This window comes from Ziziphus jujuba, chromosome 12 (genome assembly GCF_031755915.1).
Source record: "Ziziphus jujuba cultivar Dongzao chromosome 12, ASM3175591v1".
Taxonomy (NCBI): Eukaryota; Viridiplantae; Streptophyta; class Magnoliopsida; order Rosales; family Rhamnaceae; genus Ziziphus; species Ziziphus jujuba.
Genome location: NC_083390.1, coordinates 14,302,837 through 14,374,925, shown reverse-complemented (window position 1 = coordinate 14,374,925; position 72,089 = coordinate 14,302,837). Strand labels below are relative to the sequence as shown.

Here is a 72,089-nt window from a genome sequence, read left to right as displayed (position 1 = left end):
AAAGTTAAATGATAAGGATGATGTTGGTGCCTCCATTAAAGATGGAAAAAATCAATCAACTGATCAACAACTTTAAGAGCAAGTCCATAGATGCGTACTTTCGAATGCACCAAAAGTGGAACCATACGTCAGATGTGTATATACATGTTAATGTATAAATTTGTTAATATTTTTAATATATATCTCAACATGTATAATTTAGTTGATATTTTGAATATATTAATCTGCATCAATAAGTTAATTTTTTGGATAGTTTTATTAATTACAAAAACTTTTTTTTGTTTTAGTATTCATTTTGAAATCTTGAAGCCAAGAAAAAAAATCAAGGAAAAAAAGCAAAATGGTTTCAAGACGAACACAAACGTACATTTATGTACTGGTTACGTGATAAGGTATGGGAAAGTTAAATATTCAATACAATATCATTGTTTTAGCTTTAATTTTTCATATTTTTTTTCAATTGACTAGATTGAACAGGAGCGAAGTCAACCTAATCACACAGTTTTTGAAACATTAAGATGGATAGCCCATGGTCTGCAATGCGTGGTAACGAAACATGAAGGATATGTCATTAGAGGGGTTCGATTCAACACTTTAGATATGGATAATAAGCAGATCACCCAGAACAGTGGTGTCAAAGTTATTGCCAAAAGTGAGCATTTTGCTAGTGCTAAGGATAACAACTCAATTTTAGCTGAGATGGCATACTATGGGATCATAAGATAAATTTGGGACGTCAATTACACTGTGTTTTGAATTCCAATGTTCAAGTGTGATTAGGTTGACAACAGTGATGTGAAAGTTTATAAGATGGGGTTTATATATATTAACTTTAATAAAATTGGATATAAATCTGACCCATTCATCATGGCTTCACAAGTTCAACAAATATTTTATGTTGCAAATCAACTTGATTCGAGATGGTCTATTGTTTTAACTCCACCACGACATTGTACTTTTGTTGAAGAAGAATTGGTTGAAGAAAATGTTCTTGGCGATACTACGATGGCTCACAATCCATTTGCCATACAGTTGCCAAGTGTTGATGAAAATGATAATGAGGATGAATGTGAGAGTGGCTATGTTCATAATAATTGTGAGATGATATGGATAAATAATATCTTCTAAATAAATTGGTATGTATATTTATTAACTTATGTTTTTAAGTAATATTTATGACATTTATTATTATTCATGTAATTATTTCTTTAATCCGTTTCATTATATGTTTTCCACTTTTAATTCGGAGAAATGTGGTTCGTCAAATCTTAAGAACAATGGTAATATTCTTTAAATTTTCATTTACTAAATTACAAATTTAATAATGATTAATATTTATTTATTTTGCATAAGTGTTAATAACTTTTTTATTTTTCCATATGCAGTATGAGGGTGTATATCGTCAACAAGAGGACGTCAACTTCCATCTCAATGAGGATGCATTCATGGAAGTTTAATTAATATTGAATTTTCTTTTTCACATACAATAGTTTACAAATTATGTAAAAATATGTCAATGAGATAATATTTAATTTATTTGATAATTATTTTGTTATGAAAAAATATTTATTTTAAATTTTTGTACTCTAATTATTTTGAATGAAGCTAGTTTTAGTTTTTTTGTATTTTAATTATTTTTATATTTTTACTATTTTAATTGATTTTCACAAAATTAAAAAAAAAAAAGCAAATGTTAAAAAAAAAAAAAAAACAAGGGGCAACGCATTAAAACAAACAACGTCGCCTAAGTCCTCCATGAAAGATCCCCTCACAGTCATTACGTACCATTAAAGAAACTCACCGAAACCATGGCGACGAAGAAAGAAGATTCCTACCATCTTTAAAGGCCATCTTTAAAGAAACTCACCGCCAATTGCATGTCTCACATGTTTAGGAAGGATTGCACAAATTGCAAGGGGCAAAAGTTGTTGCACCAATATATGACAATCATGAGATTTCAATCCTACCATCCTTAAGTTCTCAATTGAAACAAGATTCCTAAAGTTTGAAGAATAAACATATGGAACCTTCAAGTCCGCTAAACACTTACATAACAAATTCTTCTCCTGCTTTAATAATGTATAGGAGGCCGGTGTTAGGAAAGTTCGATTTCCTTGCGGCTTAAGGGTATATTTTTACATAATTTGCAAACTATTGTATTTTTTCCTAACAAATTGAATATTAATTAAACTTCCATGAATGCATGCTCATTGAGATGGAAGTTGACGTCCTCTTGTTGACGATATTACACCCTCATACTGCATATGGAATATGGAAAAATTAAAAAAGCTATTAACACTTATGCAAAATAAATAAAATATTAATCATTATTAATTTTGTAATTTAGTAGAATATTACCTTCTTAAAATTTGGTGAGGCACATTTCTCCTAATTAAAAGTGGAAAACACATAATGAAGCGGATCAAAAAAATAATTTAATGAATAATAATAAATGTCATAAATATTACTTAAAACATAAGTTAATATATATACGCACTAATTTATTTAGAAGATATTGTATCCAATCCCCTCACAGTCATTACGAACATAGCCATTCTCACATTCATCCTCATTCTCATTTTCATCAACACTTGACAATTGTATGGCAAATGGATTGTGAGCCATCATAGTATTGCCAAAAACATCTTCTTCAACAAAAGTACAATCTCGTGGTGGAGTTAAAACAACAAACCATCTCGAATCAAGTTAATCGTCAACATAAAATATTTGTTGAACTTGTGAAGCCATAATGAATGGGCCAGATTTACATCCAATTTAATTAAAGTTAACACATGTAAACCCCATCTCATCAACATATTGTCAGCACATGACTCATCATGCCAAATCCATCACCGATAGTTGACATCAAACCCATTCCAATATATATGGCCTTTAATATCCTTAATAGTATGGATTTTCATATTCCCACATTGCATGCAAGGACATCGTATGGCATTACAATCATGGGCATTTCCATGCTAAATTTCAAAAATTCATTCACCCCCTTAGCAAAATCGTTTAATGTTCTATCTTTTGTTATCCACGATTTATCCATTTCTCTACCAATCTAAGCAGAACAATGTCAAACAATATCACAAAAAAATTATCGACAAAAACAAGATTAAAAAAACCCAGCGAACCTCGACAAAAGCAAGATTAAGAAAATCCAGTGAACCTAACCTCTGGTTATAATGAAAAAATAAATAAATAAAAAATAACCCAACCCACCACATGTCACTGCCAATCATAAAGAAAAAAGAAACTCACCAAAACCATGGATGAAGAAAGAAGAAGCCAAGCTAACCAGGAGAGCAACACAGAGAAATCCAGCTTCCAGACAGCAACGCAGGCAAATGGAAACTTAAACCTGAAATATCCCACTCTTCAAGTCTCTCTGAGATTGCTTCCAATTCTAACATCTATTAGGCAGTGTACTAACATCTATTTTGTGAAAAGAAAGGGTATTCAAACGCCCACATAAAATTTTAATACGCACCAAAAATTTTCAGAAAATGGCAAAACAGGCGACCCATTTAAATAAACTGTGTCACTAAAGGTTAGACATGACAACGGAGCAGGCGACGCAATAACATTATTAGATTCGCTTTTTTTTTAATTCTTTAAAAAAAAAAGTTTCGAAGTACGATTTATTTTCTGCTTAAACTTGCAAGTCTCTTAAATTATTTTTTTTCCTTTAACAAACTAGAGGAAACGGTGACGCATTGTCTTCAGATAGCGTCGCATGTTCTTTTATTTATGTGTTACCACCCTTTAAATAGGATTTTGTACTTTATTTGAGTTTAAAATTTGCATTTGTTTTAAAAGATGCAACTCTCATAAATGTTCCTGTCATGTCGCCTAAATTTTAAGAACAGGCGATGCAGTTGCATTTAAAAGAGTCGCCTAATACCCTAGTATTTAAAATTTATTTTTAAGATTTAATTAGTTTTTTAAAATTTTATCTACAAATATTTTCATGTAGCATTCCAGTGAACATCAATTCCATTGATCTAAAAACAGAAAACAGTTTTATCAATGTTCTTTTCAATTATTCACATATATGTGTATACACGAAACACAAAAACATATCTCTCACAACCTAATTTGAGATGGGGTATATCAATTGTAAATTGATCTGATGTAACAAGGACTTATAGTCCAATTGCTTGACGTAAATATGTTGAACGAGATAAACTTTTAGGTTTTTAGGTATCAATGATAGTTTTTTTGAATTTAAAATTTATAATAGATTAATTTTTTTTGTTTTATTTTGAAATAACAAGCGACGCATTAAAGGATACATGGGTCGCCAGATATTTAAGGGGACCCATTCTAAAGGGAACAGGTGACGCATCAGTTTCATTCCGAGTCACATGTACCTTATTTTATTTTATTTTTTTAATCAATCTGATTTTTTTACAACTTCAAATAACCAGTGAAAATATTTAAGCAACATAACTAAGCTGGTATTTTTTTTTCTTTTTTTTTTGATCATATGAATAGGTGACACAGAAGTTTCGTTAAGCATCGCTTGTTGCCTTTTATTTTTTATTTTTAAAATCAATCTGGTTTCTTTCAACTTCAAATAATTAGTAAAAATATGTAAGCAATATACCTGAGTTGATTTTTTTTTTCTTTAGATAAAATGAACAAGTGACGCAGACCTTTCATTACATGTCGCCTGTTCTTTTTTTTTTTTTTTTTTTTAACCAATCTGATTTTCTTTCAACTTCAAATAAACAGTGAAAATATTTAAATAACACAACAGAGCTGGTTTTTTTTTTTTTTTTAAGATATTGGTAATAGGCAACGCATAAATACCACTACGCATTGCCTGTTACCCCAAAAAAAAAAAAAAAACCAAACAAACAAACAGCTCTATTATGTTGCTTAAATATTATTTTTTTTTTATTTCAACTTCAAATAACCAGTAAAAATATTTAAGCAACATAACTAAGCTGGTTTTTTTTTTTTTTTTGGTTACAAATATTTAGGATATTGATAATAGGAGACGCACAGGCTTCATTATATGTCACCTGTTTCATTTTTTATCTTTTTTTTTTTTATTCTTTTAATTAATCTAATTTTATGTCAACTACAAATAACCAGTGAAAATATTAAAGCAACATAACTGAGCTTTTTTTTTTTTTTTAAGATATTGGTAACAGGTGACGCATCAGCGTCATTATGCGTCACCTGTTCTCTTTTTTTTATTTTAATCAATTTAATTTTATTTGAACTTCAAATAACCAGTGAAAAAATTTAAGCAACAAGGCGACGCACAGACTTCTTTATGTGTCACCTGTTCTCTTTTTTTTTTTTTTTTTTGGTTCTTTTTATCAATCTAATTTTATTTCAACTACAAATAACCAGTAAAAATATTAAAATAACATAACTGAGCTGGCTTTTTTTTTTTTTAAGATATAGGTAACATGAGACGCAGAGACTTCCTGTCGCCTGCTCTCTTTTTTTTTCATTTTTTTATCAATGTAATTTTATTTCAACTACAAATAACCAGTAAAAATATTAGAACAACATAACTGAGCTGATTTTTTTTTTTTTAAAGATATTGGTAACTGGCGATGAACAACTAGAGACGCACAATGTGCATCGCTTATTACTTATGGAAATGCACAATGTGCGTCGCCTAATGTGCGTCGCCTATTACTTATGGAGACGCACAATGTGCGTCGTCTATTACTTATTACCTCATGCTACCAAAATCTTAAAACAAATAAAAATAAAAACAAAAAACCACTCAGTTATGTTGCTTAAATATTTTCACTAGTTATTTGAAGTTTTAAAGAAAATCAGGTTGATTTTTAAAAAAATAAAATAAAAGGGGAATAGGCAACTCGTAATGATTTTTGTGCGTCGACTATTACCAATATCTTTAAAAAAAAAAAATAGAATACTATTTAAGAGATTTGCAAGAATAAACTGTACATTAAAAGTTATATAATTGAACAATAACCTCGTATAATTAAATTTTGTTATTATGTAAACATAGATAAGTGGATGGTTAATCATTTTTCATAAGTCTAGCATTTAAACATTACAATTCAGATAAAATGTACGCACAGTATGAAAGACAACTCTGTTAAGCTGCATATTCAACTACTCTTAACGGATGTGTCGCGTGTTATTGTTTTTAGCAACCGTTTGACATCGGTAATTTTGGAATGCATCGTATATTTATTGAATTTTCATTGACGCGTTAACCTTAGAATTGTGGTTTTGTTTTTTCATACGCGTTTGTTTCGTAGCGTCGCTAAGTGAGTGTCGCTAGATATCAATTTTCGCGTAATGATTATTAAAAATTTAAGTAAGTTAGACACCAAAAAATTTTAGTAAGGACCAATGAAAATATAATATTGGGTAATTGAATATTTAGTATGGTGTAAGGATAACTTTGACCTTGGAAATTTGATTTTTCATATGAAATGAATAAGGGCAAAAAGGTATTTGCGCCCAATGAAGCTAGGATTGGATGAAATTGCCCTCAAAAGTTTCAAATGGAAGTGTTTGGAATAAGGACAGTTTGTACTTACACATTAAAAAATTAAGGAAAAGACAAAATTGCCTTTCCCACTCCTTTTCTTAACCATGGGACCAATTTCTCTTTCCTCACAATTCATTTCCATTTCCTCTTCTTCATCCTTGCTACCGCGAGGGAGAGAGAGAGAGAGAGAGAAGAGTTTCAAGTGGGAGTGGTTGGAATAAGGATAGTTTGGACTTATACATTAAAAAATTAAGGAAAAGATAAAGTTGCCCTTTCCACCCCTTTTCTTAACCACAGGACCGATTTCTTTTTCCCCACAATTTATTACCATTTCCTTTTTTTCATCCTTGCTACCGAGAGACAGAGAGAGAGAGAGAGAGAGAGCTAAAGGAGGCTTCTTGCAACCTTCACAAGCACCAAGAAACTTGCAATCTTCCACCCAAAGAAACCTTGCAACCTATAGGACTTGTAGAAATGAGTTTCGAAGCTCATTTTTCCATCTCCAAAACTATCAAAAGCTATATCTCGTGAAAATTGGCTAGCTTTCCAGTAGGATCTTACTCGATCTTGAGCTTGATTTACTCCTTGATATCTCCTCCATATCTTTGACAACTTGGATTTAGGGTTTTTTGAGGAGGATCGGAAGTCACCATAGATAGATCCTGGAGCGAAACCTTACAAGATAACTTGTAAGTTTAGCTTGCATGTCGAGCTTTGTTGAACCGGTAGTAAATAATATTGTGAAAATACTTGCAAGTGCACAAATCAAGTAATAAAGTGATTTTGAGTATGGGACTGTTGAATCTGAGGGAATAGTGGATTATCAATTCTAATTAAATTGTAATATTAATTAAACACCCAAGATTATTGAAACTATGAAATCAAACTAATTAATTAAACTAAATAATTAAAAATGCAAAAAGCAATTAAATTGAGATTAAGCAAGAGAATAATATAATGATGACGAGACAAGGCATGGAATTCACCACATATTACTTCAATTTAATCAATTATGCATTTAACCAATTTAATTAATATTATTTGTGAACCAAAACTTACTCATAAAATAACTAAAAGTTAATACCTTAATCTATTGGTTTAGTTTATACGAGGTAATCTAATTATTCCTAATCTAGATTAACTTCATTAATTTCAAAAGAACATGCAAACTCAATAAGCTAAAGATTAACCATAATCATGGCAACAAAGGTATGACATAACTTGACATGATAATATTCCTATTAATCATGTAATTCATTATTCTTTCACATTATCTTTTCCATTACTAAACAAAAATAACATATAAATCTTTCATGGAGATCAATCCTACGAAAACATTAAACACACAATGAATTATTAACAATAAAAATATTAATAAAAAAGATATTTACATAAATACATTAAAATCCATAAATCATAATATAGGTTACATCCAAACCCTAGAAAATAAATTTAGGTCATCATGAAAATCAAATCTATCATCAAAATATTAAGTGGCATGTTTAACTATTGAAAAAATAAAGAATAAAACTAGAAAAACCAAGTAAAAGTCCACAGTTTTGATAGTGTTGATTGTGGCTACATTTGTTTTTCACGCTTTTTCCTTGATTCAAGTTTCAAACAATGCTCTAAAGGTAGCAAAGTCAAAGGAACTTGGCTATATAATGGTGGAATTTCCTTTGCTTTGGCCGCACCTATCACTCTCCAAAAACCATTAAAATTTATCTCTTAATTCTCTCTCTAATTGTTGCATATCTCTCTAAAATTGCTTGTATGTATATTAGTTTTAACTAGATATTAGACAAAATTTTAGTTTATCAAATAAGGCAATTTAAGCCATCTTTATTTCTCTACATTTTTCAGTCAACCAAGATATGGTGTTATAATAATTTTTTTGTATTGTGAGAACCAAATTTGTCAGATTTTTATCATTCAATAAAATTTATATCTTAGCAATAAAATTTTAATTATATTTGGGACTTTATTTAAATATTGTGATCCTATTGCTGAAGAAAATTAGGAATAAAATAAAATTCAATAAATTAATGTGGTGATATAGTTGTCTACTATGACAGATAATTAAAGTTGTTGAAAAAAAAATGATAGTTTTATAAAATGTCGCTAAGCATTTCATGATATTTTTTCATTCTATAGATCATCAATTTAAAATAGTTTTGTTTTGGTCATTACTTGTACTTGATGACATTATAAATGCGTCATCTAAAAAATATAAACAATATTTTTAAAATGTCAACAAAGAGTATTACATGACATTTTTAAACAGTTAACAGTATATTTCATAACATTTTTCAAATGTTTACATTTAAAAACTGTCATCAAAAGGTTTGGACTTTCAATGACACTCGTTCAACGCATTTGCTAAAACCTCATAAAACCACTTCTACGATGTTTTTTGAATGTCGTGAAAAATAATATTTGTTATAGTGTAAAGCTTTTAGTTTACTCTGATGGAAACTAGAAATGTTTTGCTTGAACTCAAGAAAAAGCAACCTAGGAACAAGAGGCATCCACGGGTTTAATTCAAAAGAAATAGAATAGTAAAAGCAAAACTGGAAAATTTTGCATGCTGGTGTTTTTGGTTTTTCAAAGAAAAGAAGAAAAAGAGAAAGAAGAAGAATTGGTGGCTTGTGCATCTCAGTGGAAAATGAACAACGGGAAAGAAAGTTATCCCCAATTGTAAAAACCGAGTTTCTATAAGCCAAAAGAGTAGAGGGTAAAATGATAATTTCAGTTAAATGTAAAAAGACCTAAATAACCTTATACGATTTATATAAAAACAAAGAAATGAGGATACAATAGGAATTTTAAATGATTTTAAGAGTTCAAATGCTAAAATACCCTTGTATTCCATTATATTCCCACTTGAATCATTTCCATAATTTTTGTATTCCCAAAATGCCTTAGATAAAACAATTAATTTCCCTTCCATATTTTATATCTTTAGATTCCACGTGGCATTTCTCTGCTTTTTAAAAATTAAAATAATTTTCTATTTCTTTCAAATAAAGTAATTTGGCATATGTACATATATATATATATATATATAATCACAACAGTACAATTTTTTTTCTAAAATTAATTTTGTAATCCTTAAAAATAATAAAATAGAAAGATTTCACCACCATTTTTTCTTGAAAACTTTTTTAAGAGGATTAAAAACATTCAAGCACCATAAAAATTTTCTTGGATAATGAGAAATAGGAGATTTGAAAATTTGAGATGTAACACAGAGAGAATTTGATATGGTTATAGCAGTCTGTGTGTGCCAGAGGAGGTGGAGAAGAGAGTTACCTGGAATTGAAATGAAGATCAGCGACTATGGCGATCTGTGTGTGTGAGAGGAGACAAAGAGAGCTCGTGTAAATTAGGGTAAAATATCTAAATTTGTTTTTTCTTTTTTCTTTTTTGTGAATTTTTTTAATTACAATTTTTTAATTATTTTTTTTAAAAAATCAAATTTGAAAAAAAATGATAAAAAGTTCAAATTTATATGTTTTTATTTTGTTCAGTTTTATTGTTTATTGAAGGGTAAAGAAGATTTTTCACTATCAAATAAGCTTTGGAATTGGAGAATCCTATTATATTTGGTTGGAATCTAGAATCAACATAGTAATGGAATCATCGTTCCATTGCCATTTGGTCAAAAACAAACAATTGAATTGGCACTTCATTGGAATAATTCTATTCCATTAAGGATTACTGCAACTAAACAATGTGCAAGTGGCTATTTATCTTAACATGTGTTTTTGGAAAATAAAAATAGATTTAATAGAAAGAAAATTAAGTAATGAATGCACAAAATTAAATCTAACAAAAATTCTTAACTTTTATTTTGACTTTAATTGAGCTATAATGTCCCTAATTCTCATAATGAATTTATATACTTTTAGAACTATATACTTTATGCCTAAAAGTTTTTTTATAGCGATTCTACCTAAAACTTTATGAACCTCAACAATTTTGTTGACATAAAATTTTGATGAATATAAAACTTTAAAGGATTAAAGGTGTATTTGAAAGTACTTTTTTATATATACTTATTTATTGTAACACTTTTATTGAAAAGTGCTTAAAAAAAAGCACTGAAATATTGGTTATCCACAATTAAAGTTCTTTTATAAAACGCATAGTATTTGGTTACTTGATTAAAAAAATACTCTCAGTACTGATAAATTACCAAAGGGGCACTACCAAAGTATTAAAAAAAAAAAAAAACTATTATTTAGCAATATTTGTAGTTTTAAGGCGCCTTTTGATTGAAACTTTGTAGTTTTAGAAACTTCCTGCAATATTTTTTTAACAAAACTAGTTAGAAAGAAAATATAAATTTAATTATATTATTCATAAATAACTAAAAATTTAATTAGTTACTATACCTTCAACTTCCTCTCCCACCATTCATTTGTAGCATCAATAATTTACCTGTCAAAATACCATTCTAAACTAATTCCCTTTTCTATTAAAGTTCTTCACAACTACAAATCTTTTTTAAGCTGCGTCCATTTGTCCTTGAGTTGCTTATAGTAACTGTAGGCTCTTTTAGTCGTTTCATTCAATTTTTTTATAATAATTTTTCATCCTTTACCAAAGTAATCAGTGGGTCGATTTTCACTAATTGTTTCCTTAACGCATATCTTGATAAATGCATTAAGAGCCTTGTCATCCCAAATTGCCTTGTTTTGTTTATCATTTTCTATCCCATTTGTAGATTGAGAAGGATTACCTACATTCTTAGATATCTTCTACTAAAAAACATGTAAGTGTGAATAACATATATCAATTATTTAACTTACTAATTTAAAAGTTCTAATAATATATATATATATATATATATATAGGCAAGTAGTCATTAGCAACCAGTTTTTGTTGTTCTCTTTTCTGTACCTATCTATTACTCGAATTCAAGAATTGAAACTTAGGAAAAGTGACCTGTGCCAAAGAGTTGAGCAAGTTATCGATCATTAGCCATCAGTTTGCAAAGTGCATATTGAGCTTTTATTTTCTATAACATTTCTATGATAGTGCACATTCTTATACATTCTAATAATTAATTAATGTGTATGCACTATTGTCAATTAGGATCTAATAGAAAACCAGATGCGAAAAATTACAAAACACTATTATCAAGCAAAAAAGGATTGCAAATGATCATTTGACACATGCTTAAGAAAAAAGAGTATTCAAATTGCCCATTGAGAAAGGACTATACAAGAAAATATTTCATATGAGAAGAAATATATATATATATATATATAACAAGCAAAAATCGAAAAATGAAAATGATTACCAAGAGAAAAAAAAAAAAATGAAGCCACCAAAAGATGTTTGAGAAGCGTTTTCAAACGGTAAAAACCATCCAAAAAGGAGAATTTCATTGTAAAAATAAAACCTAGTGGAAATAATCTAGGATATATATATATATATATAACAAGCAAAAATCGAAAAAATGAAAATGATTACCAAGAGAAAAAAAAAAAAAATGAAGCCACCAAAAGATGTTTGAGAAGCGTTTTCAACGGATAAAAACCATCCAAATGGGAGAATTTCATTGTAAAAATAAAACCTAGTGGAAATAATCTAGGGAAGTTATAAATAATGGAGTTATTTTAGGTATTTTAATTAAGACATTGGTGCTTTCTTATTTTTTCATCCAAAGCATTGATTTGGAGAAGCATCAACTTTACTGCTTCTCTAAAAAGCACCTTTAGTGCTTTATTTTATTTATATTATTCTCTTTTTTGTCAAAAAAGCACTTCTCATTTTTTTTGCCAAACGTAATTACAGGTGTTTATTTTCTCTTGGCAACACTTAATGGAGCCCAAAAATTACCTTCAAACATGCTATGTATCCTTCCCACCATTCATATAAAGTTTTTTGTTTTTATTTGGAATATTTGATTTTATGAAGACAAGAGGTTTATTTACACAAAGTACCAAGTCAACATTTATAAATCTTTAAATCAAAAAGACTTATTACTGCCAAATATAGAAAATTTTACCATATAATACTAAAATACGAATACACTTATTATAATAAATACAACAACTACATATTAAACTGAAACATACTTTAATGCTATGAAACTTAATCTTTAATCATGAATCAACCAATGTTACATTCAAGATGTAAATTCAAACCTTCCTATAGGTAGAGGTTAACCTTTATTGAATCTACATATAACTTTATTAATAAGAATATAATAATATATTGGACAACTAATAAAATTCCATACCTTTGGGTATAGATATATCTTTTTTAATACTTTATGTCTAACTCATTGTCTTATTTATCTTAAATCATCAAAATAACCACTTTCTTACAGGGCCAAGTAATTATTTTAGTGGATAAAATTATGATACCATAAATATATTAAAAATTTTGTAGATGTGAATTTATAGATCATATTACACATCATTGCTCCTTGATATGTTATGGCTATTCTTAAGTTACAATGACATTCCAATTTTCTTTAGTAGCATAAAAACAACAAAATATGAATTCACGATTAAAAAAAAAAAAAAAAAACAACAACAACAACAACAAAATATGCATAAAAATATGTATTCGTTTGAAGATATAAATGAAAAATTATCCAAAAAAAATTGAATCCATCAAAACATGCTTGCCACAAAATTTGGTAATCTAATATTAATTTCATATTTATTCACACTACTAGAATCGCGTTGATAAATGACGCAATAAATGCGTCGCACAAAATAAATAACAACGTATCGCACGGTGTCGCCTAACGTCTTGTCGCTAAATTTATAAGACAACAAGCGATGCAGTATAAGAGTCGTCTATCTTTGAGTTTTTAGCGACGCATATTTACTTTTAACGACGCATTAATAGAGTCGCCTATTTAGCGACGCACTATTTAGCGACGTATTAATAGAGTGGCCTATTTAGCGACGCATTATTTAGCGACGTATTAGTAGAATCGCCTATTTAGCAATGCATTAATAGAGTCACCTATTTAACGATGCAGCGACACTTTTAGCGACGCATTATTTGTTAATGCATCGCCCCTTCTTTTTTTTTAATTTTTTTAAATTTTGTGAAAAGTAATTAAAATAGTAAAAATATAAAAATAATTACATTACAAAAAAACAAAAACTAGCTTCATCCAAAATAAATAGAATACAAAAATTTTAAATAAATATTTTGTCATAACAAATTAATTATCAAATAAATTAAATATCATCTCATTGACATATTTTTACATAATTTGCAAGCTATTGTATTTTCATAACAAATTTAATATTAATTAAACTTCCATGAATGCATATTCATTGAGATAGAAGTTGACATCCTCTTGTTGATGATATTACATCCTCATACTGCATATGGAAACATTAAAAAAGTTATTAGCACTTATGCAAAATAAATAAAATATTAATCATTATTAAATTTGTAATTTAGTAAATGAAAATTTAAAGAATATTACCATTGTTCTTAAGATTTGACGAGGCACATTGCTCCCCTTACAGTCATTACAAACATAGTCACCCTCACATTCATCCTCATTATCATTTTTATCGATACTTGGCAACTATATGACAAATGGATTGTGAGCCATCTTTGTATCTCCAAGAACATCTTCTTCAACAAAAGTACGATGTTGTGGTGAAGTTAAAATAATAGACCATCTTGATTCAAGTTGATCTTCAACATAAAATACTTGTTGAACTTAGCAAAATAATGTCAAGCAATATCACAAACATAATTTCTACAAAAGTAAGATTAATAAAACCCAATGAACCTAAGCTGCAGTTAAAATGAAAAAAAAAAAAAAAAAAAAAACAACCCACCTCATGTCAAGAAAAAAGAAACTCACCTAAACGATGGAGACAAAGAAAGAAGAAAACCAAAAAATCATGAGGGCGACACAGAGAAATCCAGCTTCTCGGCCGACGACAACGTAGGCAAATGAAAAATGAAACCTGAAATATCTCACTCTTCAAGTCTCTCTTAGATTGCCTCCAAATCTAATATCGATTAGGTAGTGTACTTAATGTAGTTTTAAAAAAGAAAAAATGGATTCAAAAGAGCGCGTAAAAATTTTAAAACGTGCCAAAAATTTTCAAAAAATGGCAAGAACGCGGCTTTTCTCCCAATTGCATTTTTTTTCTTTGATTAATTTTTTTATTTTTCAACTACAAATAAAAACTGAAAATATTTCTTAAAAATGAGAAGCAAAATATCGAAGATTTCTGTTTATTTTTCTATTTTTCAAGTACACCTTTATTCTTTATAAAATTTGCATGTCTTTCAAAATTTTTGTTTTTGTTAATTGAGAGAATAGGTGACGTATTCTCTTTAAGAAGGATTGCCTGTTCTTGAATTTTGGGATCAAGCGACGTATTATGGTCGAAAAGCATCGCCTGTTTCATTTTTTTATATTTTTTTTATAATCTTTAAATAATTTTTTAATTGTTCATCTACAAATATATTCATGTAGCAATCCAATGAACATAAATTCCATTGATCTAAAAATAGAAAATAGTTTTGTCAATTCTCTTCTCAGTTATATATATATGTATATAGACGAGACACAAAATATCTCAAGACCTAATTTGAGATAGGGTACCAAATATAGAATTCTAATTCAACAAGCATTTATTGACCAATTTATCTAGATAAGTATGTTAAATGAACTTAACTTTCATGTGTTTGAGGTCATTGATATTTTACTTGTTTTTAAAAATTGAAAGTCTATTAAATTATTTTTTTTAAATAAAAATAAAAAATAATTGAAGGAACAGGCGACGCAATTCCATTAAAACACATCACCTATTCCATTTTCTTTTTTTAATCTTTAATTAGTTTTGTTGATTGGTCATCTACAAATTTTTTATAAAAAAAAAAAAAAGCATATTTGCAAAACTAAAAAATTACTAAAAATAACTTTCAAATTGCAAAAAAGTTAAAAATTGGTTGGGTGAAACGGCAACGCAGTTGTTTACAAATGCGTCGCCTTTTAGTCTATTTAGCGACTCTTTCTTAAAAGACTGCGTCGCCTAAAACTATACTAGCTAGTTCTAGGTTCAGTTCATGTTATGACCCTATTTTGATTTTTTTTTTTAAATGTTTAAACAAAAACATTGAAAAAAAAAAAAAGGCGCGCATTTGTCGCAGAATGCGTCGCCTGTTCATCTATTTGGCGATGCATTGTTAAAATAATGCGTCGCCTAACACTATATTACCTAGTTTTGCTGTATTAGTACATACAAGTCATTTGGCCTGGTGGTGTGGAGATTTCTTGATAGTATAGGAGGTCTTGGGTTCAATTCTTCTTATGGCCTTATTTTGATTTTTTTTTTTTTAAATGTTCAAACAAAAAAATTAAAAAAAAAAAAAGAACAGGCGACGCATTTGTTGAAGAATGCGTCGCCTGTTCATTTATTTGGCGACGCATTGTTTAAATAATGCGTCACCTAACACTATATTAACCAGTTTTTGCTATATTAATATATATAAGTCATTTGGCCTGGTGGTGTAGTGATTTTTTGAGAGTGTAGGAGGTCCTGGGTTCAATTTCTGTTATGATCCTATTTTGATTTTATTTTTTTTTAAATGTTTAAACAAAAAAATTGAAAAAAAAAAAAAGAACAGGCGACGCATTTGTTGAAGAATGCGTCACCTGTTCATGTATTTGGCGACGCATTGTTTAAATAATGCGTCGCCTAACACTATATTAACCAATGTTTGCTACATTAGTATATATAAGTCATTTGGCTTAGTGGTGTGATGATTTCTTAAAAGTATAAGAGGTCCTGGGTTCAATTCTTGTTATAGTCCTATTTTGATTTTACTTTTTTGTTAAATGTTTAAAAAAAATTGAAAAAAAAAAGAACAGGCGACGCATTCTTCAACGAATGTGTCGCCTGTTCATGTATTTAGCGATGCATTGTTTAAATAATGCGTCGCCTAACACTATATTAACCAATTTTTGCTGTATCAATACATATAAGTCATTTGGCCTGGTAGTGTGGTGATTTTTTGAGAGTGTAGGAGGTCCTAGTTCAATTCTTGTTATGGTTATATTTTGATTTTATTTTTTTTAAATGTTTAAAAAAAATTGAAAAAAAAAAAAGAACAGGGGACGCATTTGTGGAAGAATGTGTCGCCTGTTCATGTATTTGGCGGCGCATTGTTTAAATAATGCGTCGCCTAACACTATATTAACCAATTTTTGCTGTATTAGTACATATAAGTCATTTGGCCTGGTGGTGTGGTGATTTCTTGAGAGTGTAGAAGGTCCTGGATTCAATTCTTGTTATGGTCCTATTTTGATTTTATTTTTTTTGAAATGTTTTAAAAAAAATTGAAAAAAATGCATTTGCTGAAGAATGCGTCGCCTGTTCATGTATTTGGCGATGCATTGTTTAAATAATGCGTCACTTAACACTATATTAACCAATTTTTGCTATATCAGTACATATAAGTCATTTGGCCTGGTGGTGTGGTGATTTGTTGAAAGTGTAGGAGGTCTTAGGTTCAATTCTTGTTATGGCCCTATTTTGATTTTATTTTTTTTAAATGTTTAAACAAAAAAATTGAAAAAAAAAAAAAAGAATAGGTGACGCATTTGTTGAAGAATGCGTCGCCTGTTCATCTATTTGGCGATGCATTCTTTAAGTAATTCGTCGCCTAACACTATATTAAGCGGTTTTTGTTGCATTAGTACATACAAGTCATTTGACTTGGTGGTGTGGTGATTTCTTGAGAGTGTAGAAGATTCTGGGTTCAATTCTTGTTATGGTCTTATTTTGATTTTATTAAAAAATCAAAAAAAAAAAAAAGTGAAGAGAGAACAGGTGACACACAATCTTATTGGTGCGTCACCTGTTAACTATATATATATATATAAAAAAACCCTCAGTTTTTGTTCACTAATATTTTTATTGATTGCTATTATTAAAATAAAATTAGATTGATTAAAAGATCTAAAAAAGAAAAAAGTGAAGAGAGAACAGGCGACGCACAATCTTACTGGTGTGTCGTCTGTTACACGTATAACGAAAAAGAAAAAAAATCTCAGTTATGTTGCTCTAATATTTTTATGGGTTATTTGTTGTTGAATTAAAATTAGATTAATTAAAAAAACTAAAAAAAAAAAGGGAGGAGAGAACAGGCGACGTACAATCTATATAATACGTCGTATATTTATTGAATTTTTACTGACACATTAACCTCAGAGTCGCAGTTTTGTTTTTTCAGACGTGTTTGTTTCGTAGTGTCGCTAGATATCAATTTTCGCGTAATGTCAAATATGAAACTAAAAACAAATTAATCCTTATAGATTAAAAATTCCATAATGAACATACCTCAAATATTGTTAAAATACATATATAGGCATTAAGTAAATCTTAAATATTTCCACCTTTCAAGTGCTAAAACCTGCAATCTCAATTGTGTATATATATATATATATATATGTCATACCAATATAACTTCGAAGCATATATGTTCACTTATATATTTTTAGTCAAAAACAATATTAAAATATGAAACATACTTCATCAAATCATCTAAGATTTAAGTATATAATATATCATGCTTTTCTAAGCAAACCAAATGATATATGGTCAATAAATCATAAATTTTCATGACCCATAATTGAAAACACACAACTTTATACAAATTTGAACCTTTAAATAATAATAATAAGGTAACATTTAAAAACAACTAAAATAATATTATTACAGTATCAAGCATTGCCTCGTAAAGAGAAAAACTCATAATCTTGTCTAATATATATTGCATAATAATAATAAATTTATTATGTATACAAGATGAAGACTGATAGATTAAATCAAATTCATAATAGTTATGTATGCATTCCAACTTAATTTATATTAAAATAGTGTACCATAAACATATAAAATTTGTTTATTCATCTACATAACATCTTTACGCCAATTAATATAAAATTGACTATTAAAACAAGAACATATATATTGACTAGCCAAAAACATATCATCGAATTGCTCACTGTAAATAAATATGTTGTTTGAATATATGCTGCATAAATCTCAACCCATATTATATGATCAACCAATATATTTTAGACATTATTCAAACGGAGAAGCACTACGCGAAAATTAATATCTAGCGACACTTACTTAGCGACGCTACGAAACACATGCGTCTAAGAAAACAAAATCGCGACTCTAAGGTTAATGCGTCAGTAAAAATTCAATAAATATACAACGCATCCCAAAACTATCGATGTCAAACGGTCTCTAAAAACAACAATATGCGATACATCTGTTAAGAGTCACTAAATATGCCTTTAATTTATACTAGACTTATGAAAAATGATTAACCATCCATTTATCTATGTTCATATAATAACAAAATTTAATTATACGAGGTTATTGTTCAATTATATAATTTTTCATGTACAGTTTATTCTTGCAAATCTATTAAATAGTTTTTTTTTTTTTTTTAAATATTGGTAACAGGCGACACATAAAAATCATGACCAGTCGCCTGTTCCCCATTTATTTATTTATTTATTAAAATCAACCTGATTTTCTTTAAAACTTCAAATAATCAGTGAAAATATTTAAGCAACATAACTGGGCTGTTTTTTTTTTTTTTAAATATAGGTAAGCGACGCACCGTCTTCTTTATGCGTCGCCTGTTCTCCTTTTTTTTTTTTTTTGGTTCTTTTAATTAATCTAATGTTATTTCAACTTCAAATAACCAATGAAAATATTAGAGTAACATAACTGAGCTAGATTTTTTTTTTCTTTTAATCAATCTAATTTTATTTCAACTTTAAATAACCAGTGAAAATATTTAAGTAACATAAATGGGCTGTTTTTGTTTTTTTTTTAAATATAGGTAACAGGAGACCCACAGTCTTCTTTATGCATCGCCTGTTCTCTTTTTTTTTTTTTTTTTTTTTAATCAATCTAATTTTATTTCAACTACAAATAACAAGTGAAAATATTAGAGCAATATAATTGAGTTGGTTTTTTTTACATTTTGGTAACAGGCGACGCACAATGAAGATTGTGCGTCGTTTGTTCTCCTTTTGTTTTTTTTTTTTTTTGGATTCTTTTAGTCAATCTTACTTTATTTCAACTACAAATAACCAGTGAAAATATTAGAGCAACATAACTGAGCTAGTTTTTTTTTTTTTTTTTAAGATTTTGGTAACAGGCGATGCACAATGAGGTAATAGGTGACGCACACTGTGCGTCTCCAATTATTATGCATCACCAATTACCAATATCTAAAAAAAAAAAAAAAACCAGCTCAGTTATAAGAGAATAAGCAACGCATAAAGAAGTCTGTGCATCACCTGTTACCTATATTTAAAAAAAAAAAAAAAAAAAAAAAAAAAAAAAACCACCTCAGTTATGTTACTTAAATATTTTCACTAGTTATTTGAAGTTGAAATAAAATTAAATTGATTAAAAAAACAAAAAAAAGACAAAAAAGAGAACAGGAAACGCATAATGACGCCTATGCGTCCCCTGTTACCAATATTTTAAAAAAAAAAATCAGCTCAATTATGTTGCTCTAATATTTTCATTGGTTATTTGTAGTTGACATAAAATTAGATTGATTAAAAGAACAAAAAGAAAAAAAGAAAAAAAAACAGGCGACGTATAATGAAGCCTGTGCATCGCCTGTTACCAATATCCTAAATATTGGTAACAAAAAAAAACCAGCTCAGTTATGTTGCTTAAATATTTTCATTGATTATTTGAAGTTGAAATAAAATTAGATTGATTAAGACGATGCGTAGTGATATCTGTGAATCACCTGTTACCAATATCTTTAAAAATAAAAAAAATAAAAATAAAAAGTAGCTCTATTATGTTGTTTAAATATTTTCACTGTTTATTTGAAGTTGAAAGAAAATCAGATTGATTAAAACAAATATATATATATATATATCAAAACGGGCGACATGTAATGAAAGGTCTGCGTCGCTTGTTCATTTTATCTAAAAAAAAAAAAAAATCAACTCAGATATATTGCTTACATATTTTCACTAGTTATTTAAAGTTGGAAGAAACCAAATTGATTTTAAAAATTAAAAAATAAAAGGCAACAAGTGACTGGTAATGAACCGTCTGCATCGCCTGTTCATTTGATCAAAAATAAAAATAAAAGAAAAATATCAGCTTAGTTATATTACTTAAATATTTTCACTGGTTATTTGAAGTTGTAAGAAAATCAGATTAATTAGAAAATAATAATAATAATAAGGTACAGGCAACTCGGAATGAAACTGATGCATCGCCTATTCCCTTCAGAATGGGTCGCCTTAAATATCTGGTAACCCATGTATCATTTACTGCGTCGCAAATAAAACAAAAAAATTTAATCTATTATAAATTTTAAATTCAAATAAACTATCATTGATACCCAAAAACCTGAAAGTTCATCTCGTTGAACATACTTACGTCAAGCAATTGGACTATAAGTCCTTGTTGCATTAGATCAATTTACAATTGGTATACCCTATCTCAAATTAGGTCGTGAAAGATGTGTTTTTGTGCTTCGTGTATACACATATATGTGAATAATTGAAAAGAGCATTGATAAAATTGTTCTTTGTTTTTAGATCAATGGAATTGATGTTCATTGAAATGCTATGTGAAAATATTTGTAGATGAAATTTCAAAAAACTAATTAAATTTTAAAAATAAATTTTAAATACTAGGGTATAAGGCGACTCTTTTAAATGCAACTGCGTCGCCTGTTCTTAAAATTTTGGAGACATAACAGGAACATTTATGAGAGTTGCATATTTTAAAAGCAAATGCAAATTTTAAACTCAAATAAAGTACAAAATCATATTTAAAGGGTGAAAAAACATAAATAAAAGAATAGGCGACGCTATCTGAAGACAATGCGTCGCCGTTTCCTCTAGTTTGTTAAAGAAAAAAAAATACAATTTAAGAATTAAAAAAAAAAAAAGGCGACTCTAAAAATGTTATTGCGACGCCTGATCCATTGTCACGTCTAACCTTTAGTGACACAGTTTATCTAAATGGGTCGCCTGTTTTGCCATTTTCTAAAAATTTTTGGCTCGTATTAAAATTTTACACAGACGTTTGAATTCCATTTCTTTTCACAAAATAGATGTTAGTACACTAACTAATAGATGTTAGAATTGGAAACAATCTCAAAAAGTCTTGAAGAGTGGGATATTTCGGGTTTAAGTTTCCATTTGCCTGTATCACTGTCTGGAAGCTGGATTTCTCTGTGTTGCCCTTGTGGTTAGCTTGGCTTCTTCTTTTTTCGTCTCTATGGTTTTGGTGAGTTTCTTTTTCTTTTTTTTTTATGATTGGCGGTGACATGTAGTGGGTTGGGTTATTTTTTATTTATTTTTTTTTTCATTATAACCAGAGGTTAGGTTCGCCGGATTTTTTTAATCTTGCTTTTGTCGAGTTTCGCTGAGTTTTCTTAATCTTGCTTTTGTCAATAATTTGTTTGTGATATTGTTTGACATTGTTTTGCTTAGATTGGTAGGGAAATGGATAAATCGTGGATAATAAAAGATAGAACTTCAAGCGATTTTGCTAAAGGGGTGAATGAATTTTTGAAATTTAGCATGGAGAATGCCAATGATTGTAATGCCATACGGTGTCCTTGCATGCAATGTGGAAATATGAAAATCCATACTATTAGGGATATTAAAGGCCATATATATTGGAATGGGCTTGATGTCAACTATCGGCGATGGATTTGGCATGGTGAGTCATGTGCTGACAGTATGTTGATGAGATGGGGTTTACATGTGTTAACTTTAATAAAATTGGATATAAATCTGACCCATTCGTCATGGCTTCACAAGTTCAACAAATAATTTATGTTGAAGATTAATTTGATTCGAGATGGTCTATTGTTTTAACTCCACCACGACATTGTACTTTTGTTGAAGAAGAATTGGTTGAAGAAGATGTTTTTGGCAATACTACGATGGCTCACAATCCATTTGCCATACAATTTCCAAGTGTTGATGAAAATGATAATGAGGATGAATGTGAGGGTGACTATGTTCGTAATGACTGTAAGGGAATATGGATAAAAGTATCTTCTAAATAAATTGATACGTATATTTATTAACTTATGTTTTAAGTAATATTTATGATATTTATTATTATTCATTCAATTATTTTTTTGATCCGCTTCATTATGTGTTTTCCACTTTTAATTATAAGAAATGTGCCTGGCCAAATCTTAAAAATGTAATATTTTACTAAATTACAAAATTAATAATGATTAATATTTTATTTATTTTGCATAAGTGTTAATAACTTTTTTAATTTTTCCATATGCAGTATGAGGGTGTAATATCGTCAATAAGAGGACATCAACTTCCATCTCAATGAGTATGCATTCATGGAAGTTTAATTAATATTAAATTTGTTATGAAAAAAATAATAGTTTACAAATTATGTAAAAAATATATCAATGAAATAATATTTAATTTATTTGATAATTAATTTGTTATAAAAAAATATTTATTTTAAATTTTTGTATTCTAATTATTTTGGATGGAGCTAGTTTTAATTTTTTTGTATTTTAATTATTTCTATAATTTTACTATTTTAATCACTTTTCACAAAATAAAAAAAAATAAAAAAAGGGGCGACGCATTAATACATAACAAAATCGCCTAACATATTTGGCGACCTTTAATTTGCTATTTTTAGCGATTCATATATTTAGCGATGCTTTAAAAAAAGTCGCTAATACATTTTTAGCGGCAGTGTGGTGAAGCGTCGCTCTAAATGGATTGTTAGCATGTGTCGCTAAAAGTCAATATGCGTTGCTAAAAACTCAACGATAGGCGACTCTCCTGGTGCGTCGCTAAAAATCTATCTAAGTCACTAAAAACTCAAAGATAGGTGACTCTTATGATGCGTCGCTAAAAATCAATATGCGTCGCTAAAAACGCAAAGTAGACGACTCTTGTGGTGCATCGCTAAAAATCTATCTAAGTCGCTAAAAACTCAAAAATAGATAACTCTTATGATGCATCGATAAAAATCAATCTCAGTAGCTAAAAACTCAAAGATAGACGACTTTCATGATGCATCGCTTATTGTTTTATGGATTTAGCGACATGACGTTAGGCGACTCCATGCGATACGTCGTTATTCATTTTGTGCAACGCATTTATTACATCATTTATCAATGCGATTCTAGTAGTGAAGCCAATATACAAAATACAAATTGCCCAATGAAATTAATAAAATAATAACTAGATTCATATTTGGTTGATAATTGTATATGCATATGAATATAACAAAACATAATAATAATTACTCTAGGATCTCCAAATGCTAGATATTCAATGATTAATGTCGGGCTGCACAAGGTTAAACAAAAAAATAAAAAGACAAAACTTATAGCATCAAGCATTAGCTAATTAATCAAATCCATAGCAATATCCATCATTATAAAACGGCAAAACAATAATGACAAAGACAAAGTGTAAACATCAAACTATGATATGTGCTATATATAATTGTGCTATATATAACTTCATAACTAATATATATATATATAGGTCTTATTAAACCAATAAGGCACTTTGGAGATTGATTTTGAAGCTTCAAAATTGTTTATCAAAGAATCTAAATCAACTTTTAAGTGTTTGGTAAAATTCCAAAATTTTGATTATATAAGAATTTATATTCTTTGGCAGCTATTTTCGAGAAGCGCAAAAGATTAGCTTTTGAAATTTTGATTTTATCTTCTTTAATTATTCATAATTAAAATATCAATTTTATCCCTTATTAAAAAGTTATTATCTTTTTTGTCATAAAATTATTGATATTCTATTGAACAACATTATAATCAATATTTTTTTTATTTTTAATTATTTTATTACTATAGGTTTTACTAATCAATATTTACTATAGTGTAATGAAAACAAATTGTTTTGAATATGTAGTAATATAAGTTAAATATAATAATAAAAATATAAAATTACAAGTAAAGGGATGATAATAAATAAAGTACTTTTTAATCATTATATAACCTAAAATCAATTAAATACTATTATTTACTGAATACTTAAATGCTGATTTTGAATCATATAACAATTATGAGATACTTATTTTCCAAACACTTAATTGATTATTCTGATTTTGATCAAATTGTTAATTTTCTTAAAAGCTACAATAATACCACGCTAAGCGTAAGAAAAACTATAAAAGGAATTAAAAGCTATTGAACTGAACATGCTTGTAATAATTAGAGGATATATAGAAGATTGAAACATGAGAATGATCTAATATGGATATATAACGGAAACCATTAACACAAGTATATAACACAAAGATATATTTATTAACTTATATTTTAAGTAATATTTATGACATTTATTATTATTCATTAAATTATTTTTTTGATCCGCTTCATTATGTGTTTTCCACTTTTAATTAGGAGAAATATGCCTCGCCAAATCTTAAGAAAGTAATATTCTACTAAATTATAAAATTAATAACAATTAATATTTTATATATTTTGCATAAGTATTAATAATTTTTTTAATTTTTCCATATACAGTATGAGGATGTAATATCGTTAACAAGAGAACGTCAACTTCCATCTCAATGAGTATGCATTCATGGAAGTTTAATTAATATTAAATTTTTTATAAAAAAATACAATAGTTTACAAATTATGTAAAAATATGTCAATAAGATAATATTTAATTTATTTGATAATTAATTTGTTATTAAAAAATATTTATTTTAAATTTTTCTAATTTAATTATTTTGGATGGAGTTAGTTTTAGTTTTTTTATATTTTAATTATTTTTATATTTTTACTATTGTAATCACTTTTCACAAAATTAAAAAAATATATAAAATTAAAAAAAAAAGGGGGGGCGATGCATTAATACATAACAAAGTCGCCTAACATATTTGACAATCTTTAATTTGCTATTTTTAGTGATATTTTAAAAAGAGTCACTAATACATTTTTAGTAACAATGTGGTGAAGCGTCGTTAAATAATATGTCACTATAAGTGGTCGCTAAATAATGTGTCACTATAAATGGATTATTAGCATGTATTGCTATATTCTTTGGCAGCTATTTTTGAAAAGCGCAAAAGATTAGCTTTTGAAATTTTGATTTTATCTTCTTTAATTATTCATAATTAAAATATCAATTTTATCCCTTATTAAAAAGTTATTATCTTTTTTGTCATAAAATTATTGATATTCTATTGAACAACATTATAATCAATATTTTTTTATTTTTAATTATTTTATTATTTTATTACTATAGGCTTTTTTTAATCAATATTTACTATAGTTGTAATGAAAACAAATTGTGTTGAATATGTAGTAATATAAGTTAAATATAATAATAAAAATATAAAATTACAAGTAAAGGGATGATAATAAATAAAGTACTTTTTAATCATTATATAACCTAAAATCAATTAAATACTATTATTTACTGAATACTTAAATGCTGATTTTGAATCTTATAACAATTATGAGATAATTATTTTCCAAACACTTAATTGATTATTCTGATTTTGATCTAATTGTTAATTTTCTTAAAAGCTACAGTAATACCACGCTAAGCGTAAGAAAAACTATAAAAGGGATTAAAAGCTATTGAATTGAACATCACTTATAACAATTAGAGGATATATAGAAGATCGAAACATGAGAATGATCTAATATGGATATATAATGGAAACCATTAACACAAGTATATAACACAAAGATATATATCTATATATACTCTCGAGTTTTGTCAATATATATATATCTAGGTGAAAAGAATCCATGTAGATATATACACTAAATTGAATGAAAAACTATATACATATATACATATTTAATGGACAATTATATGTATATATATTCATCAAAAGGAAGACATGATCTATGAGCGGTACATCCAAAAATAGAAAATATATATTGTTGCAAAATCAATCCAAGATCACTTGCAATCAAAATCTTTCGGTATATTATAAAAAGTAAACCACTTAAAATAAACACTTCAATCAAACTTACACACATTGTAATCGTCTATTTTTAGGCTAGAAAAATAATTAGTATAGATCTTCAATCTTCTCATGTTCTCTTCTCGTCCAAAGTCAGAGAGAGTACTGAACAATATGACTTGAAGGTGGCTTTAACACTACATGTTAGATTAATTAAATAAACAATTAAAGCAGAAGCTAAATATATACCTTCAGTCATAAATGCCCAAGTAATAAGATTAAGCACTCAATATATTTGATAAGAATTTCTCGTATATACCTTTTCTGTAGAACTGTGATTTTGATGGGAATACACAAACATATATAGACTAGATCAAGATCTTTATCAATAACCAATCTTTATCATTCTCTACTACCAATAGGAAATGGATAATTATGAAGCCTCCACTATCAAAATCCTCCTAATAATATGGACAATTATTTTTATCATGATAAATAAATAATCCTAAATAATATAATATATAGGCCACGTAAATATATGTATATATACACGTTTACAGTGATTAGCTTTTGGAGGAAGCACTTGATTGAGCAAGCTTTTGAATCTCATGCAACGTCTTATTCGCATGTTTATTGTATGAAAGTAGTAACCTTATCTAACAAGTTTTTGTCATACCAACAGGCAAGAAAATGATTTTAAAGCTTAAAAGTCTATAATGTAAAATGAGGCATGTAAGGCACCTTTGAGGAGGAAATTGTGCAATAATGGCATAAGAAATCAAAGGTTGTGTTTTAAAACCCATTCAAGGCATCATGCCCCGAGCTTGCCTTGAGATGAGACATACATACGAAACATACTTTAGTGTATCAAATTTGCTGCATTGCACCTATAAGGTGCACGATTTAGATTATTGACCATACAACTAATTAAATATAATCTTTTTTATTTTTTATTTTTATAAAAAGCCTATTTTATCCTCATTTAGATTTTTATATTTTTGTTTATAAAATATTTTGTGGTCTAAAAATTGTTTATATCTTTTTTCAATTAATCTTATCAATTTAAATATATACTAAATTTTTTAATATTATAATTTAATTCTTTTAAAGCATATGTGCCCAGTGTTCTGAGGCTTGTGCTTTGTCTCATAACACTTAAAGCCTTATCTTGCACTTTTTTTTGGTGAATGCCTTATCTTGCACTTTCGTATGTAAGGATGGGTTTGGAGGAATTGGAGTAGTGTTTTGCATATACATGAAAGAATGTTGATTTTGGATTTCAACTTAGAATTGTCACTTACAATCCAATTTAATTTATCGTAGGAAGGACTTTAAAATCTCCAAATAAACTATAAATTTAATTTATGTATATGTGTATGGATATATTCGTAAGTTTGATCAACGATAAAATTGTTTTGAATACACTTAGAAATTTAGGATTCAAACTTTGATCTAGTTGAAAATCTTCCATCTTAATAAACGAATCTAAAGCTTTTACTTTAACCTTTGTTTTTGGACTAAATTCTTTATTTGTTATCAAAATACTGAAGAATTTTATTGACCCTAAAGGTTCCTAAAAAATGATGGAAAAAATTCATCCTGCCTTTTTAACTTTTAGTGTTTCAAAATTCATTACTTACCACTTTAATACATCATTAGTCAGAAACTAACATAGGTTGATTTATAAAAAAAAAAGGGAAAAAAGTTTTTTTGTATACCTTCATATGGTTGGAAATAAATATTAAAATTAATATTTCAATCCATTTTTATTGTGTGTTACAAAATAAAATAAAATGACATATATAAAATACAAACCAATGCAAATTTTAAATATTTTATTCATGATTAAGAACAAAATAGATATATTTTTTTTAAATCATCCTATATTATTATTATTATTATTATTATTATTATTGATAGTTAGGATATCCAGATTTGCTTGCTTAATCACCTTTTTTTTTAATTATTATTATTAATATATTTTTTAAAAAAAATGAATTTTTTTTTAGTATTATTATTATTACAATTTAGAGTGATTCAAACTTGAATTTGGATATGTTCTTTCAATCATTTAGGCACGGTAAGTGATGCAAATCAAAATCTCCATCAAAATAATTACCTTCATTAGCAAAAGCCCACTTTTGCCCTTTTGAGATACTGGAGCGGTCGAAATTCCTAACCAAAATTGTCGAAATTCCAGTCGAAACCGAGAAACCCAACCACTGTTTTCCATCACGAGGCAGCCACACCGTCTGGAGAGGAGCCACTGTCAGCAACACAGACGACGAGGGTCAGTTGGCCGTCTTAACACATTCCTCACCGTCGAAACCCACACTGTCCGTTGCGAGCCAAGTCGTCATAAGGGTTAGTCGTGCTTTTAGCTTTTCAATTTTGATTTAGGTTTTAGTTTTAATGATTTTGTGGTTAGGTTTAGGTGCATTTTTGGAATTTTGTTAATTTGTCGTTGATTGTTGCTGGAAATCTTCATTTGGCCTTTTTTTTTTTTTTGAGAGGTTAATGCCGGGTTTTATGAGATTTTGGGAAGAAGACGAACGGAAATGGAAATTTCCGACGTAGCAGGTCTCTTCCCGAAAGAGGAAATTGTTTTCCTGCAATCGGAAATTTCACCAGTACCTTTTTTTTTTTTTTTTTTTTTTTTTTGGCTTTAATGCAATGGACATGTTTTTTTCTGCTTCACTTAGCGTGAAAGACTTTTATACCAATATTCATACTCCTTTCGCATATATATGCTGAATTAGGAACAATAATCAAAGACTTTTATACCAATTTGTTTTCTTAAATTGTAGGCGTTGATTTTAGTATTTGTGCTTGAATGCCAACAAATATTGTGAATTTCTAGTGAATTCCCTCCATTGTTTTTATGGGAAGGAGGGATTATTGCCTCCTAACTTGATTATCAGGGTCTGGGAAAAAATTGTTTTTCTGGTTGTGTTGACAAGTCCAGGAGAGATGTCTTGAGCTTTACAAGTCCACTAGCCACTTCGTGCTTCGATTTTTCTAAACAGATCTCTTTCTAATTGAGTGAGCTACTCACTGAAAGGCTTTTCCTTACCTTTTCTTTTCTTTTTCGTATTTGTTTCAATATAACTTTAGTTAATTAACTATTTATTTTATTTTATTTATTTTTTCTGGGTAGTTTCATCTTTTACCAAAATATTAAAAATCATTATATCAGTAACCGCATTTCCCTTTTATCGGAGCATGGCAGATTTCATAATATGCAGATTGAGGAGGATATATTGTCTGTATGTAGGTGGTTTCTTTTGTAGATATTATTACTTGTCAACTTAGGATATTCATGCCCAATTTGACCTCTCAATCCTAAGCTTCAGTTTCATTCCTAAGCTTTACCTAGCCTGGGTATGTCTTTTCCACTGTATTAAGATTTTTTTTTTTCCCCTGCAATGTCCAATACCTTTCCAAATCCTACATCATTATTATCCGTACCCTTTTATCAAATTATGCTGGCAATTATTTTTTCTCCGGGGAAAATTACTAGTACATGGATTTCATGTAGGTATATTAACTTTTGATAATTGCCCTGTAGCCTGTTAAGTTTAAACAATATTCACAGGCTTCAGTTTTCCCTATGTGTAAGAGCACCACAATATTGAATGTGGTTGATTTGGTACCTCTTTGTCATGATTTACAAGGATTAATCCTGATTAGTACCTCTTAACCCCTCTCCAAACGAAAAGCCCGCATGAAAGTAATGAACAGTACTTCAATAGCACTGCTCTACTTGGTAAATTCATGCTTTTATTTAATATTTGTTCATCTTTCTTCATAAAAGAGTAGTCGTGGTTTTTTTGCCTCCTTAGCATGTTTTATTAGGATGGAATATCTGCTTCTTAAGTGCTAACTCTCATTAAAATTGTTGTATGGCAGATTGAACTATGCAGGAGATAGTGCTGGAGGCCCTGATGTCACTGTCAGATGTCAGGTGATTATATAACTGTTTGCTTTCACTCTTGTTTAAAGGATGGTTCTTGTATTTAATGCCTATACCTTTTCCATGCCTGTTGACTTCAGAGGATTTAAATATGTTTCTTCCAGGGTTGATATAATACATAGCATAAAATTTTCTTTTTTATAGCTCTGATTTTTCTGCAATCTAGTTCTGATGTTTGATTGATATATTTGCAATGTTTTGACGTGCACAAATTTTTATCCTATACTCCCATCCACTTTTTGAATCTATTGGTTTTGTTAGTGATTTTTCTACATTTTGATTAAGCAGCAAATAAGCCAGTTATTTGTTGGATTCCTCTGATATCGATGGATGCTAACTAACATTAGATATTTTTGAAAATTTCATGCAACTTGCAATAGAATGCTGCAAGGCATTAGCAAATTAATATTTTATAACGGGTGGCAAAAACTCCTTATAAATCTGATTTGTTGGATATGATACAATTTTGATGAACAATTTATTGTATTCTTCTGGTTAGAGTTGATACATCATGCATGATTCTTACAGTTTTGAAGATTTTTTTTTTTTTTTTTTTTTGGGAGTAATTATGGTCTTGAAGAATGGCTCAACTATTTAGAAATAGAGATGGCAATTTGCCTGGACACCCCGAAAACCGCGGTGCACCGCCTCTAATGGGACGGTTTTTCCACGAAAAATCGGGGCCGCGGGATGGGCTTGGGATAAATCCTTAAGTTCTGAATCGGGGTCGGGCCGGGACTGGAGAATAAAGAACCCGGCCTGTATATATTTACTTATTTTTTTTATATATATTTTATGTATTTGGACTATTATATTTTTTAAGGATGTATTTTATTATAATTGTAAATTTGGACCTTGATGTATTTTATTGTATTTTTATTGCATTTTAGTCACTTTATTTACATTTTGTTCATAAAAGAAAATTTTTTTATATAAATTTCTTAAAAAAAATTTTATATCAATTATAGGGAAAAAAAAAAAAAAAAAAAAAAACATAAACGTGGAAAACCACCCCACCCAGTCTCTAATTGGGAAATCCCCGTCCCCGCCCTGCCTCTAAAGAAACAGGGAAAACCATGGGGACAGGATGGAAAATTCCCCGTGAGGACGGGAATAGGATTTTAAAAACCGGTCCCATCCCACCCCGTTGACATTCCCCTATTTTGAAAGTAGGCTTTTTGAAATTTGTAGCATGGGTTTTCATATTGCCTTGCACAAAAATGGGAATTACCAATAGTTAGGCTCTAATTTCTTCTTGGTTTTCCATTTTTTCTTTGTATTAGATTTCTGACTCAATATCTCCCTCGCTTTTCCTTACAATTTTGAAATGGATTACATTTGTTGATTGCAGTGTTAGATAGTGAGAACAAGTAAACCATATGTAGGTTTTCACGTACATCACCAGTTAATTGTGACTTGCCTATGCATATATAATTTAAGTAATGTAGAGGTAGCATATATGGGGGAAATGAACCACTTTTTTGTTTTGGTCAACTGCCTAATGGCAAAACAATTAAAGAATTAATATGAATTTCAAAAATGGATTTTAAAACAGCAGGTATAGTGGAAAATTTGGAGACAGATTCAATCGGTGGCTTTGTTAGCAATTCCCTTATTCACGCACAAAACACTGAGATTGCTTAGTTGGCTGCTACTTCTAAGGAACATTATCCACGCTTGCTACTTTATCCATCTGTTTGATGGAGTCAGAGTTTTGGCTTTAGGTAGCAAAATAAATAAATGAATAAATTTGGAAGAATTGCCCCAAAAACAAACACACACACACACACACACACATAGATATTTTGTATAATATATTTTTTTCACCAATTATATATTATTCATTAATTGTTTGTTCCTGTGTCACAGCAAAATTGCTTCAGGCAATCAACCAATATCCATTCGTAGGTTTTGGGACTCTGAGATTTACAAAGGGAAGGTGAGTAGCAAGTCGAACTTCTGGAAGATTATCTCAGAGATTAAAAATAAGCTGACAAAGACTCAACTGAAGAAGTTCGAGGAAAGCTGTTTTGGCCACTTCTTGAGGGCCAATGAGATTCAATTCAGTGGCCAAATCGTGAACCAAATGCTATTTAGGCAGTGTGTTTGCGATGATGAGGAAGTGATGGAATTCAATTTTGGAGGTTCTGGTGCTAGGTTTACTCGTAAGGAGTTTGGATTAATTACTGGTTTATGGTGTGGACACCCACACAAAAGAAAAGTTGCTTATTCTACACGTATCAGTGATAGGTACTTTGAGGGTAAGCGGAAGGTCACTAATGCAAAGATATTGCAAGTTTTCAGAGATGCTGATTGTAATGACGACGATGAGAACGATAATGATCGGTTGAAGTTGGCCTTGTTTTTATTCCTCGAGGCGGTGCTATTAGGTAAGGAAAGCATGGCCACTGCATCCCATGAGCATATGCAAATGGTGGATGACTTGGATTACTTCAACTCCTATCCCTGGGGTACAACATCTTATAAAGCTACAATTAAATCAATGTGCAGTGCTTTTCACCATAGAGGTTCACGTCCAGCTAACAAGTCCAAGACGTACAGTTTGTGTGGGTTCCCTTTAGTCTTTATGGTAAGCTATTCATTTATATTTTATTATATATTTGTTAATTGTATATGTGTATGTATATATATATATATATATTTGTAAATGTAACTAACACATAATTGTTTTCTATTGTTTGGCAGATTTGGGGATTCGAGACTATTCCGTTATTGGCTGACACTTATGGGAAAAAGTCTGATGTTACAACATTTCCTCGCATTCTCAATTGGGAGATCACTCAATCACCAAAATTTGATAAGGCAAAAGAACTTGTATTTGATCATCAAGATGTAAGATTTAATATTTGTTAATATATATATATATATATATGTATGTATATATGTATATATGTATATATATTTTTTTCAAAATTCAACTTATACTAAATGACGCCTTGTTTTTTTTTTTTTTTTTATGCAGTACCCTGTGGTTGGTATATTGGAGCCTACTGATGATGAGCTTCCATACGTTGGCAGTATTGTTTGGAGTACGGAACAGCAAAACTACAGTTCTGCACCTATAGTTGGAGAGAAGCCACCCCGGAAAGGTGGTGCAGAAAAAGATGGAGCCGTTCCTCAGAAGACCAGTGGAAAAAAGAAAAAACGAAAACTTAAGGAGGTGATCCATGATAGGAACAAGAAAGTGAAGCCTATAAAGGATCATGCGCAGCTGACAGATTCGCCTGGAGATCATGATGGTTATGCTACACAAGCTGCTTATCATCTTTCATCGTCGGCAGCAACGTCTATTGACCACGAGGCCAATTATATCCCAGCTCCACAGCAGCAGTTGTCCCCAAAAACACTGCATGTTGTACCCGATGAGGTGTGTATGAATTGTATGTTTAAAGTTTGAATAAATTTTAATTTATGCTTATTCTAATAATTGTGTTTATTGTTTTGATCGTTCAGGGATCTTCAAGGGATAGATTATCCATCTTCGAGGGTAAGTTAGTCGGTTTATGCGATAAGGTGGCCGACATTCGTAAAGATGTTAGGAAAGTTTTGGAAAAGATTGCTAGTTGGGAGACCAAGCTCGATAGGATGATGTCAAGTTTGATGGAGCAACACCGAGTATGGCTTCAGGTAATTTTTTATTGGTGATTGCAGCTACCATATATTATTGCTGGTGGTGTTTATGCTTTAGTATTGATTGCCTTTATTATCATCTTATATAGGCCGATAATGATAGTCAGAGGACAGATGATCATTTTACAGACTCCAGTTTAAGAGGGTCTAGTGATGTGGGTGAAGATGCCACTACCTATGTAGGAGATGATAAATGATACGAGGGGGATTTGTTTAGTGATGGTTGAAGTAGTAAAGCTTGCAAATCATGTAAAATCAACTTCGTGTACAGAAAACAAATAGTAATAGTTTGAAAAATCAATACATACTATTTACTAATTGGTATAGCAAATATATTATTGATTTGCACTGGATCTAACAAACAATATCAATCTAATAATCATTGCGTCAATAACAAAGACGGGTCCTACAAATATCATCAAACATATCTGCCGCAGAAAGATGATATAGATTGCATTACTTATAACTGCCTAACCACTTTGAAGCCATTAACTACTTGAAATTGGTAAGAAACAATTGTATATATATGCCTTGATAGATAGTAGATTAGTTTCAATAAATGCCTTGGAATCTGTCTGAATCCGCTTTTTATTGTGCTTATATATTTTTTATTTTATCTTTTTTTTCTGGAGGGACAACCTACATACCTTTAAGTAACATTTCTGGTTCAAATGAGCGATTAGGACAACTAGAATAGTGAAATAGTTAATTTTTTAATTATATTGGACCGATAAAATCAATGAGACCTCGTTGCACTGACCACATCATATAAAAATATAGTTCATTAATTATTAATACATTGCCATCTTAATTCGTAAAACGGACTATCAGATAATGCCAAGAAAAAGATTGCAAAAAAAAAAAACAAAAAAACTGTAGCCATGGATTGGGTTTATGTGTGAACGAAAGACTAATGGAATTGGGCTCATTAATTAATTTGGACACAAACAATACTGAGAAGTATCAAAATTTTGTAGAAAGTTGTCCTGATTCAATATGGCCTTTTCTAACGTGGGTTTATTAAATCATGGACTTCATTTCACTGACCTCTATCGCATCCTAGAATGCTGATAGTAACAAACTCCTAATAAAATAATTTCTAAAAGGTTTATATAATTTTTTATCATAACGTTATATAAATTATACTATATAATTTTTTATTGAAAAAAAAAAAAAAAAAGCATATACGTTATATAGTTTTCTCAGCATAAACTATATAAAAAAAAAAAAAAAAAAAGTTGCAAAAAGAAAACCCAAATAAAACAAATCTCTTGGTTAAGTATAGCATGGGTGAGCTGACGGTGGCCCTTCCTTCCCTGTTGATACCCACCTGCAGCACATTGGTATTATTAAAAGTACCCCTACAAACCTTTTGTCACTTCATAAAGGATAGGATAGGATAGGACATGATCAGATGTGTTAGATGAATGTGCTACTACAAATGACCCTGATCTGACCCTTCACTTGGTTCTGTCTAAATTCATCAAGACCGTTCCTTTGAGGGAAAAGAAGGTCCAGATGAATCCTATCCGTCCGATCAAATCATAGGGTTATAGGGTACACAAATGCCTATACATGAAATGTTATGATAAGAAGGGGCCTGGCTTGTGTAAGTTAAAATGGTACGAAGAAAGCAGCAAAAATGACATTAGTTTTTGGAATAAGGATTGGGATTGATGGGACCCCATATAAAAGCCATTTGCAACAAAAAACGTCCTGTTTTAAGTGACAGGCCGTTGGTGCAGCCCCCCTCCTAGGGCTCAGTACCCTGTTGAGCCTAAAGCCAAAGTGTAAGTTGGGTCTGGGTTTTGGATTTGGGGTTAGGGCTCAGTATAAGGTTCAATCACCGACAGAAGGAATCAGATTACGTGTATCTTTCTCTCTCGGTCCTTGAATGATTCTCTCTTCTAACTCTTTAGTCTTTACCTTCGTAATTTATTATTTATTATCATAATTCTGTGTTTTTCATAATTAGATCCTTTAAAATATTGTTATTTATCGTTTCTTTCTCCCTTTCATGCATGTAAACTCATTTGGTTGTCTTTTTGTTTGTTTTTTTTCTCTTTTTTTTTTTTTTTTTTTTTTTTTTTTTTTGGTTGGAGGAAAGTTGAATGGTTAAATCATTGTTTGTACGATTAATGATTTGCAGTTCGAATTCCTTTACTCTAATTATAAAAAATAAATAAAAAATTACTTAGTACAAGTTTATTGTCATTTTCTTTGCTACAATTTTGTTTTATATTTCAAATACTGAAATATTATACTGGAGTTTTTTGAATTTTTTACTGTTAGTTATATAACTGATCATTTATTTTAATCATAGAACATAAGCACGATTTTTAACTTAAAACAAGATTTTAAAGTACACTGAGTAGCTTTATAGTGCTATTCAAAGTGATATATTAAATTCTTCTTAATAAAAGTTTCATTTTTTTTTTAAATTGATAAATGGAGTATTAAAGATGATAAAAAACAATATTAGAGATATCATCTGATTTATCAAGTTATTTATTAAATATATAAATATATTATATGATTTATTTATATTTAGTTATATTTATCATTTTAAAATTAATTTATCCATATTTAAATTATATTAATATGTTAACTAACCAAATAATAAAACATATATATTTAACAAATAATTTAGCAAGTTAAATGATATGATAAATTGATTTATATTTAATTTTATTTATCTTTTTAAAAATAAATTATTTATGTTTAAATTATATTAATATGTTAATAATCAAAATAATGATATATATATATATATATATATATATATATATATTTGACAAATAACTTAATAGCTTAAATGATATGATATAAAATGTTAAAATGTTGTATTTTCAATTATAATCAATTATTTGAAAAGATATGAAAATGACATTTTTTTAGTATTTTTCTGAAAACTATTTTAATCTCAGAAGCATAGATTCCTTGCATTCCGAACTTTTTCAAATGAACTTGTTTTTGTTTTCATATTAGTTTGAAAATAAGTTATGTACTGTCTCCATTTTAGAATCACATGGACGACACATCCCTATGTTTCTGACATATATCTGTTGTGACAATGACAATTAGAATCTTAGATATACTCTCAAAATAACTATTTATATTATTCACCAAAAGAAAGTATTTAATATAATAACCTAAATAATAAAAATACTGTCCACAATCATAGTTTAAGAAAATTGAAATTTTGACAAAATTGATGTTATCAATATATGGAAAAATAGATTCAGTTTCATCTGAAAATAAATATAATTTCTTTAATATTCACTAAAATTTATAATATTTTTATAATTTAAAAAAATTTTGTCAAAATTATTCATATAAAATTCTTAACAATTTAAAAAAATTCATAATTTTTATGAAAATTTTACAAATTTTCATAATTGTTTAAAAAAATTTATCAAAAAAATTTACAAATGTTATTGATGTTTAACAAAATATTTTTCCAAATTAACCTTACTAATAGGTTTCTTTAACCTTTTGATTGCCTTTTATTTACCTTTTTTTTTCTAACTTTATAAGTAAAACAAAATAAATTGAATTGAATAATTTTGATATATTTTATTTATTAATAAAGTATATATATACTTAGCTTTAAATTTTGTATAAATAGGATTCATTAGTTTTTATAATTATAGGTTAATAGTTTACTATATAATAAGTTTACCCAAAAAAGAAAAAAAATTGACTATATAAAATAGAAAATAATAACATTAAAATACAATATTACAAAAAATTGGTGTTCATATTATCATCAATAACAGGCATATTTAATACAAGATCCATTTAGTTGGCGTATTTAATATAAAATGCATATAATTAGCTTATTAACAATTTTATGCAAACCTAGGAAATACATTTTTTAATAATTATTCATCACATTTCATATTTCACATATCAATGAAAATGAATAAGAAACCAATAGTTTTCAACCACCTAAGAGTTTAATGAGGTATTGAAATGATATTTATAAAATATAATATAATTATAATAATTATTTTATTTATTTTAGTTAATAAATAATTTTATTATTATTTTTACATATTTTTATTTATAATAGTTTATTTATGATAATTAGCGTTTATTATAAATCCATTTATTAAGTAAAATTAATATTCATTTTATATTTTAGCAATTTTTATGGTCAATTTGGTATTAATAATAAAAAAAATTATTTTTTTATGAATTTTTATTAATATTCAATATTTTTCAATATTTTTATGAATATTTTTATATTTGACTTTTTAATATTTTTATCAATACCGAAATTTTAAACTTACAAATATATATTTACCACATTTTTATTTAGATAATTTTTTTATTTGGATATATTACAAATATAATAAATACATATATATGTATATATACATATACATATAATTTTATTTGCCATGTCATATTCAGGTTCAAACTAAAAGCTGGTACAAAGGGGGATGCCATAACCATTACAAGAATGTGATTTGTAACCACCCTTCTCCATCATTTGTAACCACTCTTCTCCATCACCGGTACTTCATGTCTTAACTATTAATTGGTTCCTGGTATGGATTCATTTAAGTTAATATGTCATTTATTAATTGGATTGTGCTATGAGCCTATAATTTGATTTTTGCATATAGCTCCAACTTACATATATCTTTTTTTTTTTAATATATAATATTTTTTAGTTTTAAAATTTTATAACATCAAAAGTGGTTTAAATACAGCTAATTAATTATTGGCACATCAACATAAATCTCTTCTTCTTTTTTCCCTTAAAAAAACCATAAGTCTTATTAATGAGGGTGACAAATGATGATAATTAGCAAGAATTAAACAATATATATAACGAAGGATATTAGAGCTGCCAAATTTAATTATCAAAAATTTGTTAAATATCAATAATGACATATTTTGTTAATCATGAAAATGTATTCAATATGATAATAAATAATATAATATAATTTGGAATTAAAGATTTGGCGATCATAGCATTTAATTGCATAAATAATTTATTTTGCTTGGTCGTTTGACCTTTGATTTTATTATGGATTCACCAAAGTTGGTAAAACTTAAAACAATAGAGGCAAGCACAAAAAGATGGATCAAATTTAACCCTGCCAGGGTCCCTACCCTTATCCTGCCAAAACCCACGTTTGCTTACCAGTCCTTTTGTCCCCTTCCAAATGGTCGTGCAGTACTTAAAAGTGTAGCTGACGCACCCAGTTGGAAAAAGCAAGCAATGCTAAGAGATTAATGGTGGGAAAAAAAGCTGTGCAGAAACAGAAAGAAAAAGAAAGAAAATGTTTTGTGAAGGATGATCGAGAGTGAGAAAGATGAAGAGACAAAAGTGGAAGTCGAAAGTCAGACTTCAGTGGCTCTCCTTTAAAACCCTTCTTTTCTTGGCTCTTGTTTTGTTGTTTTCTTCCCCCCCTCTCTCTCTCTCTATATATATATATATATACATATATATTTATATATATCTGCCTACATATTCTTGGTTCAATGAGCTGGCACTTCACTGTCTCTGCTTCAGTGATTTGGTACTGTTCCATTCCTTGTGGGTCCCAGGGATATATACGTATACATGTACATGCACAGATATCAATTTTCTCCACTATCATATTTCCCTTTGTCGGAACATATAGTTACGTTGAATATCTATTATGATTTGTTTTGGTAAACAAATATCTAGTAAAGTTGTAAGTGTTAAAAATTACCACATGAATTTACCCCAAAAAAACAAAAGCGTTGAAAATCACCATCTGTCCAATTATACGATGAACTTAGTATTTAAAATATCAATTTATTCCGGTAGTCAGTTTCTCAATTGTTGTAATAGTTTTTCATCAAAATTTTATTTTTTAGTAGTAAAATTTAAAAATATATTTAAAGTTTATACAAATCTTCATAAAATTCATTTATTTTATAGAGTTTTAATAATTTATTAAATTTATATAAAATTTCAAATATATTTTTAAATTTCAAATTCAAAAATTCAAAAGTTGATAAGCAACATCTTAATAGAAAATCTATCAAAATGCATGATGAAAATTTGAATGTTTATTGAGATACAATATTTGATGTATTTGATAAGTTATTATGTTTTCACTTTTACTAGGACATCTTCTTAATTATAACTCCAGCTATATATATTAGAATATTTGATTTTATAAAATTAGGATGTAATGCATAAATTAATGCAAATTACTAATTTGCTTTGACTGATCTACACTATATTTAACAAGTATATAAATATATTATAATATAATAGATAATGTAACTCACTTTATAGTAGGTTATATGAGAATAAAATGGATAAAATTACCAAAATGAGTAAAATTGATCAATTATGGATAATAATATTAATTTACACTATTTAATTTTATTTTTATTTTTAATATAAAATATAATGAAAAGGTGAATTTTTTTAATAATAGTAAATTTATAAAAAAAAAAAAAGAACAAGAAAATTTGTATTATTTTCTTTTTTTTACTCCTATTTAATATTTGTGCCATATGAGTATCGTATGACCATAAGATGAGACTAAATAGTTTACTTATCAAAATCTAATATATATTTACATGCAATCCCTCTATTGTAAGTTTGCATGCCAATTATATCACAAGCGTATGTAATCTCAACCTCATAAAGTTGGTCACACTAAGGATATGGTGGGCATTAAGTTTTCTAAAGTAAGTAAGATCACCTACTAAATGATAGATGATGCAAACCCAATAACATATTGTGGGATATGAGTCATCTTTTGTCTATTGTAGCATTTTTGTATATATTGATATAGTTTGGGTGATTTAATGTTTTTGTATATTTTTTATTTTTTGGTCAAAAGCATTTTTGTTTATTATGCTAGCTACCGTATGTGCATCTGTATGGTCATTGGCATGTAGAGGTAGCTATGCAACTTTTATCAGATGTCACTGCTGCTCTCTGTCTAAAAACTGCAAACTATTGCGTATATTTTTGTTTTGCTTTTGTCCTAAATCATACTTTTGCAAAAGCAAATATTTTTTTTTTTCTGTTTCTACGTCATGGACAATTAGAATATCTTTTTACGTATCTTTAATGCATTAATTAAAGCCCGTGGAGAAAAAGTCTCAGGCAGTAAATTAATGAGGCTCTACGTATGTGCTTGATGAGCACCTTTCAGAGCTTTTTTCTCTCCACTCGCTATCAGTACTTCACTCCTCAAATTGGAGGAAATCTTCTACCGAAAAAAATGAAAAAAAAAAAAAAATTGGAGGAAATCTTCAACACTGTTGGGGTACCAAATGGTACTAAAATTTCTAAGACAAACACTTGTAGAAGTCGTACATGCAGTCCATGTGCTTGTGCTTTGGAAGTTTGGCACTCCGCAAGTATAAAATTTTTTTTTTTCATCAAATTGACACATTCCACTATTTCAAGGTCAAACGTGCTTTTATTCAACAAAAAAATGTCTAACGTGCTTTTTCTCATTTGTTTTATTATTATTTTTTTAATATTTATTTATTTATTGATTATGGGAACTTCTCCTTGTTACCTTGATACTTTAAGCCGGCAAGGGAAATGGGAAGTTTATGAATGAAAAAAACCAAGGAAATTCAATATGAAACTTGTGGTCATTTTTTTAAATCCATCATTTCCTTTTTTAAGTCTGAGGAAAGGTTAATACAAAAATGCATGATCTACAATGGCTCAGAAACAGTTGGCAATTCATCCTTTGAATTAGCTTGCAAATTAACCATAAAAGGGAACAAGTCTAGGCAGTTGGGCATTTATGTTATATTGAACTACATCTATATAGGTCATAAACCTGATACACATAGTGGATTGGTAGATTATTCAGCAGTAAAACATGAGTTTCTTAACTTTCTCACTAAGTTTTGGTAGAGGCAAGGCCTTAGGAGGGGCAGGTCGGGAGAATGTTGAAGTATTTCTCGAGTATATTGTTGACTCCGATCGCTCGAGGTAGAGCCTGCCTCTATATGCAGCAAGGTGAGCATAATAAGCTGGAGGCACCAAAGAAACAGGCTTGGTACATTTTGCATACGTATAGCAAAGATTGTAAACTAGCTTCTGTAGTTCATCTGAAGTGAACTGGTTTTCATCCCACAATACATGGTAATGTGTTGGTCTGCTGGTTCCCTTCATTCCCCAGTGGCTACAGAGATAGAAATCAAATTCCCTTGGGTGCGTGATCACTGTATCCACCACTGTCCCCGGAGGAATATTTTCGTCTTGAAACTGGCTCTGTATGAAAGATGGATCGATTTTAACAGGAAACAATCTCGTGTGATGCCTCTTCTGAACTACTGCAAAGGTTATGGGAGGTTTATAACCAGGAAACCTAGAGCAAGCCCCTTTAATGGCTTGCAACTCCTCTTTCAGGACTTTATAAAACTGTGTTTCGCTTACTCCATCTCTGAAAAAAATTATTCTTTTAGGAAGTTTGTCAACTTCCTGGTAAAAATCATCCAGCAATTCTCCCACCATTGCACCAAGATCCTGGATGATTTCTTGTCTATGAGTTTGGGACCTCATTCTTGAAGCATACTTGTTTGCTGCTGGCCAATTCATGCTACCAACAACAGCTGCAACAGAAGGACTAACATCATCAAGTGGGTGAGGATGTGTAACATCAGCACCCATAAAGATCACCGGATCATCTGAGCGGAGCAGCCTTGGGATTTGAGAGGGTAATGAATTGTACAAGGCAACCGTGCAACCACCAACTTTGGCATTGATTTTGATAGCCAAATTCGCCAGAAATTGTGAACTCAACTTAACAAGATTTTGGTACAAGCAGCATTGGGTTACAACCCCAACGCTTGTCTCTGCTATTCGCTTCAAATCTGCATAACCTTTGTGTTTCCTTTCCATTATACATATGAGCAGCTGGAGATTGTTTGATGCAGCTCTTTGTATTTTCTTCAGTTTAGATTCCAAAAGGGACACATTGTTAAGAACCTGTGTTGGTTCAAACTGGGGGCTAACAATTAAGTTTCTGTTAAGAAAGATGCCTAATTGTTCACATCTTTGAGAAAGCTGGTTTATGAATTTTGGAATGTTGGACTTCTGATCAGAAGTGCCACCAAAACTCAATAGTGCCCATCTGTCAATTCGAGTTCCCTCAAAGACATGGCTATCCATAAGGTTCCACTGGCGATCATGGCGACATGGTGTTAGGTCTCTGATGTGGCCCCCCTCACCAAGCTTTAGCTTGGGAGGTTGAAGAACTCTTCCATTTAATCTTGTCATTTCTCTGGAGACATGGAGTTTGAACTCTCTTCCCTGAATGCCACTGCGAAATGAGATGAAAGAAATTAAGCATTCTTTAACAAGCAGTTGGCAAAGTAAGAAATATTAAAAATTGACAAAAGAACAACGAATTAATCAACTTTCAAGAGAATTCTAGAAACAATAGATATGTTTCAATTGCAAACCATCTTCGGATGGTGATTACCTTGTTGGTCCAACAGGGCCTTGCATAATATTATCTATAATGGCTTTCCGTTCTTTCGGTCGTTGGCAACCCATCTTAAGTATTCTTGCAGTCTGATCATCTGATAGCTTGCCAAGAAATTTCTGCCCTTCACAGATCATACACAGCTCCATAGGAAGATAACATGGTTTACTCCTACTAATCTGCAAGCAAGGCAAATTTCTGAATTGTATGTCATAATTATAGTGATCCTTGAAGTAACTCACCAGCCTCAGATTCTTCCCATCCCTGTCTGCAAACCAAAGATTTTCAGTCGCCTCCTCAGTCAAGCCATAAACTCGGTATCTCTGAACAGTTTCTCTGTGGCAAACAAAGATCCTAATGTTCTTTAACGCCTTTTCAACTTCCTTCCTTTCCTCACCAACCAAACCTCTAGTCTTCCTCTGAGGAAGATCCCGGAGAAACTCAAGCCTCTTCTGCAAGTACGGGATTACTCCAATGCTTTCATGGAAAGCTGTCACAGAGAAATCCACATTCAGAGCTAGTCCTTGTTGGGTGGGTCTAAGGCTCTGAAAGAACCCTCTAAATCCAATAGCTCCTCCGCCAATTTCCTTAGTTCCTCCCATTGAGCTTGAATATAGTGATCTCCCAACAGGTATACATTTCTCAATTGGGCTCTCCCTCAAAACAACATCCAAAGCATGGAGATAATCCTGAGGGATTGGGATCCAATCGTCTCCGTCCTTGTTCAAGTAACTACTTAATGACTTCCCATCAAACTTCGATACAAGTTTGATATTTATTCGAAACAGTTTGAGCTGTTGCTGTTTCTCCTGAGAGTGATCCAGCCCTCCACATAACGTAGTTGGTTTGCTTGTGGAAATGGGAAGGCTTATGTATAATTCGAGTTTGTCATGTTGAAATTCCACTGCGCTATAAAGATTCTTCCGGCCATCATAAGCTGGAACAGCACCGGAGAGTACTGCAGGGTTATCCTCCACCAATTTCTGTTTGATCCTTCTTGCAACATCCTTGGAAGGATTGGGAGAGATTTCAACATTGTAGTGGAAAATTCTTTGTGAAGAATCAAATTGGACAAGAAAATGGTTAGCTAGGAGAGAGATAACTGGACCTTCTACACCACCAGAATCTGGTCTCTTTGCAGCCACTAGTGCTTGTTCTGTCCTTGAACCTGAGAACTTCCTTCCATCTTCTTGTTTGAGGGGTATACCAGTTTGCTTTGGAAACCCCTCTGAAGATGAATATTTGGAAAGAAAACATAATGAATCAGATAAGTTGTAAATTTATAATGGTGGGAATTCCTATAGCTAAAAACCAATGCTTAGATTGTGAGCAAAAATTCTCCTCATTGCAGATAAATCTATACGGTTATGTATGAGAAAAATATTATCAAATAGATAAAAACAAAAAGGGATTTTTTTTTTTTTTTAAATAAAAACAAAGAGAGAGATACCACTTTTTCATTTTTCTCAAATGTGCTCTGCTGTTGATGATTCTTAAAAAGCTCAATCAACTAAAAGATGTACACTCGTTAGAATCTTCGTACCAAATCCTTCATTTCCAAAGAACAAGCATGCAAAAGTAAAGGGAAAACGAAGACAGAAACAGTTAAAAGGGCTTTAGGAAAATTACCCGGTGAAATTTTGACATTGGGTATATGGGTTTCCGAAGAGGCGGCGAGAGGAGGGTTATTGAGCCTGCATGAAGGTTTCTGCAGACGGGTTTTTGACCTGAAGCTGTGGTTGAGAGGCAGAGGAGGTGTTAAAGCAAGTTGCAGAGGTATTGGAGGAGGTAGAGGAAGAAGAGCTGGATAGTATCTGTGGTATGGATTCTGATTACAGATTCCAAACTGATTTGAATACTGAAAGAGCTGATGCTGAAATTGATGCTTTTGTGGGTTGCTTCTCCCCCTGAAAGTCCTTGTTTTGGTGTTGCATTTCTTGTTAGCATTGGACTCTTCTGTCTCTTCCATAGACTTGATTGAGAGGAAACCAAGAATGAGAAAAGGCAAAAAGAGGTTATGGGCATGAGAGAGTGAAAAACAGGTTCTGTTTTTCTTTTTTTATAGCAGATTGGAGGTATCACAGTAGAAACTGTAGTTATTGCAGAGAGAGGAAGAAAGAGAGAGAGAGAGAGAAATAGTTTGGGTTTTAGTTCCCAAGGTTCTTTGTGTCCAGCTCTGAAGGGAGGTTTTGGTTTTCACACTGGTTAAGTATATTTGAAATGGAAAAATGCTAAAAGGTGTTTTGGTTGCCTTAAAAGAAAAATAAAAGCCGCATCAAGCAAGGAGGATGTCTATTTGGATTTATGCGATGTGTGTATAAGACTATTACTTTTGGGGTGTCCAAACAAAACTTTTATGATACCATTGACTACCTGTCGAACATAAAGGGCTATCCCAGCCTTTTTCTTGAATATGTTTGCAAGTCAAAATAAGGAGGGAAATAATACTTCTACGTCTTTTTTTTTTTTCTTTTTTTTTTTTTTTTCTTTTTTTGGGAGCAAAACAGATTGAATTAATGCCTTTTTACAGTGATTGCCTCTCTCTCTCTCTCTGCTACTTTTATTTCATTTCTAATTGTTTTAGACAAAAACAATTTTCCGTAGGCTATTATTTTCCCTCTTAATTACTATTCCCTTTGTTTAATTAAATAAGATTTGGAGTAGGGACATGCTGGATCTTTTGAGACCATTTTGTTGAATACCAAGATTCTAAAATACAAATTTGTAGGTGAGATTTTTTTTTTTTTTTTTTTTGGGTGAATGAGGATTGTTATGCATTGTTTAAATAGCATTGACCCAGTTTAAGTTTCCAATCAAGCCACATAAAAAGCTATAAACATAGCATCTACCACTACAATCAAATATATCGTTATAAACCATAATTTTTCTGTACTCTTTCATGAGTTCAATATTAATTTAATGTCAGAGTCTTATTAAGCAAAATAACAAATTGGTGTTAAACCTACTTCCCTCACTCTCTTTTGCTGGACTATCAATTAAAATAGAATATATGTGATTGGACGTGAAGAGATTTCTATACCAAAAAAGATTAATGAAGAACACTCCTAATTGAGCAAAATATGTGAAATTTCATGTTATCTTGCAACCTTCAGAAACCCTTAATCTGATTATTATTTATTTATTTATTTTCACTTTATATCCGTTTCTAAAGAAGTTGATTTATTGGAATTGGATCAACATAATTGTACCTTGCATCTTATATTAGTAATAGAATTATACGAAATAATCTGCTATGAGGTTAGAGCAAAAATTGTGTTCGCCTTTTTCTCAGATGTTTTATCTGCCAAAATTGTATGTTAGCTTGTAAAAATCCCACCGACAAAGTGCCAATTGTAATAAAGGGTAATTGACAAAGTGCCCAAACATAAGGTAACAATTTAGCATTAGGAATCATAATCTTTTAACAAACAAACACCTCCTCGTTTCCTTGGTGTCTACCAACAATCGCTATAAAACTCAATCCCATCTCACTAGCAACGTTCATTGGGAGAGACTATTGAGTCTGAAAAAGAAAATATACAGTTTTGAAATCTTGAGAATTATTTATCTTCTTTATATAATTTTATTAATAAGATTTGGAACACATTTGATTTATAAAATGATGATCCCATTATGGGAATAGAAAAAAAAAGAAAAAAAGAAAAAAAAGAATAATGATTATTATTTATAAAGAATTAGATTCAAAATTTAACATTTAAAAATATCAAATTTAATTAAAATCAATAAAAATCAATTTTTATATTTATTTATGCAATTTTTAAATGTGATAAACCATCTAAATTTAAACATTACAAATATGGTAAATATATATTTATAACTTATCTAAATAAAAATATGAAAATAACATATTCTGAACATTTAAAAAAAAAAACTATTCTTTCAAATAAAAAATCATCTATTCTTTTGTAATAACTACTTGTGTTATTTAAAAATGTACCAAACATTAAAAAAAAAAAATTAATAGTGTAATAACTATTTTATTCATTCCGTACACCAAATGTGTAGTAGAGACTTATTTGGATTTTTGGGGATCATTTTGCTTAGAAATATACTAGGATTCAAAAAATTGTAGGGGAGAGTCCAATGGAAATTAGCTCAAACAAGCCATATGAAAAGTTATAAATAGAGCCTTTGCCATCATGTTTCGTACATAATAGTTATAAATCGCCACATTCAATGTCACAATCTACACTTCATGACCCGTTTGATAGTTTGTAAAGTTAATCGGAAATTAAATTCTTTAGAAAAAGTAAAAATTTTGCTTTGTTCTAATAGTTATTAGGAAATGGGAAATTATAGGTCTAGGAAATCAAATTCTTTAATTTAGAAAAAGTAGTTGGAAAAGTTATTCTATCTACATTGGCATTATTTTGAGATTTTAAAAAAAAATTAATTATATGGATTTTCTAAAAAGATAAATTTATTTTTAGTTTATAGTACAATATTTAATTTGATTACTTTTAATTCTTAGAATTTCTATTACTAACCAAAAACCACACAACAAAAATTAATTTTGATGAAAATAATTCTTGAAAAACTAATACCTAAAAATTAAATTCCTTCAAAACTTTGATACTTTCAAATGAAAGCTAAGTTTATGAATTTTCTCATTATCAAATCCTTGAGTGACTCCGTTATTTCTCTCTTTTTATGGCACTATGCTGACAATGACGAAAATTATTAAGGGCTAAAAATACACCCAATTGAGCAATATAAATGAAACTTTTAGGCTATTTTGCAACTTTGAGAAAACCCTTAACTTGTATTATTAACATTTTTTTTTGTTAATTGCATTTTAATTCTCTCTCATTTTCACAAAATTGCATTTCCGGCTTTTAAATTTAAAACATTGGAATTCAAACATTCAAGTTTAAATTTGTTATATCAATGATTGAAATTTTTACTATGATTAATAACTCCACTAATATCCAAATGCAATTTGGTTCAATTTGTTATTTAGGACCATTAATTCTATTTTAATTACAATTTAGGTTTTTTATTTCTATAAATTTGTATTTTAATACCCTCCAAACATTATTAGTGTGCAGCTAAAAAAAAACAGGGGATGGACCAAAATAAAGTAAATTGAAAGTTAAACACTTAAATTGCAATGTTTAAAATTTGAAGACAAAGAAATTAAACCAAATCGATTAACCATTTGATTTGGTTTGATTTAGTTTGTTGATTTGGGCTTTGGCACTCCCATTTTTAGCCTAATTTTTTTATTAATATTATTTTTCAAATTATTAGTATAATTTTAAGAATTTGTATTTAATATTATATTTAATTCAAATTAAATAATTTAAAAATATTAAAATGTTAACAAATTTTACTAAATATAATAAAAATATTTAAAGAATTACATATATATGTAAATATGTATATGTAAGTTGGGTTTGATTCAATACGGTTACGATTGAAAATTGTCATTCAAGCCAAACCAATTATAAAGCCAAAAAAGGATTAAATTGAACCAGCTAGAATTAGTTGGCTTAATTAGTTTGATTTGGTTTATGCCTACCTCTAATTTTGATTAAAATAATTGCAACTTAGCACTCTTATATTGGATTTTTTGATAAATGATCGCTCCTGGGCCCAAATAAAACTTGTTCATCATCCCAAAAAGTTCAAATATTGCTCATTTTAGTGTTTTAGGAAATTATTATTTTTCAAAATATCGCCATCTGCAACTGAACATTCTTTTAAAATTTATTAAATCACCATTTCTCTCTCTCTCTCTCTCTCTCTCTCTAGAACACTACCAGTTTAAATTAAAAAGTAAAAGGTTCATGTTAACCTCCATTTTCGAGGTTTAACAATGAGAAAACAAAATCCAAGATTAATTTTCATTTTGACCTTCTTTTCACTTTTTCTCTCTTTAAATAATATTAAATCTACGTATAAAAGTGTTTTAAGCATGTCTACAAAGGTTATATTGAAAAAAATAATCATTCATAGAAAAACCAGATCAACCCAGCGGGAAACCAACTCTATCTTGCTAGATCCTGGAATTCAATTTAGCGTTATCTATACAATCTATTGCACAACAAAAGCTCAAAACAAGCTTGAAAATGTTCAAGCAAAGAGGGACAAAAAAAAAAAAAAAAAAAAAAAGACTTGAAAATGGAGGCTAAAATGAATGTTTTGCTATGTAACTAAGCTTTAATGTTTTTGACAGAGTCAGCTATAAAGAAATATGAGAATGGAAGGTAAGTGGAAGGGTGAATATCATTATTGCTAGTGTGGTTGGCCCTAGGCACCCCTCTCCCAGTAGTTGAACTCGCACTACAGCGTTGGTTGTAATCAGGAAAACAAATGTCGCCGAGAAGGCTGAGAAGTCGCCGATACTATTGGTTGTCATCCAACGCCGACACCGAAAGAGGGGGGGGGGGGGGAGGGGAGGGAGTTTCTGTCATGGTTACTGGAGAAATGTCGTCGGAGTTGACGCATATCGCCTGAATCGCCAGGTGTCGATGAGAGTTTTTTTTTTTGGATGGAAATGGTGGAAAAAAGGTGGAGAAATCGGTGGTTTATCGTCGATTGTCGGTGGAAATTTCGAGAAGATCTCGACCAGCATGTGTGTGTGCATGAGATCTAATCTAAAAATGGTCTGTGTGTTGTGTGTTTATGAATGTGATCTGTTCTGTATATTTGTGTGTTTGTGTGTTTAGGCCGAAAAAGAGAGGGTGGAAGAAGACGAAAGGAAAAGAGGAAGAAGAAGAAAGAATAAGAAAGAAATCTTTCTTCCCGTGGGGGAAAAAAGAAAAAAAAAAGGAAAAAAAAAAAAAAATAATATAAAATAATAATATTATATTGTATAAGGGATGGTACATGGTTTGCTTTTTATGTTGTAGCATATCAATACAATCCTTTTATATTTTTTATCTTTTTGTTTTAGTGTTTAATTTAATTTCATCTATTTTAAAAAAATTAAATAACATTGTTAATTTTTTTATTATATAATATATAAAATTTTAATATATATATCTAATTGTTTGAGTATTTTATTATATTTTATTATTATTATTATATTTTAATTATTATATTTTTATATTATATTAATTATCTTATATATTAAAATTTATATTTTAAATTAAAAATTTATAATTTTTATAATCTTATCGATATCAATATTTTAATTAATATTTCTGAAAATTTATATTTTTGATATTTTTATGAACATCCATATTGTTTTTACTGATTCAAACTTATTCTGCCACTGCAACCGGAAAGTGAATATTGGTTTGGAAATGATGGGTATTTTTAATCTTAAGGTCAAGGACAAAAGTTATATGGAACATTCGGCTAGTAGGGTAAAAGTTAGATGGGCAAAATTTTTACTTTTTTTAAAAGGGGTGTGCTTTTTTTCTTGCTCAGTAGGCCCAGCATAGTGCATTTCCCAAAAAACCTGTTTTATATTAACCATAGAAAAACATGACTGTAATTTAGTAACAGATTAGAGCAAGCATCGAGTTTGGCTTCTTCTCAGATGCAACAGTACCACGACCAGCTACCCTTATCCAATTTATTGCCAAGATTATATTTTTGGTTTTAAAATCCCACCTGACAAAATGACAGTGGAGACACAGTGTAATTGAGAAAGTGCCCTCCTCTTACTGCTCATTCTTAGTTACAGTAACTGGAAACAAATTTCTAAACCCAAACCCATATAATAAAAAATAAAAAAAATGCTAGGATTATCCTTTTTTTTTCTAAATTTTATTTGTTAAATAATGTGGTGGGATGTTATTAGATTCATTTTTCATGATTTTAGAATTTAATTTTTGTGTGGATTACTAATCTCCTATTATATTATTTCATATACTAAAATTTCATAACACTAGCAATGCAAACGACAAATATGGCGGACAATCCTCCATATATGAAAAAAATAAGTTCTAAGATCACCACGAATCAGCACCTTCTCCAAAAAAGAACAAAAATGCACTGTTTCTTGTCTCTTCAGGTGTGCTATTCTCACACGTCACTCAAGCCACTCATACTTTTAACCCTAACCTTTGCTTCATCTTTTGTCAACATGATTTGTAGCAATGGGATGAGAAATGGGGCCATTCATGCACTAAGGAAGGTGGGTCTTTTTTAAAAACTTTTTAAGGATAAACATATCGTTTGGAAACTTGGAATGTGGTGATGGGACAATATGATTAATCTGGAGCCTAATACTATATAACACCTCACTTTATTATTGTTTTTTTATCTCTTTAGGATTTGGACCACATCATATCCACTAATGCCCATTGATTTTGTTTATGAATTCTTCAACATGTGGACAAAAGTTCTTACTATTGGGTTCACATTGGTTCAGACCCATTAATAGTTTTCTGACTTGGCACAAAGTTGACATGTGGCTAAATATCATAGACTTGCTTCACTCATTCACATTGTACAAAATTACCTGCCAAGAGGGAAAGAAGAAACCCATCTATTAAAATTAGAAAACTTATTACTCGCTGAATTTAGAGGAAAATCCTATACTGTTTAATCACCAGCTAAAGACTTAAAAGTTGATATCATGAATTTTATCTTTGTTTTGCTTTCAACTTTTTTCTTTCCTTCATTACACCAAAATGAAAAGACATGTTCTCTGATGCATATCCTTTGAAAAAAAAAAATGAAAAAAAAGTAAATTTTTTCATCCATGAATAATTGTTTAATGAGTCAGCTAACCAAAAACTCTGTAACGATGCTTTTTCTGACCTTATAAGGTGCTATATTATATGCTAGGGTTGACACAAGGAAGAAAACAAGACACTTGGAAATGTAAACCGATTAGGATACAACCGAGTGACAGATGAAGAAAAATATACAAACAAATTAAAGCTCAATTACTTCCATTTTCTACATTTAAGACAAAAAATAATGATGATAACTTCACTCAATTATGCAAATATATTTGGATCTTTGTATTGGGAGGGACAATGAATATTTTAACTCTTTTCTTTTGGTTGATGAATGTGGATTTGGTATTCAAAGTTTTCAACTTTCATTCAATGATCTGATGTATGCTTTTGTCATTCAAAGTGCATAATTTCTGATTTTTTTTAAAAAAAAAATTTGAATGAATAAAAGTTCTTTGTTTTTGACCAAGCAAATGGAAGCCGGGAAGTCCACTTTGAAATGCATTGAAACCAAACATTATGGATGTGGGTGGGATCTACAGTGGACGGCATGAAAAAAAGAATAAAAACAAAAAAAAACAATTGATTAATGGTGTTGACGACAAAGTTTTAGTTCATTCATGCACAATCAAAAGAATATATTAATCGGATAAGGTTTACTCTGAATGGTTAAGAATTAACACAAACCCATTCTCTGCTGTGTCTTCTAGCTCTTGTACTTTTTCCCCAAATGGTATTTTGTTTTTTTTTGAATTTTTTGAATTTTTGTTTATGATATTTAGAAGGTCGTTCATGTTCATATATGAGAATAGGCTTTTGATTGAGCCAAGGGTGTTTAACAAAGTACAATCTTGATTCCTTTCCATGACTGTTGGATCATTGAATATTGATGTTATTATGCATGGAAAGAAGTGGATAATGGGTGGTCATAAAACATTAAATGGAATGCAATGATGAGGGCAAAATTGAGGACCCACAAGTATGGCTAAACCCTTTTTCTTTGGTTCTCTGACCTCTACTTATTCTATATTGGAAATCTTTATAATTAATTTTCCAGCTATCACAATCCTATGTGTTCTTAAACCACACTATAAGAATAATTGATTGTTAATTGGTTCAAATTATAAATTAATGCATTTTAAGATAATAAAACACATGTTAAAACATAAGCATATCTCAAATCCCTTCTTTCCTCTCTCTAAACAGAAGAAAGGAATGAAGAAAGAAAGGAAATGCCACAAATATGATTTGTGCAATTTTAAAAGGAAAACTTTTGACAATTTGCACTGCTTAAAAGAAGGAAGAATCAAATGCAATTAAGGATTAATCAAATCCGATTTAATTTAAAGTTAATAATAGTCAAAACTTTTTCTTAATTAATTCTTGGTCATTCTGATAATGAGTGTGGAAGATTTTACAGATTGAGACGAAGATCCTAAAAAGATTCTAAGCCATATGACTTAGTATCTTGACTAAAGTTAAACTAGCATATCTTTGAAAATGAAGAGAGAAAACATCAATTATGGTTTGAACCAAAGATAAGAAAACACTAATGATGAATTTAATTGCCTTGCACATGGTTTAAACAATTTCTTTGCTACATATCTCAGCAATCTCACAGCAAACATTTTGACTAAGAAAAAAGTAGATGGGGAATGACCCAGAAAAGTCATGAATTTACTTTCTGTTCCCAATTAGGCTATAAAATCATAGTTGCTGACTGATATATGGTTATGAACCTCATCAATGGTCTTGAGGTTGAATATTGGTAGACTGGAAAAGAAGATTGTCCCTTTAATACATAATGGTTTTGTTTCCCATTTTTAGGTAAACAAAACATTTTATAGATGGTGCATATCTACAGAAACAACCTTTTTGAATATTTTCACAAACGTTTCTCAGGAAATTAAGCCCATCCGCTATTTATGATTTGTGATTATTATTGATCTCACTAATGATTTAAAGTTAAGAAGCTAGATAATGCAAAATTTCATTCTCCACGAGGAATTGATTGTGTTAAAGATAAAATCTCAAAATTAATTGAGAGCACTTTAATTTGTATGCTTCTAATACTTTCCTTCAAAATCTGAAGTTCCCTATTGGCTTCTAGAATGATATCAACAAAACAATTATTACTACACTCAATGTTCAAGTTTCATGTAAACTCCCTTGTTCACTGATCTCTGTGTGCTTGCCTGTCACGTTGGGCTAAATAAAGAAGGAAATTTTGAACTTGCATAAGATTGATAGCCAATAACTTCTCTTTAACAGGGTTCCATAAGCTCATATCCGAAATTACTGCAATAGTCTGTCAGCAAAGTAAACAAAATATATTATCTAGTGAAAAATGGACTTATTTATATTGTGGATCAAATTTGTAGTTGCTCAGCAGAGAACTATTATTATTATTATCAATTTTCTTGCTTGATGGAAAATTAAAAAATCTGGCAGAAACTAGTACATTATAAAAGAATAATCTATTTAGGGGGTCATTTTATCTGTTATAAAGAAGATAGGAGAAGATTGAGCTTGCTCCAAAGATAAAGTTCACCACTTTCTGAGCTCAAAGACTCTATTCCTGTTGGTGATTGTAGAACTCCAATCTGTTCTTGCACTCCTTCCTGAAAAATATCATCTTCCTTCCTCTTTTCCTCTTCATTGTTAGAGTTATTTTGAAGTTTAGATAGTTGTCCTGACCGTTCTTCTCCTTCTGCCAACTCAGAACCAAGCTTCAGCTTCATACATTCGGATATTCCATGGAAGGCGTAAAGTGAAGCTGAGAACTTGCGCTCATACATCATCCTCTTCATGGTCCCTCCGAGTATTGACGACTCATGGTGATCAGAATTCTCCATATCCATCGGATCCACCATTTCTTCTGCAATCTCAAATGGATAGAAATAAGTAGATGATTCAACCATATCCACGAACCGAAGATCCACGAGCCCTGTATTCAAGTCTTCCTCCTCTTCTTCTTTCTCTTTCTTCCCTTCACAATGATTAGTATCATCAAAACTAATACTATCATTTTCAAAAGTACCGGAAGCTCCCGGATGATCACGGTCATTAGTTCCCGGGAAATTTGATTCGAAACTCTCAGTCATGTAATCACTCGTTGTTATATCACTAACCATGTTGCTTACATTATCACTATCTTCATTCACGTTGCAATATTCTTGCACATTGAAGAAGCTATCAAACATGTTGTCTTTTGCTTGTATTGCTTGCTCTTGTACTTGGTTAGTGGGGAGAGAGGAAGACATTGTAGCACAGGCATTATTTCTAGCTTTAAGTCTAAGAAGGAGAAGATTAGCGATCCTTGAGGGAAGAGCTGGCCTTGAATTAGGAGATGGCGAACAAGGCCAAAAGTTTGTTCGAGTATTAGCACCGCGGAGCAGACAAGCTGCTTCATCATAAGCTCTTGCAGCCTCCTCAGCAGTATCATAAGTGCCTAACCACAGTCTTATCTTCTGTATTGTGTCTTTGATCTCCGCCACCCATCTCCCTGAAGGCCGTTGGCGAACACCAACATATCGTTTTCTTGCTCTCCTAGTTTCGCATAGTGCTGCTGATGCTGCTGAAGCTGCCTCCATAACCTGGCCCCAACCCATGTTTCCATCATTAGTACTGCTTTCTTTCTCCTCTTCCTCCTCACTTCCTTTTCTCTTCTTAACCATCTTTCTCGAAACCTATAGTACTATCTCTTCCTTATAATTTAGTTCTCTGATGCTAGTGCTCAACTGCATTGCTTTGACCCATTTTAGGGGAGATTTTCATGCACTTATGCTTCTCCACTTTGAGTCATGCTATGAAGCAATGTATTTATAAGAGTGAGAGTAGTATAAAGTATCCAATGAGAGAATATTTGAGGAGGTCTCTAGACTATATCTACGAGTTGTAGTTACGTCTTTGTACTTTGTTGAGTTCGGCTTTTGATAATCAGGGCAGCATGAAATCTAAGTTTGATGAAATAGAGGGAATCCTCATAAGACAGATAAAATTGTTCCTTGACCAAGTCACTCTTTAGTTTCCTCTAGAAATTGCCAAATTCTTGGCTTAGCTTGGAAGGCAAACTTAAGATGTATTAGGACGGATATTTGTACTAGGACCGGCAATATTAAGCATGAGCCAAGATCTTTGATCGATTATATATCATAAATCGGGTAATTATAAATTAAAGGGTTTTGCATGAATTTGAATTCCAAATATTATCTTAGATATGGAGTGATATTTTATCATCAGTGCTTCATTTTGCTTCAATTGTGTTAATTATTTTGGTTGTGATATTTATATTGACAGATTATAATAATTAATTTTTTTTTTTTTTATGAATATATTGATAGATTTATGTGAACAAAGGAGAGAAGATCATGAATTTATGATTACTTTTTTATTATGAATAATTTAGAGGAGGTAAATCTGATATGGTAATGGCAAAATGGTTAATTATTGGAAAGTATATATGCATATAGATACAAAAACTAAATAATTAGAGGCATTGTATAAATCAATCTTGTGAAAAGAGACATGTTTGTAGGATTGTGATTTGTAGGGTAATGGTTGATTGAGTATTTGATTAGTTTTTCGTCAACAACAACAAAAGGCAAGGATTTGCTAATTAGGGAACGAGGCCGTCCCATGCAGTTTCTATGTTATCCTAATCTTATGCTTAGCCGCAGGCCCAAAAACACAACATCCAAAAAGTCCCTTTTACCTTGGAAAGAGATTATGATCATAAATTTAATTATTGCTTTAAAAACCAGATTTTTGAGAGGGTAAAAAAATAAATTAAAAAAAATTAAAAAACTAAAAACAAAAAACAAAAAACAAAAAAACAAAAACTTAAATCTGCTCTTGAGTTTACTTTCTGGATGGAACCTAAAACCCAGGTTGATATTAGTTCATCATTGAAGAAGTGAAAAGAAAGTTTGGTAAGTGAGACCAAAGGAAGGAGATTGTCCAAAGGAATAGACAAGCAACCGAAATGCTTGCAATATTCCTCATTTGCGTTTTTTCTTTTGTTCTTTTTACTCATTGAAATTATCACCATCTTGCGTTCTTAGATCATATATATTCATGTTTAGGACAAAAAAAAAAAAAAAAAAAAAAAATCATACATATTTATGTTTCTTATTTTAATATTTTTATAAAAGTAGCTCCTTTTATAATGATCAAATCTTTTCTCCTATTTTTACCAAAAAAAAAAAAAAAAAAATCTTTCCTCCTATTATTTACTTTTTACATCGTATTAAAAACATATTTAATTTGAAAATAACTAATGTGTTATAACAAATGAGGATTTATACGCATATTCATTAAAATTATATTTATTTGGTAAATTTAAATATATTTGATTTGAAATTTAATAGATTTAAAAAAATTTACAGATTTTTTAAAAAATATTAATAAATTCTTATGGAATTTTATAAATTCTATATAGAATTTGTAAAAATTTAATTAAATATTTAAAATCAAAACTGAATATCACATTTAATAATTTTCTTCTTCGCAATTTCATTTCTAGAATCCTTTCAAACTTTTTAAAATCCATAATTTATTTTTGAATTTTAAAAATATTCTATAAAATCTTAATTAAATACACTATTAAAATCGATTAAAATTTAATTTGAATATTCTAACATAAATTTGCATAGATTTCTTTAAAATCTAAATATAGACTTTTATGATTCTCTATTTGTAGGGTTACTTGCACCTATGCCCTTTAAGCTATGCCATAAATTGCGAATTACCCCTCAATTTTCAAAACAATACTCCATAAGGACAATTACTTGACAAACTTTTATGCGATTTTTTATGGTTCATTTTCATGTACAAAGCAGGTGATGTGATAATGGGAAAGTCACATTGTCGGCATTTCTTTGCATCAATGCCCCCCTTCAACTTTCAAAATGCACACACACACACACACACACACACAGAGACAGAACTCAGATAAATAAATAATAATTTTTTGATATTCCTGGCTGGTGAATTTAAACTCCACAGTCCAACGTTTAGCATATAAAAACCAAATTAAGTACAGAAAATAATCAAGGCTATAACGAGAAAAGAAAAGGGCTTGCTGATAGCAACTCTTGCGCACATTTATACATGCATACAAACTCAAAATACAAAATGCATGCAAATATACACAGCACTACATTTTTTCTGGACAATCTGGACAATCTTATTGGACATGGGAAAAGAATGAAATGTTCTAAAAATGAGAGTAAATGTTTCAAACTGGATACTTTGGCTTGGCACTTCAAACTTGAGCAGAAGAAATGAGAGGACTGTTAAGGCCATCACTGCTTGAAGAGAAACGCACCGGCATCAAGGCAGGATCTTGGTAGGCAATGACCAATTTATTGTAAAATTCACTCATTTCAGGATCATTCTCTTCCTGCCTATCCTTCTTTATCAAACTCTGGAAACAGAAAAAATCCCAGTCAACAAAGGATGAAAAACAGAAGGCATGATGAAAATTGGGAATAAAACCAGTGGCGGCATAAGAGTATGGTGTAAATACAGTCATGGCCTTCAAACATACCTCGGCAGAGTAAGCAACAAAAATGGGGAGGAAGCGTTTCCGGCAGTAATCATTGAACAGAAGAGTAAAGATTGGAAGAGGACAAATTAAGCTTGATGCCAAAGAGAGCTTCTTCAATGTGAAGATTCCAACCGCAATAGCATGCATGAGTACCAGAGAAAATATAATTGAATCGTGCACTATGGGCCAAAACTTTCCTGCAGATTCATACCTTGGAGCATATACATTTATGAACTGCAGCACAAAGTTTCCAGCATCAGTAAAAACAAAAATGTAAAAAAAAAACTTCCGATATCTCCATATAGTTAGGATCACTCTCTCACAATTGGGAATGGCATCGATTATTATTATTGCTATTTTTTTGAAACAGGATGATATTAAATAACGTATTCATGTTCCTCTAATTCGGGTATGGAACATGACAATATTATCAGGAACCAAGTCTAATATCAAGTAATTAATCAGCACAATAAAATTTAGTAAAAGGGTCCAAAAATCATGAAACTCAAGCCTATATGTACCCTCTTGAAACTCCAACATCTCTAATGAGCGTGAAATGAATAAAGGCTGTTCGGTAACGATGATTATAAGCCAGCAATGCTGACAAATAAACATGCTGTTCTTTCAAAGTTTTTGCATTAAGTCGCTGAGTTTGTATTAACCTGAGTGCTAGATATGTCTGTGCCATATCTTAATCATTTTAGGCACAATTACAACAGTGGTCATGATCTGGGATTCCAACGTAAAGGCATTGTTATGGCATATGTGCATTGAAATAGGACTCAAGTAGGGCAAATATACATTTGACCTTGTATAGTTTGATAAAATGCATTTTTTATGTAAACAAAGCCAAGTCCACCTTACTTATCTTCAATGTGCATGTTTCTCTTGAGTGTCATCTGCTTCATTTATATTGAAAACCCCAACAATAGAATTTTATGTTTATGTTTATAATAGGTTTAGAGAGCAATTGAAGTTACTGGCTAATACACTATTCCCTTCTTACTAAAGTTATCTTTCAAATGTTGAAACACCCCAAACAAAGGCTGTCGTTCTTCATGGATGGGAACATGCATGTGCATTGTTAAGAAGCCTTCCTGGTCAAAATTTCAAGACAATATATACGCTAATCTCCAATTTTGATATACATGACAACCTAGCTTTTATGCAGTAAATTTACTAGAACATTGTTGTAAATGCACCAATAACAAGCACTTGATACAGGCCACTTACCTGATTACTGTAAATGATGTATCCAAGACAGAGGTACAACAAGAGGAAGGGTAGAATCAGTGGAGCTAGGAAGAAGTATGTGATCCCGAGAAGAGCAAAGAAAAGAATTCTTGGAATATCTTTATGGTAAGGAAGAGAAGGAACTTCAAGTTCATGATCTGTACTTCGAGTGAAAGGTCTTTTTATTAAGCTGAAAGAGAAAGGAATTATGCGAAACAGTTCTGAGCAAACGCTTGTCCATCCTGTTGTGACAACATATGCAATGAAAAACGATGCCTGCAACATATAAAAACAATAACATCAGTGACCTTTAATGACATTTGTTTACAATCATGACACTGATATTTTCTTTTGTACACATGCCTAAGCTATATCTTAGCTAGTTTATACCTTATACTCAGATTTGTATGTCTATATGGTTCTGGTGATGTATTATACCATCAAAAATGTAGAATTCCAAAGAATTTTAGCCTTCCATATGGCCTAAATCTGTTCCAGTGAAGTAACCTGGAGTCTATAATGTTACATTAAATAGGGATTAGATATTATGTCTGGTCATAATTACATTAATACAAGCCTATGAATTCTAGCGGAAGGAGTTAGATGTTAGGTTGCTAAAATTCCAAAACCCAAGCCCCTAATACCTGTGAATTAGGCTTTACCAACGGTCTCTAGTACAATATCAACAATGCTTTACCAGGCTAGATTTGTTATGTTTGAAATTTAGAGAGCTAAAATACAAATGATTCCTAAAACAAACATCTAATCCAACTTGACCCGAAAACTTAAGCCAGCAATGCTTGTCCAAAACTATATGATACCAGTCTAAAATGGATGGGAAAATGATAAGAAAAAGAAAATTTGTTTAACGTGTTTGTAAGCTTTGGATTGTGATGCACAATATTGTGTGGTAGTCTCCAGATTGAATATATAAATGGGACAATATTTTAAACAAATATTACATTTAGAATTATACTCACCTGTGCTGGAACTGCAACAGCTAGTTTTCCAGGAATTTGTTTGGGCTCAAGAAATATGTCAACCACATAAATAGCTGTTCCAGAAAATACAGTAGCAAAAAATACATTCCATATGGTGAACCAAAGCACTTTGTTACATGCACTCTTTTCTATGTTACTATGAGAAATATAACCCTGTATAGATGAAAGGAACTTCATGATCGGGGGCACAGCTTTCAAAAATAACTGAAGAATGAGACTCGGAAGGTACCCTGTGATGACTTGACTGACAATTTTTCTGCAAAAGAACTATATGCTTGTTATGTCTCATAAATAGAACTAAATGAATGAAAATTTTGGCATGAATGCATTCAAATGACAATAAAAATATCATGATATTGATTTTAAATCTGTAACTGCATACCAGACACCACAACAAGGTGAACAACAGTATTAAAGAACCAAAGTTCTCCTAATTCCTAGTCAAGAAAAACGACCTCAACCGTAATTTCATTTTTTCATTGTCATGATTCTTCTAATTGCTAGGCATAGTTTTAGTTAATAAAGTTTGTAATAATAAAAGGTCAAAATAGAATTCACTCTCCAAGTATGCCGTTCCCAGCCTTTTTTCTAAGGAAAATATTCATGGTAATTAAATTTGAAGATGGAACTGCTTTTGATTGAACACATTAACATATTTTGATCACTAAATCAACCTTCCATTGAACAATTGATGAGAGCAGGGAAATTATTTTACTTCTAAATAAATTAACATTAGCACTTCTCCATACAGGAGGTTACCTCCATCCTGAGTAAAAGAATTTATTTAAAAAAAAATAAAATAAAATAAAAAACACTTTCCCATTTTTTTATTAAAGAATTGGAGACTTGTATAATTTTACATTGCTCCCATCAAAGTAATACAATTCCTACCCCCCCAGGGCTCAACAACATTCCACCAAAAAGACTAAATCACATATGGAGTGTATAGTTTGTCTAACATAATAATCATGTGATCAAAGATCCCCTGGTGTAAAAGACAAAGTAATAATAACAACAACTACAGCGCTAATGATATTTACTTACATGGTCAGAATGCTTTCGAGAAAGGGAAACCAAGTTTTCAACTGACTTAGGTTGGTAAGACCTTGCACAATCAGAACAGGAACAAGGAATAAGATTGTAAGAGTAATACATGCTACTACAACTGTCAGCTTAGATATCCATCTATGCATGAATGATGAGGAAAAGAAAGGCCAATAAACATCATCAGGTTCAGGAGCTTCCTCGGTGACCCACTCAATGGGATTGCTTGACTGTGGCAAGTGGAAAGCAATTGCAGCACCTAATCGAGACTTGAAGGACACAAATGCAGCCCGAGCTTCCTTCTACATTTGAAAAAAAGAATGCATATCAATAGGGTGGTAAACAGAAAAACTAGTCTAAAATCTGATGGAAAATGCAAAGACTACCATCATAGATAGCTTCAGTTAGAGAGACTGCCTTCAAGGGAAATGTTGCAGTTTAAGAAGAATAGTTATTGGCTTATAAAGCACCAAAGTCCATTGTTGTCCCACATTCACGCTTCTTCAGAAAGTGAAGAAATAAATACTTGTGCTAAGGGTGGATATTTTGACAAAAATAATAACAATTGTCACGACTCTAAGGTAATTTTAAACTTCAACTAACCTCAGATTACAGAATGTCAGATAATTTTATTTTAAAAAAAAAAAAGAACCACAATACTGCATCAATTTTCTCACTGGGCTAGAAGATTGGTCAAATCAAGGCACAGTCTAGAACTAAGATATGACAAGTGAGAACTTTTGAGTGTAAAGTTATTTATACATTTCACCTAGATCTATACTAATGTATTATTAAATGTATTAATGGTGGATGATTCTACATGTGACGTTATTGGTATTTTGTCTTTCAATACCATATAAATCAAGATTTTCATAGAAGAAGCAATGCTAAAATATATAAAGTATAAACAGAAATTAAAATGTTTTTCTGAAATGAGGAGAAAAGATTTAACACATACATGTCCTGAAGATGAAACTTCTGACTGCTCCAACCTCAAATTCTTTTCTATGTCTACTAGCTGCTTTTCATATTCATCTGTAAGATCAACCTTACGCCCGCACAATCCAAAACAACAGCTACGATGATATTTTTGTTGAGTGTCATCTGATTTTAAATGAGTGAGCCTTCCATACAATTGCTTTGCATCATTCTAGAGGATAAGATAATGAGACAATTATTAGAAACTAGGCATAGAAAAGTGTTGGAAGATTCTGTAATTATGTATTTAATTATGTGCTATTTTAGGTAGTTAAAGATTTATGAGCTGTACAGATATTTAGGAATCAATTTTATTGTTTTCCTTTAATTTAGGAGTTTTGTTACCAATTTTGTATCCTGGGGAGAGCTATAAATTCTGATGTACAGAAACGTAATTATGATCCCATTCTTCACATTTCTCTGTCTCTGTTTTCTAAAAGAAAACATACAATTCAACTGAGATTTTAAAAAGCAGCGAACAAACCACTACGTATATACACTATACAAAATAATTCAAGGGTGAACCTTATACCATTTTTACGTTTTCTCGTAGCATCAAGCTGTAGCATTGACTTTACTCCTAGAAATTAAATAATTCTTAAACACAACCTAAAAAGAAAATCTACATAGCGTCAAATATGTATATTTTAAGCTAACCCAGCAGTTCCACAACCTTAATATACCCCAACTTGTCCCCAAAACTTGTCATTAGGTCTTGGACCCATGTAGTATATTAATATCATACTAGCAACAACTAAAATAAAAGGATAAAACTCTTTCTCAGAAATGCTGTTTGAGAAGACAGGCTTTTACTTGAAACATCTATAATACTTTTCAAACATGTGCCAAAGGGACCATGCAGACATACGGGAACATCATTGGCCAATTTGAGAAAGAACAAGTGTGCATTGCATCAAAGCTCCAAAAGGCATCTTACAAATTAAGAGCCCTTCTCTTATGGTGACGTGGCACAAAATTTAAGCCAAAGAGTACCAAGGCAAGGGCTTTATCACCATGTTAATAGGAAACTTCATCATTATGAAGACTTGATTTGGTAAACACTCAAACTGTAATTTTGTTCACACCACTATCCACATTGGCATGAATTCGACAATCAAGAGAAGCTGCTCCAATGGACAATTTAAATATTTTCACATCTTGGCTACTGTTAACTTACCAGTGCCCACCCATTCATAAAATCACAATATATTGGATGGCATTATCTACTCTGCCAAGTTAAATGCTATTTTCCATGTTGGTGCCCATGTTGTGTCCTGAATCCTGATACTGTTTCTTGCTACCATGGCGTTTATCAAGACATATATGACATACCAAGTTAAATGCTAACATAATGTTCAAGTATGAATCCAGAAATGACTTTCTCAAGAAAAAGCACCAACATGGAAAAAAACTAGTCACCAAGTAAAGGTTTAAAGTGTTCCATACATGATCCTTCGTAACAACATATGGATTTTTTCAAAAAGAAAAAAAAAAAAAAAAAAAAAAAAAAAAAAAAAAAAAAAAAAAAACATAAATGAAAAAACTAAACCAAGGTATGGATGAATAGAAAATATCCGAACATCATAAAAGAAAATAGACATGAGGCAGAATGCTTACAATGAGACTTCGAAGTCTGTTTGTTCGATGAATAACTATGTGTGACAGATATGTTGAAGGGTGGTACTCCGAAAAAAATCTGTCAACACTCTCACTAACACTGCTCTCCACAGAAACAGGGATACTGTGAACTAAGATTGTGAAGTGATGTGGTTGGGGTTTGGATGAATAAAAATAAGCCATCCTTTTTGAAGAAATATATCTATATTCCTGCACATGAAAAAATATTCAGTATGCGATTTAATCTTATACTTGGCCCTTGTAACTGCAAATAACCAATCAGTTTGTGAGCAGCTCAAATCTTGACTTTGGAATTGTATTTTTGGTTATATAAGACATTGTTATATGTTAGCTTGATAATCATAGTTGCACCCTCTGCTTATAAGCTTAACCTTATAGGATTAATGATAACTTAATGGTCAAAGTCTAGAGACCTTTAAGTTCCTTTGTTCAAATCTTTATTTTCTTCAGCATGTATGGTGCCCAACTCTCATTAATGGTCAGGCTGACTTCACAACATGTGAAGGGGAGTGTTAATATGTTTTAGTTTGATATACACAGTTGGGCCCACTATAAGCTTTTGGATAAGCAATAACAACATTTAATAAATGCATTACATTTACATCAAGAAAGAGCTCAGCTCATTTAGGGATGCAAAGAAATGTCATAAACAAGTTTATACACAAGAACATGAACAAGTGAAAAAGCAACTTTAAATTTTATCTTTCATACTATTTTAATGTTACCATTATCCCAAAAGTTTAGGTTGATAGGAAGTAGGCCCAACCATATAGATAATTTAACACAGGAGAAAATTTTCTAATTATAAAAGTTAAAAGAAATGTTAATCAGTTAGAAAGGTACCTATACGGAAATAAATTAAACAAATTTGAAAAGTAAGATCAAATTCAGCTATAAAACTAAAACATTCCAAAATGTTAACTAATTCAACCAAAGTATTCCTAAATCTTCTACGACTTAAGCATCGTCTTCGTAGAGCTGAACATCAACTTGAGCTTGCCCAAATTGTCAAGCCAAGTGCACCAATTCATTAGCTCAAACACAAGCAAAAGCTCCGCTTCAGTCGATTAAAACTCAATCAAACCAACCTCAAAAAACTGGGCAAAGCTCAATTGTGCTCCTTCTCAAAACCTAGGCACTCTTACATAGCTGTTAAATCCATAAATGCTTTGGCTTACAGGTTTAACTAATAATATTTAAAGGAGACTATAATCACTAGTATCAACCGGAAGCTTCAGAGGATATTTTTATTTTTTCCAAACAGCCTGTTAGTAAAGAGGTCCAATACATAAATAGTATACCATCATTTGCCATAAAAGTACTATAAAATATCATACAACTAGCATAGTTCTTTGAAGGCTCAACTTATTTTACTCGAAATTTAGATGTATTATCAAGCTAGAATTGCACATTTCCACTTACATAATAAAGTAGATAGCAGATAAAGATTGTGACAACATACACAGCAGAGAAGTGAATCCATAACCTGACAAAAGGCAACGACAGAAAATTATTTTCAAATTCAGCTATAAGCTGAAATCAAAATTAGGGATGAAATGAGAGAGTATATTAATTTCCTAGAACTCGACAAAGCAAAGAGATATGATTGGAAATTCAGAAACCATCCATACCACCCATTAAAAGTACTTTATTAATAGAGTTCAACCTCTAGGATTTAGATAAACTTTAAGACTTACCTTTTTGAGCCATTTCCAATATTTGAAATAGTAAATACATCCAGGGAATTATTTGGAAGATTAGTAAAGTCGACAATGTGAAGCTCTCCAGTGCAGTTCACTGGTAGAAGCACAAAGATGCCAATAATCCCAGCAAACGAAAATACTTTCAAACTGCAGCAATACAAATTAAGCATGAACTTTTGTGATGGTGAAAGATGGGGTAAAAGGAACACATGACTAATAAAATTCCGAATATCAAGAAAACAAGTAATTACAACTCACAAGTCAACAATAAACAATCCTATATCGTGGTTATAGTGAGAACGTTGAGAAAGTAAAAAGAAACTGGTATTTCTTGTGTCACTCACAAAGGAAAAATAAAAATAAAAAATAATAATAATAATAATAAATAAATAAATAAAGGAATATCTATACCACTTTAACTGCATTGACATATCCACATCAAGAAGCAAGAATGCTACCTCTTTGTTGATATGAGCAAATACTATTATTAGCCTGTGCTGAAACATAGTTACTTGATGAAGATTGCATATGACTCAGTGCTAATATGAGTTAGTTGCCCAGATGCCAATTTGGCATACAGCTGAGCTGAGCCTCATCAAGTACGGACTTGTTTCAGGGAAAAGGGTCAGGAAAGATTTATACAAAAAACGCTCTTTAGTAGGTCATGCACCAAACCGACCTAGAAAGAACCACTATTTTCATTATCCTTCAAGCTCCTAACTTTTATCTTTATCTGTTTTGCACTTCATCATCTTATCCCTTTCTCTTTCTCTTTTCAAGGAAAGCAGGAAAACAAAGAAAATTAATTCAACAAAACATTTGCATATCTCTCTCTCTCTCTCTTTCTCTTTTCAAGGAAAGCATGAAAACAAAGAAAATTAATTCAACAAAACATGTGCATCTGTGTTTGTAATTTATTAAATAAACCAAAAAGAAATCTTTATTTGAATATTAAACTTTATTTTTGTTGACAACAACAGCTTTCTTGTGAAAAAACCAGAAAACCTGAAGGTTATTAGGCGCATGAAAACCACAGCATCCAAGCCTGAGGATGACAATAATTCCTCTTCAGAGAGCTTCCATGCATTTTTCAGCCAAGTAGGAGAAGGTATAAGCCTTTCCAGGTTGAAATGACTTCTACGTTTCGATTTTCCTTCAGCCAGCAAGCGGGGTACATAAACAGCATAGTTACTCGGTTGTTTCCTCAATATGGAATACAATACGAAGAATAGAATGCATAGGCCAGAATTGATAGCAAGAGATGTCAAAAGGGCAGAAACAAGCATTTTATCCACTGAGTCTGAGAACCTTGAAAAGGATTGCCTCTAACTGCCCAACTGCAGCCACGCAAGGCAGATACTCAAGGATAACAAAATTAGCTAAGAAAATGGCTTAAAATCTAATTTCGCTAGAAGAACAAGTGAATGCAATATATATGCATGTATAGATGCACAATTACAGACGAACAAAGACATATTTATGGTTAAATGTGATGCAGCGTTTTGTATAATTTGTGCAAATCGAAACATCTGAAGTTGCAACTTCACTTACAGTTGACCGCAACTAAAATGTACAAATAGAACCAAGTAAAGTGAACTCCAAACTGATTTATCAAATTACGTAATAAAATTTGTAAGGTATGTAAAATTAGCTTTTAAAATTTGCAGTCCCACAAAAGGTCAAACCATTCAATTGATCATATTGCCATTTGTTTCTAATTTTTTCTCTTTTCAACACAAAACGGAGAGTGATCCGGATACTATCTGACCAATACAACTTCAAGACATTTGCAGAAACAAGAACTCAACTACAGCTAGGAGCAAGTAACAGGAATACATATATCACAGCTTGAAATTTTTTGAATAATTCTGATTGATCAGCAACTTAAAATTGCTACTCGCACTCCAGAAATTTACAAAAACCAAAAATTTTACTTGTGCTTAGTATTCATGGATCCAGATTTGAAGATTAAATAACAAAGAACCAGATGCAGTAACGAAGAGAGAAAGAAAACCAAGGAAAAGAATCAACATAACTAAACAAAAACAGCAACAAACACAGAAAAAGTAAGAAGGGTTGCGGCTTATAGGACGAAATTTCCCAGAGTGGAGAGAAAACCATACCTTTTGTCGTTTGCAGTAAAAACTTTTGACAAGAAGTAGATGTTACAACAAATATACATATATGTATATATGTATGTATATGAATATATAACCCAACAACGCTGCTACCAACTTCCACCGGTAGTTTAAACTGTCCTTTTCCGTACTATTTATTTGCTTTTAAGTTCTAAACTTACCGGGTTTATTTTCCCAGAGTCTTTCAAAGTACAAGAAATATCACCACAGTGATTTTGTTTCTCTATAGCGAAGCTGGGGCTTTGCTTCCGCGAAAGCGGAGGCTTTTTATTTATTTATTTATTTATTTTGTTTACCTTGTTTGGAAGGTAGAGTAAGGGGGTGATTCGGTGATTCACAGAGTGTTAAAAAAAGAGAAAAGGATCGTTTGCTGTAGTCAACGGCTTGGCCGCTGAGAGAGAGGCTGTAGAGGCCGATCATCTACCAGTCGTTTACCTCACACTGTTGGTCTTCGTCTCTGAGCTAAAAACGCTTAGCTCTGCACCAAGTGACATGGCATGCCAGCGTGGTCCAGTTCTCTTTCATTGAAAGGAAACAGCTTTTTGTTTTATTTTTTTATTGGGTTAGATTAATATACATAAAATAAGATTTAATTATGTGAAATCTTTTTGTTGACCAAAAGAAAAGAAGGGGATGAAAAAGCTTAGAAAGCAACAGAGAACGGTGGATATGCTAATGACAAATTTATGTGGGTCTGGTGCGTTTTAGATATTTGTTCTACCACAATATCCACTAACAGATATTTGATGATGAAGATATCATCTATGAATTATCTACTACTAGTATTACTACTAGTATTATTCTCAGAAAAGAAGAAAAAGAAAAAGAGAGGAAAAAAAAAACCATTTTAGCAACGAATGGATAATTCACTAGTAGCTGAGGATTTTAGCGAATGGGAACAAGTTCAAACACCAATTCCTGAAACCCTCCCTGCAAATCACCCTTCATGGGAATCCAACGCCGTCGTTGTTGGAAACAATTGCAATGTTCACCATCACTGCTTCTCCGACGTTTTTCCTCCTCCTACCCACCACAACCATCGAGTTTCACAACTTCCTCATCCATCGGACCTTGTTCAAGCTCCTCCTCACCGACCCAATTCCATTTCCCCATCGCCATCGTCTTCGTCGTTGTCGACGAGCTCTGGATCCGACGACGACGACGCTCGAGACTGTAAGAAGCCATGGTTAGCTTCACCACTGCTTGCGGCGAATGAAGTTGGGAAGCGTTTGAGGCTGCGTTTCGGGGTTATAAGCGCTGAAGTCCTTCGGTTGGTTTCCAAGGCCAGTGATTACAAATTGAGTCCCGGAGGTTTTTGGGCGATTGCGTCGATAATGACCGGAGCGGTGACGGTGGCGATGCTCTCGTTATTGTACGCGAGGTTGTTGAAGCGTTGGCGTCAAAGAGTTTATCACCATGACAAGGAGCGTCTGGTTTTTCTCCTTCGACAGAAAGACGAGGTTGGATTTTTTTTTTTTTCATTTAAAAAAAAAGAAAAAAAAAAAACCTTTCTGGTTTTCACTGTAATCTTGTAATGGGCATGTTTCTTTTGGTTTTTTAGGAACTTTTTAAATATTTTTCAACCAAAAGAAAATCCAAGCAAACTGTTGAGCTTTTAGTAATTATTGCTTTTAATATTTTATAAGACATTCACATTCTGTTTTTTAATTTTCATGATGAAATTGAAATTGACTTTTGCAGAAAATCAGGGAGCTGTTGCTTCAGGTAGCACAAATGAATGAAATACTGTCAGCACGCCGTAGAGTTCCAGTGCACCGAATTGGTTGATTGATTATATCTCTCTGTCGCTGATCCATTGCCTGGTTGTACTAAAGAGATATATACATGTATCATTTTGTTGATTTTTCTTTTTAACCTATAAAGAGGATATTGATATTGATGAAAAGAGCAAATTTATATTGGTGACTATATTATATTTAGTTCCGGGAAATTCGATATAAATTTATCAGTTTGTAACATGCTCTTTACTTGGAGAAAATTGACCATAATTAGTTGTCAGAATTCATTATAATTTTCATTGTGTATAATATTTCAAGCCAAAATAAAAATAAAAAAAAGAGAAGCCAACTTCCTTATTTGTTTCACTTCCACCGCTTTGCATAGGGTAAAGAGGTTTTGTTTTAATTATGGTTCAGTCCATGTTTCAGCAAATTCGTACTCAAAACTTATTCGTCAAGTTTATTTTTACCTTTAAAAATCATAATTGTAACAAAATTAAAGAGATTTAAATGAAATTTACTATTCCATGAAATTTACTCTTCTCAAGCAAGAAATGGGATAAGCCATTCACAAGAAGATGCATCTCTAGTTCACAAATTCCTATCCTTCATCCGTATCCCTGCATTTTACATCACATTTTTTGGGCAATAAATTCCAAACCACATCAAAGCCAAAATAAGATCTCTAAACCGCAATAATTAATTGGTCAAGTACACTTTGGTCCCCATTTGGCTTTGTTACTAAGGCACACTTTTTGTATAACTTTTGATTCTACGCCTAAAACTCTTCTAGAAAAGAGTCCAAACACTTTCTATCTCAAAAACCAGATGCAACGTTTCAGATGCTAAATAGGATTATTCTCCTACACATATAGTAATCTTTAGTTAGAAATTCATAACCTTGAAATTTATTGATCAAAACATAAATTTCTCTTTCATTAAAAAACGCATCACTCCACAAGTCACCATGACCACATCCTTCGAAGACCATCTTATTTCATCATATTATAAGAATTGCTACTTTGAAATAATCAAAACCATTTCTATACCGATAAAAAATGGTTATAAACATACCTTGAAATCATGTGAACATGTTAAAACTATGTTTTGTAAATGCGATATGGGTATTGTGTATACAATAAAGTTGTTTTTTTTTTAAATGTGATCTAGGTATTGTGTATTTAGTCTTCTTACATTTTATTTTCAACATATCATATCTCAGTCTTCTTATCTAGGCTCAGATTTGGATAGAACCAGTGACATCTATAAATGCCTTACTGCAAAATACTAATATACCATCTTTTTAATATTAAATCATTTGGAACTTTAAGCTCATTAGGATATTTAGATGGAACAAACAGACACCAAACCTGATTAGCTAAATATAACAAAAAAGAGAATCCAGAATAGGACTACGTTTGGAAAATAACTTACACAATTTGGTGCCAACAAGAACTATAGGATCTCTAGAGTAGTAATATTGAAGTTCAGGGATCCACTAACTAGTAGAAGGGGTGTTCATAAAAGTATTAGTAAGCAGATACAAAACATTCACTAATGACACTGTGAAATTCAAATCCAAAAGTTATGAATTGCAAACGATTTTAAGACAAGCATGATTTGAAGCTAGATGATTAGTTAAAACATAAACAATCATATTTCAAATTGAAAACAAAATCGAAAGGACATATATTAGCAAATGTAGATTTATGCATATAGAAATGTTCATATTACCATTGATAAATAACAGAGTGAAAAATAAAAATATATATTCACTAAGATGGATGTGCTTTAATGAGTCAGAAGACAAGTAAGTAATTTTTTTATTATTTTGGTTTG

The 72,089-nt window shown here is 30.6% G+C and overlaps 5 protein-coding genes across 7 annotated transcripts; 2 read left to right on the top strand and 3 right to left on the bottom strand.

The window, feature by feature from the left end:
* Positions 1 to 28,561: 28,561 nt before the first annotated feature.
* LOC107428899 (uncharacterized) lies at positions 28,562 to 34,447 on the top strand. Of its 2 annotated transcripts, none has more exons than XM_048463246.2 (7): positions 28,562 to 28,845; positions 30,391 to 30,445; positions 32,324 to 33,044; positions 33,161 to 33,307; positions 33,438 to 33,842; positions 33,929 to 34,102; positions 34,195 to 34,447. In XM_048463246.2, the coding sequence occupies exons 2-7, from the start codon at positions 30,399 to 30,401 to the stop codon at positions 34,300 to 34,302; spliced, it is 1,602 nt and encodes a 533-aa protein (XP_048319203.2). In that variant the 5' UTR covers positions 28,562 to 28,845; positions 30,391 to 30,398; the 3' UTR covers positions 34,303 to 34,447. The 2 variants fall into 2 exon arrangements, with proteins under 2 accessions (XP_048319203.2, XP_048319204.2); XM_048463247.2 differs by lacking the exon at positions 28,562 to 28,845 and adding an exon at positions 29,205 to 30,247.
* Positions 34,448 to 41,805: 7,358 nt separating this feature from the next.
* Positions 41,806 to 45,807, bottom strand: LOC107428912 (protein argonaute 7). Its single transcript, XM_016039513.4, has 3 exons — positions 45,196 to 45,807; positions 43,564 to 44,794; positions 41,806 to 43,401 (listed from the first exon to the last, which is right to left on the bottom strand). The coding sequence occupies exons 1-3, from the start codon at positions 45,533 to 45,535 to the stop codon at positions 41,943 to 41,945; spliced, it is 3,030 nt and encodes a 1,009-aa protein (XP_015894999.1). The 5' UTR covers positions 45,536 to 45,807; the 3' UTR covers positions 41,806 to 41,942.
* An 8,796-nt stretch (positions 45,808 to 54,603) lies between these two features.
* On the bottom strand, positions 54,604 to 56,348 carry LOC107428928 (ethylene-responsive transcription factor ERN1). Its single transcript, XM_016039525.4, has one exon. It carries the CDS (start codon positions 55,901 to 55,903, stop codon positions 54,728 to 54,730), a length of 1,176 nt encoding a protein of 391 aa, XP_015895011.3. The 5' UTR covers positions 55,904 to 56,348; the 3' UTR covers positions 54,604 to 54,727.
* A 1,831-nt stretch (positions 56,349 to 58,179) lies between these two features.
* LOC107428955 (CSC1-like protein At1g69450) lies at positions 58,180 to 68,639 on the bottom strand. 2 transcript variants are annotated; one of them, XM_048462195.2, is made up of 11 exons: positions 68,497 to 68,639; positions 67,379 to 67,710; positions 66,368 to 66,520; positions 66,093 to 66,156; positions 64,650 to 64,859; positions 63,013 to 63,204; positions 62,055 to 62,356; positions 60,990 to 61,266; positions 60,010 to 60,285; positions 58,777 to 59,010; positions 58,180 to 58,653 (listed from the first exon to the last, which is right to left on the bottom strand). In XM_048462195.2, the coding sequence occupies exons 2-11, from the start codon at positions 67,657 to 67,659 to the stop codon at positions 58,492 to 58,494; spliced, it is 2,151 nt and encodes a 716-aa protein (XP_048318152.1). In that variant the 5' UTR covers positions 67,660 to 67,710; positions 68,497 to 68,639; the 3' UTR covers positions 58,180 to 58,491. The 2 variants fall into 2 exon arrangements, with proteins under 2 accessions (XP_048318152.1, XP_060669226.1); XM_060813243.1 differs by having other exon boundaries at positions 67,379 to 67,526; positions 68,497 to 68,630.
* A 729-nt stretch (positions 68,640 to 69,368) lies between these two features.
* LOC107428911 (uncharacterized) lies at positions 69,369 to 70,490 on the top strand. The gene is made up of 2 exons (XM_016039511.4): positions 69,369 to 69,971; positions 70,213 to 70,490. Exons 1-2 carry the CDS (start codon positions 69,369 to 69,371, stop codon positions 70,297 to 70,299), a joined length of 690 nt encoding a protein of 229 aa, XP_015894997.3. The 3' UTR covers positions 70,300 to 70,490.
* The last annotated feature ends 1,599 nt before the right edge of the window (positions 70,491 to 72,089 follow it).

What these genes read in the sequence shown, in the direction of transcription:
- LOC107428899 (XM_048463246.2), top strand. Translation starts at nt 30,399, where the DNA reads ATGCAGGAGATAGTGCTGGAGGCCCTGATGTCACTGTCAGATGTCAG. An exon ending in ATGTCACTGTCAGATGTCAG is followed by an intron (nt 30,446 to 32,323) that starts GTGATTATATAA and finishes CCTGTGTCACAG; the next exon opens with CAAAATTGCTTCAGGCAATC. An exon ending in TTGTATTTGATCATCAAGAT is followed by an intron (nt 33,308 to 33,437) that starts GTAAGATTTAAT and finishes TTTTTTATGCAG; the next exon opens with TACCCTGTGGTTGGTATATT.
- LOC107428911 (XM_016039511.4), top strand. Translation starts at nt 69,369, where the DNA reads ATGGATAATTCACTAGTAGCTGAGGATTTTAGCGAATGGGAACAAGTT. An exon ending in TCCTTCGACAGAAAGACGAG is followed by an intron (nt 69,972 to 70,212) that starts GTTGGATTTTTT and finishes TGACTTTTGCAG; the next exon opens with AAAATCAGGGAGCTGTTGCT.
- LOC107428912 (XM_016039513.4), bottom strand. Translation starts at nt 45,535, where the DNA reads ATGGAAGAGACAGAAGAGTCCAATGCTAACAAGAAATGCAACACCAAA. An exon ending in CAATGTCAAAATTTCACCGG is followed by an intron (nt 44,795 to 45,195) that starts GTAATTTTCCTA and finishes ATTCATCTTCAG; the next exon opens with AGGGGTTTCCAAAGCAAACT. An exon ending in GGCCCTGTTGGACCAACAAG is followed by an intron (nt 43,402 to 43,563) that starts GTAATCACCATC and finishes CTCATTTCGCAG; the next exon opens with TGGCATTCAGGGAAGAGAGT.
- LOC107428955 (XM_048462195.2), bottom strand. Translation starts at nt 67,659, where the DNA reads ATGCTTGTTTCTGCCCTTTTGACATCTCTTGCTATCAATTCTGGCCTA. An exon ending in ATGCGCCTAATAACCTTCAG is followed by an intron (nt 66,521 to 67,378) that starts GTTTTCTGGTTT and finishes GTATTGCTGCAG; the next exon opens with TTTGAAAGTATTTTCGTTTG. An exon ending in ATTGGAAATGGCTCAAAAAG is followed by an intron (nt 66,157 to 66,367) that starts GTAAGTCTTAAA and finishes GCCTTTTGTCAG; the next exon opens with GTTATGGATTCACTTCTCTG.
- LOC107428928 (XM_016039525.4), bottom strand. Translation starts at nt 55,903, where the DNA reads ATGGTTAAGAAGAGAAAAGGAAGTGAGGAGGAAGAGGAGAAAGAAAGC.